At 33.7% G+C, this 72,089-nt stretch overlaps 5 protein-coding genes across 5 annotated transcripts; 4 read left to right on the forward strand and 1 right to left on the reverse strand.

Annotated features, from left to right (window-relative positions):
- Positions 1 to 7,476: 7,476 nt before the first annotated feature.
- On the reverse strand, positions 7,477 to 9,720 carry LOC145034320 (putative CoA ligase CCL7). The gene is made up of 5 exons (XM_078982714.1): positions 8,661 to 9,720; positions 8,390 to 8,579; positions 8,155 to 8,300; positions 8,008 to 8,075; positions 7,477 to 7,917 (listed from the first exon to the last, which is right to left on the reverse strand). Exons 1-5 carry the CDS (start codon positions 9,645 to 9,647, stop codon positions 7,704 to 7,706), a joined length of 1,605 nt encoding a protein of 534 aa, XP_078838840.1. The 5' UTR covers positions 9,648 to 9,720; the 3' UTR covers positions 7,477 to 7,703.
- Positions 9,721 to 18,919: 9,199 nt separating this feature from the next.
- LOC144997657 (uncharacterized) lies at positions 18,920 to 20,223 on the forward strand. Its single transcript, XM_078957539.1, has 2 exons — positions 18,920 to 19,165; positions 19,248 to 20,223. The coding sequence occupies exons 1-2, from the start codon at positions 18,991 to 18,993 to the stop codon at positions 20,024 to 20,026; spliced, it is 954 nt and encodes a 317-aa protein (XP_078813665.1). The 5' UTR covers positions 18,920 to 18,990; the 3' UTR covers positions 20,027 to 20,223.
- Positions 20,224 to 28,123: 7,900 nt separating this feature from the next.
- Positions 28,124 to 30,203, forward strand: LOC145005433 (uncharacterized). Its single transcript, XM_078964518.1, has 7 exons — positions 28,124 to 28,137; positions 28,607 to 28,678; positions 28,789 to 28,860; positions 29,346 to 29,404; positions 29,531 to 29,603; positions 29,759 to 29,917; positions 30,089 to 30,203. Exons 1-7 carry the CDS (start codon positions 28,124 to 28,126, stop codon positions 30,132 to 30,134), a joined length of 495 nt encoding a protein of 164 aa, XP_078820644.1. The 3' UTR covers positions 30,135 to 30,203.
- A 4,268-nt stretch (positions 30,204 to 34,471) lies between these two features.
- Positions 34,472 to 35,918, forward strand: LOC145005444 (uncharacterized). Its single transcript, XM_078964529.1, has 4 exons — positions 34,472 to 34,704; positions 34,761 to 34,824; positions 34,930 to 35,169; positions 35,445 to 35,918. The coding sequence occupies exons 1-4, from the start codon at positions 34,472 to 34,474 to the stop codon at positions 35,916 to 35,918; spliced, it is 1,011 nt and encodes a 336-aa protein (XP_078820655.1).
- An 893-nt stretch (positions 35,919 to 36,811) lies between these two features.
- Positions 36,812 to 38,547, forward strand: LOC145005453 (uncharacterized). The gene is made up of 2 exons (XM_078964541.1): positions 36,812 to 37,724; positions 37,841 to 38,547. Exons 1-2 carry the CDS (start codon positions 36,812 to 36,814, stop codon positions 38,545 to 38,547), a joined length of 1,620 nt encoding a protein of 539 aa, XP_078820667.1.
- The last annotated feature ends 33,542 nt before the right edge of the window (positions 38,548 to 72,089 follow it).

The raw sequence follows: 72,089 nt of genomic DNA on the forward strand, positions 1-72,089 counted from the left end.
AGCGTGTAAGGGACAAATATTGTAATGCTCCAATAAAAGAAAGGTAGTCGGGAGGTCCGGGTATAGGTTTGTCATCGTTTATGGTGAGTTGGAGAGAGGTTGACATATGAGTGGTCGTCGGTTTACAATCTCTCATGTTAGCTTTTGTGAGGAGGTCAAGTATGTACTTGGTTTGAGATAGGAACAAACCATCAGAATGAGAAAGAACTTCGACTTCGAGAAAGTAAGATAAAGTGCTAAGGTCTTATAAGGAAAAACGATTAGCAAAAGATGTAATAAAGGAAGAAATATGATAAGAATTGGAACCGATGATTATTATATCATCAACGTAAACAAAAACATAGATTAAAGATGTGTGAGAATGATAAACAAAAAGAGAGGGATCGGAGGTTGTAGGTTTGAATTTGGTTGAAAAGATAAATGATTTGAGTTCATTATATCAAGCATGTGATGCTTGGCGAAGTCCATAGATGGCCTTTTTTAATTTACATACATGGTTTGGAAAAGATGAGTCAATGAACCCGATAAGTTGATCCATTTAGACAAACTCTGTTAGATTGCCTTGTAAAAAGGCGTTATTTATGTCAAGTTGACGAAGGCACCAGTTTTGGGAGGTAGCGAGAAAGAGAATAAGGCGTAGAGAAGTTATTTTGATGACGGGACTAAAGGTTTCAATGTAATCTAGTCCTAGTCGTTGATGGAAGCCTTTGGCTTTAATCGATTAACAGTTCCATTAGGATTGAATTTGGTGCGGAAGACCCATTTGAAACCAATGAGGTTAGGAGCGGAATAACGTGGAACCAGATTCCATGTTTGGTTGTGAATAAGAGCATCATATTCACTTTACATAGATTTTCGCCATGTAGATTGTTTAAGGGATTAAGTAAGTGTTTGAGGTTTAGGAAAGGGTTGGGCTATGGAATTATAGAAGATGAAATCCTTATTGGTGATACTTGGATTTGGGTTTAGGATTTTATCTGGTTTGAATTTTGGTTGGGGTGGTGGATGTGGTTGTGGAGAGTGATTGGAAGCGGAAGAGCAGTTGTTTGATGAAGTGGTTTGAGCTAAGAGGTGTTGTGTTTATATTAGTTAGAGAAGAAGGATTGTTGTTAGGGATGAGAGATGGAGAAACAGATGTCGTGGTGGGGAATTGATCTTGTGTAGGCGTAGTTGAAAGGGGAAATAAGGTCGAGATAAAGCCAAGTGTTAGGATTTGTAGATGGTTGAGTGGTTGTTTTAGTGATGGATGTATAAGGAAATATACTCTCAACGAAGTGTATATGTCTAGAAGTGTAAATTTTGTTGGTGAGTGGGTCCAGAAGGTGATAAGCACTTTGAGAAGAAGAATAGCTTACAAATATGCATGGTTTTGATATGGGTTGTAGTTTGTGTTTGGAATAGGGGCGTAGCCATGGATAAGCCAAGCAACCAAAACTTTCCGAGTTTTTCATAATTTTGTGATTTTTGAAATAAACGGAAATAAGGAGAATCATGTGGAAGAGTAGTTGTGGGGAGATGATTTATGAGGTATGTGGCAGTAGTTACAACAAAATTCCAAAAGGATAATGGCATATTTGCATGGGAGAATAAAGATAGACCGGTTTCAACTATATGTTAGTATCGTTTTTCAGCAAATCCATTATGTTCAGGAGTATGAGGGGGAGATGTGAGATAAGAGATGCCACAAGAAGCTAAATGAGAGGCTAATTCAATGTATTCACCTCCATTATCAGAAAATAGTTGTTTAATTTTGATTTGAAATAAATTTTCTACTAGTTTTTGAAAGTAGATGAATGTGGTGACGAAATCATACTTATGTTTTAAAGGGTACAACCATGTGTACTTTGTGAAATGATCAACAAATATGATGTAATATTTGTAGTCATCAATGGATTGGACTGGTGATGAACATACATCCAAAAAAATTAATTCCAATGGAGAGATTGAAATAAGAGATGTAGAATGGAATGGAAGTTATGGTTTTTATTAATGCAACAAGAATTACAATTAGTGTTTAATGAAGTAATTGTAGGAATAGTAGAAGCTAAAAGTTGTAGAACTCTTAGATGTGGATGTCCAAGCTGGTGATGCCACATAATGGACTTATTGGAGTGGACATGAAAGCAAGATGTTGAGATGTGGAGCTCAATTGATAGACGTATTTACTTGTTGTTCTACAGAGTAGCAGTTGTTGTGTTTTGAAGTCCTTAATAAGAAAAGTAAAGGAGTAGAACTTGTATATTATTATCAATGCATAATCGAGTGATAGAGATAATATTATGAGATATAGATGGGACACAGAGAACATTTTTTAGAGTAAAGGAGATTTTTAGAGAACTTTAGATTTAACGAGACAACATGAGTGATAGTGAGGGACAAACCATCCCCGATGACAAGTTCATCAGTACCGTCATATGGGGTGTGAAGAGATAGTGCATTGATTTCATTGGTGATGTGGTGGATGCTCCACAATCAAAAAGCCAATCCAGATTAGAAATGTTAGTGGTGTTCATGGTATGTGCTTATGGAGGGTTATTGTTGTGACTGGTTCGTTGTAGTCGTGGTAGGTTAACATGTAGATATTTGTTTTTGAAGGCATAACAGGACGTAAGGAAATGTCCTTTGGTAAAACAGAATTGACATTTGCCTAAAAATTGACAGGTAGGAATAGTGGGTTGTTGAGGTGTTGGAAGAAGGGTAGGGGCATTATTGGAATTCCGATTATTCTAGGGTTTGGTTGGTGGGTGTTTATTTGCTGCAAATGTTGTAACAGGTTGGTGAATATCACTGGGGATAGTAGAAAGTTGCACCAGTAAGAGTTTATGATTAATGAACTTTTCATGCAACGCATGCAATGAGATTGGGGTGTCTCGGGCATGAATAAAATCTATGGTCTTGTATGAGGTGGCCTCAATACCATTTAGTATGTCGTCAGTGATATTTTCTTCATCCGTTTGTTTTCCAAGGATACCAAGTTCATCAACAATAGTTTTGATAGTTTGCATACAATCTGTAATGGACTGGTCAGAGGCTTTTGTGGTATGTTTTAGTCGATACTATAGTTGTTTTATGTGACCACGTACGGGTTTGGCATAGGTGTTTGTGTAACGCCCGTAGATTAGGGCTAGTCAATTTAAGGACAATAAGCATCAAAAATGACTTTTTGATGGAATATTATTTTGAAGTAATAATCTTAACTAAGTTGTATTATATGTTACAAGGATTTCGTACATATAAAGAACGCCGAAATCCGAGTTATAATGAAGAAGTTATGACCTGTCGAAGTTTCGCGACAGAACCGGCACGACACAGCGCGACGTAAATAGTGAATTTATGTTAGAGCGATATTTGGCCTTAGAGATCTAAATGAAAGTTTTAGAATACGTTAAACTGAGAGCGTGCATAAAAAGAACGTCTAAATCTGACTTCGTATGAGGAAGTTATGATTTTTCGAAGTTTCAGCATTAATAGTATGCAACCCGAAACTTGAGATTGAGGTCGAGTGATATTTAGCCAAAACTTTCTAAATTAGAATTTAAGATCTCATCAATAGTAGTCCAACGATAAAAAGACAGACGAAAACGGAGTTCAGATGAAGAAGTTATGAATTTCGAACGGAGTATTCATGTCCCGGCCTACTAAAAATAATATATTAATAATATATTAAAATTAAAGTCAAAATTAGCCAACAAAGTCTAAAAGAAAGTTTTAGATCTTGTTTTTACCTACACGTGGATATAAAGAACGTCGAAAACGGAGTTTGTATGCGAAAGTTATGAATTTCTGAAGTTCGGGGCGCGAAACCCCAAAATTGTCAGAACTCATGAGGTGAATATTAGAAATTCACAAGGTAAAAAGATGATGGACGTCTTCCAGGGCAAGTGTCCATGACGAGCGCAATGACGTATCGAGCTCACGAGGTGAATATTAGAAACTCACGAGGTGAACTCAGAAAATTCACCCTATAAATAGAAATCGAGGGTCAGCCGATTTTGGCTGCTCCTTTTCATCTCTCCCACTCCAGATACTCTCTCTAAGCCCTATTTTAATCCCCTGAAGCCCCGGTATCATTCCCGAGACCCGAAGCAAGTCCCGAAGCCCGAAGATCCCGAGAAGTGAAATTCCCGAGACAAAGCTCTGCCTACGAGAAGACGGTTTTTGTGAAGATCTTCGAGATCTACCGAAGAATACTACTTTTACAAGTCGTAGTGCTGTCCGAGCATCGTCTAATCAAGTGAGTGTATAGTCCCTTTCATAAACATGATTTTAATACAAGTATTGTTTGAATGTATTAAGTATATGTTTGGTGTGAGTGTGTGGTTACTTTCTTCTAACACATAAATACGAAGTATTTGCTATGAAATACGTGCTATGTGTTTATATATTTTTTGTCTATTTGAGATAGGCATATAATTGATGTTTTATATAAGTGTTAAATGATTTAAATTGTGTAAGTATTTGTATCTACGAAAATGTTGGGTAGAACATGGGTAGATGGGATAGTTGGTGACTATGGAGTTAGCGCCTACTGTTAAGTAAACCTTGGTGACTATGAAGTTAACGCCTATTGTATAAACCTTGGTGACTATGGAGTTAGCGCCTACTGTTATGTAAACCTTGGTGACTATGGAGTTAGCGCCTACTGTTATGTAAACCTTGGTGACTATGGAGTTAGCGCCTGTTGTATAAACCTTGGTGACTATGGAGTTAGCGCCTATTTGATAAACCCTGGTGACTATGGAGTTAGCGCCTATTTGATAAACCTTGGTGACGATGTGACTTCGTGTCTGTTGAGTAAACCTTGGTGACTATGGAGTTAGCGCCTGATAGCTATGGATTTAGTACCTGATAGATAAACTTTGGCAGCAATGGACTTCATGCCAATTCCTTAGGTAAATCCTTAGGAACGAATGAATAAAGGATAGTTGATTCTTAGGGTAAAACCTTAGGAAATAAAGAAGATAATGGTGATGTGTAATTTGGTTGATTGTTTGATGATTAAATATAATAATTATATTATTGTGGGTTGAAAACCCTATATGCTCACCAAGCTCCCAAGCCTGACCCACTCAATTTTCTTTGCATTACAGGTAATGGTACAAGAGTATAAGTTGATGGACTTGACGAGAGATTTTGAATTATAGATCAGTAGCTATAAATAATTTTTTTAAGGTCTATTTTATATCGTTTATGTTTTTGGTCTGTATCGGAACATGATATCCCGATGTTTTATTATTAAATAAAAAAAATACATTCTATTTGAGAAATGTTTTTATAAGTTATTATCATATCTTGTTTTGAGAACAAATTCCGCAACCGTTTTCTTTAAACAATTACTCTTATTTATAAAACAAAGCATAAACAAATCGGTCTTTTTTAGCCGTGAAATTGGGGATGTCACAGTTTGATAGGGGTGCAAACGAGTCAAGCTACTCGTGAGCTACTCGAGATCGGTTCGTTAAATGCTCGACTCAAAACCGGTTTTAAACGAGCTCGAGCTTAATATTAAGCTCGTTTATTAAATGAGCTCGAGCTCAAGTCTATGTCACTAAGCTCGATTAGGCTCGCGAGCCTAAACGAGCCTTTATATAATATAATTTATTATTATTTTCTTATATTAAAATAAAAACATATTTGGGAAATTATGGATTTCGGGTATTTGTAAACGAGCTTCTTAACGAGCTTGAGCCGAGCTTAAGCTTATTTAGGCACATCAAACGACAAACGAGTCGAGCTCAGTAAAAGAAAACTCGAATCGAGCCGAGCTCGAGCTCGAGCCTCGTATAACTTAAACGAGCCCGAGCCGAGCCTGACCAGGATCGGGCTCGGCTCGGCTCGTTTGCACCCCTAGTGTTTGATAATATTTTCCAGGATTCTAAAGAGGAATAAGTGTTGGTAATCAAAAGGATGCTAGCGTGGGAAAGAGTACCGATATTAGCACCAAAAAGCAACCAATCTTGGCGGAACCAGGCTGAGTAATCATCATGAGGGGAACAGACACCATCTTTGATTGTAGGTTGTAGTATGGGGTGTGTGCCATCAATAAACTTGTAAAGATCCAAACCATAGACTAGAGCTTCAATTTGTGTTTTCCAGCTCATATAATTGGTAGAAAGAAGTTTGAGAGATGAAGGGAATTGAACAAGCGTAAGTGATGGGTTTTTAGAGGGAGGGTGTGGATTGTTGAGGATGGAGAACCGGACTGAAGAATGGCAGCAGGTGAACTGAGATCGACTTCTTCTGTAGGAAACATGATGAAGGAAGATGAACCAGGGAAGAACTGTTTTTAGTGGAGAAGAAGTAGCCTCCTGGCTGATACCATATAAGTGAGTGAAGAAAAGTTATTTCACAATCAATTGGAATGAATACATATACACGTACAGATCCGATCATGTAGGATCAGTTACAACAATGCAAAAAGGCTAATTCTAGAGTTTATCTACAATTTGAATTACAATAAAACATGTGAGTAAATATATAATAATTTGAGTATTGATCCGGGTTATGTATTAATAGGAAATTTAAATTGATAGGAGAAGATGAGCGGAAAATTCAAAGATGGCCATAAACTCATGTTTGACCGGAAAATATGTCAGAATCCATTAAAACTCACTATACGCTGTTATATTGGTAATTTTTTAACAATTTCAAAAAGTGACCGGAAAATATGTCAGAATCCATTAAAACTCACTATACGCTGTTATATTGGTAATTTTTTAACAATTTCAAAAAGTTCAATGATGAATCTAACAAAAAAAAAAAGTGACCAATATTAATGTACAAAAACAAATTTTTTGTTACAATTATAAGTCATTATCCCTAAAATAATTTATCATCAATCTAATTGTGTTATATAATCGTATCTTCACCGTCTTGAGGACTCATTCTTCTATGTGGAAACCCTGCTTCTCTTTTTCTCTACATTATTTTTTAGTAGTATATTAATAATCTTTTAATTGTCATTTAATGCTGACGAGAAACAAGCAGTTGTTACACAACAATAACAAAAGTAGTTTGTCCACCGGCCGTAGCGGTTTCCTTGATTTCAAGGTTATAAGGGAAAGGGGTTCGCATTTGACGATGATACTAATTAAGCAACTTTTAAAGAGATGTATCATAAACCCTTCTCCTAATCGCCCTGAATGAAACCCCATGATTCAAACACATGTCAATAAGTTGTTCATCACATTTTCGTTGTTCATCACATTTTCTGTCTACTTTACCATATGGCTATCAAGCATCATGTGATGCCTTATTACACAACAACTATATCTAAATCTCATAAAGTTGTGGGATATGACAAGATGTTTACATTTTGCCTCCACTTAAGGGCAAGGATGTTATTGTCAAAAGAGACAGCTAGCATGGAAAAAACACACCATAGACGAAAATAAAAAGGGGGGAAATCAATTTAAAAACAAGCACTTATTATGCCTTTCGAATTGCAAATAAGTAGTCATTTGTTTCGGATGATAATTTATAAGTTTAAACCTTCTTTCCATAACCCATGCCACGTCAAAATCCACCAAACAATTTCCAATACCCCATAATCATCAAGTGATCGTGTAGTCAACATCATAAAGATGGTATTCATCTATGAATATTGATATGTATGGCGATATTATTACATATATAATATAAAGATACAATAAAACAAAAAGTACGCCCTCTAGATCATATATATCAAATATTGATAATCATCTTCAAAGTTTGGATGGAATTTTTTGTCTAAGTTCCCTTCTCAAAATCTTTCCTGAAGCAGCCTTTGGAATCACATCAATAAATGCTACCTTCCTTATTCTTTTAAAAGATGCAACCTGTTTTGCTATAAAACTTTGAATCTCTTCCCCATTAAGTGAGCTTCCAGGCTTAATTACAACATATGCCATTGGGATCTCTCCTTCATCATCAATATATCTACAAGATAACAATAAATATCACATCATGATTTCAATTCCAGTATAAAAAAATGTCAAAATTAAATTTTTTATATTTAATCCTACTTACGGAACAACTGCAGCATCCATAATTTCAGGGTGAGAAACTAGCAGCCCTTCAAGTTCTGCAGGTGCCACCTGTCAAGTGTCAAGAAAGATGAAATAGTTAAAAACCAAAAAAAATAATCGATAAAGTTTTGAACTTTAATGAAATTACCTGATACCCTTTATACTTGATAAGCTCTTTTAATCGATCAACAACATATATTCTTCCTTGTTCATCAAAATAACCAAGATCACCTGTATGCAACCAACCTTGTTTGTCGATGGTTTGCTCTGTGGCTTCTTTGTTATGGAAATATTCTGAAAAATAATACCCATTTATGTTTTCTTGATTCATGGGGTTGAATGTTTATAGAAAAAACATAAATCCCAGAATCAAAAGGATTTACCTTTCATCAAATTTGGTCCATGAACCCATATTTCCCCCAATTGCTTAGGCGGAAGAGGTTTTAGAGTTTCTATATGAATGATTTTTGATTCCATTCCTGGACAAAGTACTCCAGATGAACCTGAATTGAGAAATCCTGCCCTTGTATTCTCGATCGATATAATTCCACCTGTTTCTGTCATTCCATATCCCTACCGAAATACCAAACAGATTTGATATGTGTATTTGAAAGGGATGAAATGGAGATAGTTTTTGGATTTTAGATGACTTACCTGTAAAATCTTTGCGTGAGGAAAAATTTTGGAGCATTCATCCATGGTGTCCTTGCTTAAAGGTGCTGCACCGGTCCCAATCTCCTGCAACGATGAGACGTCGTACCTTCTGACAACTGCTGGCTGTTTCACCAGCGCCACCACAACAGGCGGTGCAGTGTAAAGGTGTGTTACCTTGTACCTCTGTATTGCATCCACAGACTTCTCCAGCTCAAACCTCGCCATCACGACTGTGGCGTTCCCTCTCTGCAACTGTGCATAGGTGAAGGTGATCAATCCCATGATGTGGAATAACGGGACCACGCATAGAAATACGCTTCTCCCTTCCTTGTAGAATTCCTGATCGGATGTCACCATTAACGCCGTCGCAATTATGCTCCGGTGAGTCAACACCACTCCTTTGCTCAATCCGGTTGTACCGGAAGAGTAAAGTATCGCGGCGACATCGGATTGATAAACGGAGGGAGACAGAGAGGCATGGTTACTCGATTTCGCTACTAAATCTGAGAAGTTTCCCAGATCAATTAACGGCAGATTGAAGCCGTTGACCTTGGAGAACAGCTGGTCAACCGTGATAATCAGCTTAGGTTTTGAATCGCTGATTTGGTGGGCAAGTTCTTTAACGGTGTATAGCGGATTAGCGGTGGTGGCGATGGCGCCAAGAGAGGTAACTGCGAGAAAGGCTACAGGGAAGAGGATGGAGTTCGGAGAGAAGATCAGAACGACATCGCCTTTGGAGATACTGTAAGTGTAGTGTAGTGTCTGTGCGAAATCGGAGATTTTTCGTTTGAGCTGGGAGAAAGTGAAGATTTGATGGGAGTTAGGGTCGATTAAGGCAGGGCGATCGGAGTAAACAGAGAGGTTGCGGAAGAGAAAATCGACAATGGAGGTGGTGGGTGATTGTGGAAGGGGGACGGGTGGTCGAGGAGAGGTGTAGATTCCGGTGTTAGGATTGTAGAGAGAGTGGGGGTTTTGATGATCCGCCATTGTTGTTTACTGAGAGAAAGGACGACAAAGAAGGGAATATGACAAACAACTTATACAGTTTTCACAAGACTACAAATTTCAATTTGTCTTGGTTTTTCTTTAATTCAAAGTCGTGAAACAACCAACTAACAAAGTCTTTCTTATTAATTTCAGACTATTTATTTTTTTGGGTTAATTACTAATCTAATCAAATTAAGGGGTAATTAGCAATTTTTAACCAAAAATTAATAAATAGCCAAAAATAGCCCACGAAACCGTAGGTTTCGAGATTCGTCTACTGTTTCGCCATTTCGTCTACTGTTTCGCGTTTTCTATATAAAAAAAACCTACGGTTTCCCAAACCGTAGATAATACTTACGGTTTTCTCTCGAAAACCTACGGTTTCCCAAACCGTAGTCTACGGTTTCTGGGAAAAAGCTACGGTTTTTAATTTTTTTTATCTACTATTTTGGGTGGTTTATCTATTATTTTGTTAAAAAAAACTACGATTTTTTTTAATCTACTATTTTGTCCAAAAAATTATGGTTTTTTTTTTTTTTTTAAATACAGAGTATAAAAAAAAGTGTTTATAATATGTACAATAACTTTAACAACTATTTTGTTTAAATTTTAACAATTATTTGGTTTGAATTTGACTATTTTTTGGGTAAACTTGACTACTTTGTTGTTAATTTGACTACTTTTTAAAAAAAAAAAAAAAATTAACAACTTTTTTGTTAAATTTGACTACTTTTTCGTCAGAGTTGACTACTGTTTTCAACATACCTTATATATATTAAGTATTTTTATATTTTGTGAAATATTTCATGTTTTGTAAAGTTTCTTCACTCTAGCTTTTTTATTCTCAAAATTAAGATAATGAGTTGTAAAGAGTATTTTGTATTGCTCATTACGGATGGAATATGGGAGTTTGTTAATCACCAATTATCATATGTTTGGCCACCGGGATACAATCCGAGAATGTTTTATTTCGGTGTTGAATTTTACGAAACCACCACATACACCGAATTTGTTCATTTGGTGAAGTGCAAGATGGGTCTTCCCGAAGAATCAAAAGTCAGTCTGGCTTATCAACATCCATAACAACTCTATTATTGTGGTATTGTTGATGATCATGATATTAGAAAGCTGATCAAGGTAATAATATATCGATGGAGATAAATCTGTGTATGTCTATGTGGTGGTTGAAGAAGGCGTATCGCGTAACGAAATGGATGATAGAGGAAAGACATCTGCAGCTAATTTATCAAGTGGAAAAGGGAGCAACAACTCAATAGGTAATTTTAAAAGTCCAATTAAAAGTCACTATGATAGTGCCGCTGAAAATGAAAATGTATTGCCAGAACCGATTATGTATGTTACACCGGAGAATTATAAGTATATAGGTGATAATGATGTTGGTACATATGTTAATGATGTTGGTGTAAATCATAATTTTGACCAAAAAAAAACACTAGACGTGGTGGATAAGGTTGGTAATGAATCTAGAAAACAAGAAGTTCCATTTTTGCATGATGGTGAACTAAAAGGCTATGGTGAGTTTGCGGATTGTGACAAGTTGGATATACCCGACCTAGAGAGTGATTCTAACGGAGAAGAATTTGATGATGAACCTAAACTTATTTATTCAGATACCATGTTTCATGGTATACCACCATTGCCTTCGTGTCCTGTAAATGATAATGTGAGCATTCCATGTCAAAGGTTGGATATAAATGAAAAGATTAAGGTTCTAGACAGTTTTGGTGACAAAGAGTTGCTCAAGCTTGCAATTGGAACACAATGCATGGAACAAGGTAAGCAGTATAAGACTATCAGATCGAGTAAAGAAAGGTTCGAGGTGGTTTGTTTGGTAGAAAATTGTTCTTGGATGGTTAGGGCAAGGGGAAGCAAATCTACTACTGCTTTCCAAGTAACAAAAGTTGTTGACCAACAAATGTTGTGCAAAAAACTTGGAGTCTAATCATCGACAATCACAGAAAAATGTACTCTGCCACTTTATCGCTGAAGTATTGGCCGGAGATTATAATAGAGTTTATCGGGGTAATGAAATTGTAAGGGACATCAATTCGAAAGTTCCAATCAATATCTCATACCAACAAGCATGGCGGGCAAAACAATATGCGTTGTAGATGTTAAGAGGTACCAAAGAGGATTCATTCACCAAACTATCAGTGTATCTGCACAACTTGGTCAAGCATAATCCAGGAACTGTTACTCAGATAAGAACAGACGGTGATGATCGATTTGAGTTTATGTATATCACGTTGGGTTGCTCGGTAAGCAGTGATAATTTTTTATAACTAATATAACATATGATTCTCAATTTGTATTTCAACATTTCAGCAAAATTTGGAATATGTGGTATCCATTTGTATTTCAACATTTCAGTAAAATTTGGAAGCAGGGATACAATACATGCATTATTTTGGGAGACATGCAAAGCGTATACTATTAAAAATTTTGATAATGGGATGAAAAAAATTAAAAAGGTAAATGTTCGTGTATGGGAATACCTACAAAACATCAATCCATAAAGATAGGCTAGAGCACATTTTCCTAGGAATCATTATTTTCCTATGACATCAAATAGTGCGGAGTCGATAAATGCAATGTCAAGATTTGCAAGAAAGATGCCAATATTTATGTTGATTGAGTATTTTCGTGCAACAATGCAACAATGAAGTTTCTAGAAACGTAGTGTAGCAGGTACTTATGTTTTATATGTAATAGTACTTGAATGTTATTTTACTACTCATATGATATTATTAAAATATGTCTATTTTTTTAGTTGTAGTAAAAACGACACTCACCCCATGGGCTGAAATGATTATACAAGAAAATAAGGATGCTTGTAATAATTGGATGGTGTACCCTATCTCAAATAGTAGATTTGAAGTAAGAAGCTCTACTCACAAAAGTGTCATTGTTGATTTCCAACAAAGAACATGTACATGTAGGCGGTGGCAAATAGATGGCTTACCTTGTGGCCATGTCATAAAAGTGCTCACAATGAACCATTACGAAGATTGTTTGGAATTTGCTTTAAAAGCTTACTTTATAGAGACATTTAGGAAAACTTACGAGGAGTCTGTGAAGCCCTTACCAAGTCCATCTGAGTGGGAGATCCCCGATGATTTGATAATTGTGAAGCCACCCATAATGGAGAGACGTCAGCCGGGTAGGCCAAGAAACACTGACCGTATTCTGTCTTGTTGGGGTACGTCCGTAACATCTGTAACAGTGATGGATGCTTTCTGAATAGGCAAACCCATGTGGTTCCAATACTCAATTTCCACCAGAATGCGGTCCATAAGCTCTTCAAACCGAACAAAATCAATAATCTTCATGGCGTCAAATAATCGGAAGTTGTCGTACAAATTCAATGACAGCGTGTCCATCCATAACTCGCCAAGTACCTAATGATGTGGGTTGATGCATATTGGAAAGTAAACCTATTTTAACACACAACCATTGCAATTAATTACAATTAAATTCACTGATAATATATATTATTTCTTTACTTACACGGTAAACTTCCAGCCAAGATTTACATCCATCCAATGGGTCAAACGGATTTCCCGTTGCACTTCCTGCCCACTGGAACATCTCAAATACACCAAAAAATGACGATGGCATGATTGTCCATCGAGCATCGTTTGGTCTCCGCTTATTCAAAAGTCTTCCCCATATGTCAACATGCTGCATTTAAATTTAATTGAAACATAAGTTGCCTATAAACTTTTTATATTATAAATATAAAGGAATGTCTTCATACCGCTTCATCTAAAAATCACATGTCACTTGCATAAAAAAGCCTATCCCAAAACCTTGCTTCCATTTTTTCATTGTATAACCGATGTTTCAAAAAAAAAAAAAAACAGTCGGTTTGTTTCTCATGTATAGAGCAGGAGCATTACAACCCAGATTCACATACGGCTCCAAAAAAAGTGTTGAGGGATCGCTGACAAATACGGGGGGCGGTTGTTCGTTGTGTATTACCCCACCTATACGATATCGGGGGCATTTTGAACCTACATTATATGTGTAGTCAATAACTATCCATATAGTAATCAAATTATAGTAAATATGATTTTTACCATACTTACCGAAATGTAAGGAGAACTAAGATATTGAGAAGGTTTCAATTGCCTAACCGGACGACCTTCTTTAACAACAGGAGGCTTGGGTATATGATTTTCCGCATCCATAATGTCGCTAGCAACAACCACCTTCTTTTTCTTCTTCTTCTACAAAAAAATATTAATTTTTTTAATATACTTTGAAAAAAAAAAAAAAAAAAAAAAACCTCATACGCGATTTGTTTTCTAGAATCATACTCTGATGGATTACCAACATGATCATCCTCGTTAACTCGATTTGATTTTTGTGGACTATATACCACATCCTCATTCCCTTACATTTAAAGAAAAAATAATTAATGAAAAGCTTCGTTAAAAAATTAAATAATACATCATATATATTTAAATTGATAACAATACCTCAAAAGCGTCATTAAAAAAATGTTCCAAATCATCACCGTCTCGAGTTCCATCTTTAATTTTCAATCTTCGGATTTCTTCCTCCAAAGATTCAAGTCTTGCCATTATTTCTCGCGTGGTGTTTTTGTTAATTTCCACCATATGAGTTTGCTCGGTAGACTTGGAAGATTGACTGTTTTCACAGGTTGTTTTCGACGAAGATGCTCCCTACATAAATTTTTTCATATATCAATAATACTTGAAATTTTTTATTATACTAAATTATACTTTTACAAATTTACTTACATCATTTCTAAAGTTGTAGCGTACAGAAGAAGGGACTTCAGACAATTCACAATTCAGACTAGTAATATATGATTGATAATGTGAAGTAGAGGCCTCAGCATCTGAGGCAATCATCTTTTTTTTTTTCGGTTGATGCACCTCGTCCTGATCAACATTGAAAAGATCGCAGAATTTCGTCCAAGTTAACATCCTAATATGAAACCAACACAATATACGGGGATATAAATAAGTGTGTCGTATCGCACCATTTCCCCAGATTGCTGGGAATATCTCACATATCCATATCTTGTAATAAATATACATTAATTTATAAGTGTTAGCAATAACTAAAATTTAAAAAATAAAAAATAAAAACCGATAAATTATTAAATATATTTTTTTAATTACTTAAATATACCTTCAAATGAGTAACAAAACCCGATAGTGTGTAGACAATCGCTTTTGTTGGATGGTTGGACATATGATCCTCAAATTTCTTAAACATACTTGACAATATAGGGTATGTTTTACTCCATAGATAACTCCCCCGCGAGAACCTATATTATAAGAAAAAAGTATTAGTTAAACGTATAAAACTTAGTATTTTATTATAAATATTAAATTGACAAATATCTATTCCATTGATCCAGGTTTTTCCACCACCCACAAATATTCCTTGGTGACTTTATCATTAAGATCATTTCCCAAAAAAAACTTGATTGAGGATATATAACAAAATGGAACGGACACCGTCTTAAGCCGATATGTCATTGAACCGTTGATTCAAGATAAGGAGCTCTAAATCTTCTACAACTAAAGAAGTGTCCGTGCGATATGGGAAGCCTCTGGACCGAAATGTATTTTCACCATATCCGTGTTTATACATGGTTGAAAATTTGATCCTTGATTTAGGACACCAACCCATGTAAAGTGCGGTCACCAGACAAAACTCCTCCAGGCCAAATGATAGTGTACGTCTAGAGAACCTAAAATATAGGCGTGAAACGGCGTCCGTTTCAACAGCATGACGCAACATATGCAGTAACAGCCCATGAATAAGAAGTTCGTCTCCGAACTGAGCTGGTAGGTCCAACAAGTAACCGATTCTAGTTTTTGAAAACAGATCGCGCACGGGTCCGTTCAATCGACTCAAAACTTCATGCAATTTATGGCATGAAGCTTTGACAGATAAGTGACCAATCATCGATTTGTTTGGAAGCTACAAAATTAAATAAACATTAAGGTTAAATAAAGTTTTATAAAACTAAAAATCTGATAAACAATTAGAGAAAGCACACAATATAAGACTTAATCATTTTATATATTCTATTTACTTTGTATTTTCTATACTACTAGTATACAAATTTAGCATTATACGACTACAAAATTAACAAGATTCCGATCACATTGAATCGATTTAAAAAAAAAACAAATTTCCGTACGGTTCATACGAAACCGTAGGTGTACAAGTCGACAATGCACAATATGTGCATTTGGCACTTGTACACCGTAGGTTTCATATGAAACCTACGGTTTTATATATATATTTTTTTCGATTTTTTTCAAAAAAAAAATTAACCACATATATAAAACATACTCCTAATCACAAAGACGGTAAAATTTTGATGAAAAGTAGATAAACCTGATTGTTCTTCGGATGCTCCATTGAGAGAAAAAAGTAGCCAAATAAAAAAAAAAAAAAAAAAAAAAAGGTAAAATGACTTAATCTGAAAAAAAAAAAAAAATCATTATATACTTTGGGCTAATGGACCACGAAAAAGTAAACAGACTTATGGAACAGTAGCCCATTTGCACAAAACAGTAGTTTTCTCAATAAAAAAGTAGTCAACGGCGTTGATCTTAGCCAACCCTAAGTTGACTACAATTTTGTGGGCTATTTTTGGCTAAATGGTATTTTTTGACTATTTTTTTTATAAATAATTAAGAAAAAATGCTAGATTAGTAATTTTTCATTATTTTTATAATTACGTGTATTTATTTTTATAATTACGTCTATAATAGTCGCAATAACCAAACCTTTTTGGGTTACTTTTTATGAATTAACAGGTACCAATTATCTTTTATAAAAATATTTGGTTATTTTTAACTTTTTTTTATGACTTATTCTTAAAGTCATCTTGGTTGTTCGAAAAACGTTATTTGATTGGTATGGTTGATAGTTCTATGAGGCTGCCACTTTTATGGTGGGTTAATGACTTGATAACTAAGAAACCATGACATATGCATATATTTAGTCATTTTTTTTATTTTTTATATTATTTTGTATAATATGATATGTTTAAAATCTACACTATAACTAGCGTTGTTCTTGTGATTTTGATTTTCAAAATATGTATCACAATAGTCCAAGTTATTATTATTTTTTGACAAAATTGCAAAAATGGTCCCTGTGTTTGGCAAAATTATGCGACTTTGGTCCAAAACGATAGTTTGATGCACCACTGGTCCAAAATTGGATTTTTCCATTGTTTTTGGTCCCTCCCATTCACTTCCGTCCATATACTCCGTTACATACAATAAAGACCGGGGTATTTTCGTCTTTCCACCTCCATATCATCGATTACCGCCATATTGAATGATATACACAGTTAATGACCCTTCACTCTACTCTACGCACTAACCCAACTTGTTGATCGAAAACCCTAATCGTTCATTGAAATCTTGCATTTGATCATCAACCGCAATCGTAAGTTTGAATTCACGAGGGAGGTCCAAATGTGGGAAATCAGGCCAAGAAATCAGTGTTTTGATGCAATCCGAATTTACGGTAACGTACTCTGTTTCTTACATATTTCTTTGAAACAAAAAAAAATCTTTTACAATCCATATAAAGTAATGTTTTTTTGGTTTGGTTCATGATTTTTACAGAAGGATATCCCACGATGTTCACTATTGAGCTCCATCATGGAGGGAGGTTCACAAAATTCCCAGGGATAAGCTACATTGAAGGAAAATTAGACCACATTGACTTGGTAGACATGGATGAGTTCTCTGTGCATGAGTTGGACGAGGTGATGCTGAAGCTTGGTTATGATGTACCACCAGTCATTTACTACCACTATCAATTGCCAAATGGAGATTTGGAGTTTGGTCTTAGAGCTCTAGGGAATGATATTGATGTACTTAGTCTTGCACAGTACATTGAACATCATAAGATCATCAAGGTATACACTGAACATAATGAAACTAAGTTACTTACATACTTTATGTCTCCAAGAGTTAAACCTAGGGTCATAATTGAGGAAATAACAGATGATGTGCCCACTGCAACTGTTGGTGATCAAGATGTCCCAAATCTTGAATTGTGTTTAGTAAGATATGAGACACCCGAATACAATTCAAATAAGAGATTGAGGTTAGTTGATGGGAGTCAATCATGTAGTAAGAAATTGTGTTTCAACTTGGAACACACTGCAACTGTTGGTGATCAAGATGCACATGTTGAAATTGGTAATGAAGGTGCAAATATTAGTGAGCAAGGTGCAACTGTTAGTGGTCAAGATACACATGTTGAAATTGGTAATGAAGGAGCAAATGTTAGTGATCAAGGTGCAACTGTTGGTAATCAAGATACAGAAGTTCATGATCAAGGTGCAAATGTTGGTGACCAAGAAGTAAATACAAGAGAGTTTGATACCTTTGATGACCAACCATTTCAATTTGAAGACTTTGATCCTTTCTTTGATCAACATACTTTTAATGATGGTAATGGTCAGAGTATGGGTGTTGGTGCAGAACTTGGCACAGGACTAGGGGAAGTTCAATTTGAAAGTGAGGGAGTTTGTGAAGGACTTGGTGAAGTAGGTAGTGAAGGGGGTAGTGAAGGGAGTGAGGAAGACAGTGATTTTCTTGAAGATGAAGAAAACTATGTAAGTGATATTGAGGTGGACATGAGTGATTTCTATATGAATGTTGATCTAGATGTTGAATATGTTGACAGAGGAAAAGGTGTTGAGATTGAAAATGAAGTTGTTGATACAGAAGATGTTGAAGATGTTGAAGTAATTGATAATGATGAATGGGACTCATTAGGTGAAGATAGTGATGATGAAAGAAGGAAAGCAATATTAAAACAGATGGTGAAGGAGAAGAAGTGCTCTCTTGGTGAAGTCCATACAGTTACTTTTCAAGTGGGTCAAAAGTATAAAAGTAAAAAGGAAATTAAGAACAAAGTCAACAAACTTGCCATTGAGACTAGAAGGAATCTTGGCTTTAAGAAAAACGATAAAACAAGGCTTAGGGTTGTGGATTGGATTCAAACAACAGCATATACCCACTTGCATATGCCATTGTTGAGACTGAAAATATGAGTAGCTGGAAATGGTTTCTAGAATGCTTGGGAGATGACTTAGAGTTGTGCTCAAATTCTAACTTTACTTTCATGAGTGATAGATAAAAGGTACTATTTTCTTCTTTTTGTATTACTAGTAGTTTATTTGTATATGATTGTTGCAATGATTATGTGAAATAATCCTTTACAGGGACTCTTACCTGCTATAGCACAACTATACCCACAGGCTGAGCATCGATTCTGTCTAAGACATATTTATGAGAACATGAGGAAAAAATGGAAAACAAAAGAGTATAAAGATCACTTATGGCAGTGTGCAATAGCAACCACAGTACCAGAATTTGAACACTACATGAATGAACTTAACAAGTTTGATAAGGATGCTTTTGAGTGGTTGAAGAAAATCCCCCCTCACCATTGGGCCAGAAGCCACTTTTCAGGTTACATTCCCTAACTTAGGTGAAGCTTTACTAGTGCTCATTGTATATGGTTTAGTTCATATAATTTTCTTGTTTAATACAGGCAGAGCAGGATCAGATATATTGCTCAACAATTTATGTGAGGTTTTCAACAGTAAGCTTATTCATGGTAGGAATAAGCCCATCATAAGTTGTCTTGAGTACATCAGGCAGTACCTTATGAAGAGAATTTGCAATGTGAAGAAAGTGATGTCCAAAGCTCCAGGTCCACTCACTCCAACAGCATCAAAGTTACTTGAGAGAAATAGGGAAGCTTCAGTCCAATATAGAGCTAGATGGAATGGGACTGCAAAGTATGAAGTTTATGGTCCTTGGCATGACCAGCATGTGGTTGACATGAAAAATATGTCATGTACATGTAGAAGGTGGGAATTGAATGGGATTCCATGCAGGCATGCCATAGCTACAATACATGAAATGGCTGATAGTGGAGACAAAGTTGGGGAGCTTTACACTTATGTTAACAAAGTGTATTGGCTTCAAACATGGAATGAAGCTTACTCTTACACTGTGGACCCTATAAAGGGTAGAGCCATGTGGCCAAAAAGTACCTGTCCATTTCAATTAACACCACCACCACATCACAATCAACCTGGGAGACCTAACACCAAGAGAAAGAGAAGTGCAGATGAAAAATATGATAAACAGATGCAAAATCATGGTGCAGGTGAACCTGAAAAACTTACCAGAAAGTTTGTTAGTGTTAGGTGTGGGAAATGCAACAATAGGGGTCATAACTCAAGGACGTGCAAGGGTCAAGGTGGGAATGCAGGAAGAAATGAAGGAGGGAATGCAGGAAGCAGTCAAGGAGGGAATGCATGATGCAGTCAAGGAGGGAATGGAGGTAGCAGTCAATGCAGGAATTAGTGTATTTTGTTTAAAAACTTATCTTTTGGTTTAGCACAACTTTTGTGCATTTGGATGTAATGGTTTAAAACTAGTTTGTTGTAATGGTTTTATTTTGGTCTTTTAGCCCTTTTGGTCATGAAACTAATGTCAACCTTTTGTCATTGTTGAAGAATGATGTTTATGGTTTATACCAACTGTTAGTTGTCATGTTTATGGAACACATTTTTGGTTATAAGAACTGTTTTCTGAAACAACAAATATACATTAACATTCGGTGATAACTGCAATACATTGTCATTATATCCTTGAAAAGGTTACAAATTTCTGAAGTTGTCCAAAATAACCCTAAACTGATATTACATTATCAAATACCAAAAATTACCACATTCCCTAGTTACAATTTCATAAGACAAAAAACACCCAAAAATTACATGCAACTACAAGGGTCCCTAATTGCTTATTACTAAATGAAAAGCACCCAAACCACCACAAATAGTAACCAACTTGCAAACAAACACATCTTCAATCTTGCCACTTGATAGTTTACATTGTTGATATTCCTCAATAATCCGGGTATTATCAACATAGATCGTGCACACATGGGAGGATCAATCCATCCTAAGAATCGGCATCTGGAACCCTTCACATAAAAAAATAAACCCTAAACATGAGGGTGATTTTCCAAAATGAGGGTAAAATAGCAAAATCGAACACTTACCTTTTGAGGGCAGGAAAGAAACCTCCGACCAGGGTTTGCTGATGTCCAGGAGGTGCGAACCACCGCTTCCCTACCACAGAAACACATCACCATTTTAATTTTTGATCTCTAAGAAATTGTGAACACAGAGTAGGAAGAGTATGAAGCTCGTGAAGTTGAAGAAGGAAGAGTGATGTAGCTCTGCTTTTATTTTGAATAAGGTTGCAAAAAAGGTCCCTGTATGTGGAAAGACGAAAATACCCCGGTCTTTATTGCATGTAACGGAGTATATGGACGGAAGTGAATGGGAGGGACCAAAAACAATGGAAAAATCCAATTTTGGACCAGTGGTGCATCAAACTATCATTTTGGACCAAAGTCGCATAATTTTGCCAAACACAGGGACCATTTTTGCAATTTACTCTTATTTTTTTTTGAACCAGCTAAAGTAGTTACAAGTACAATTCAGTTGGAACAAATTTTTATAATTTAGTTTTCAAGTGCCTTTTATATATATATATATATATATATATATATATATATATATATATATATATATATATATATAGAGAGAGAGAGAGAGAGAGAGAGAGAAGAGTTGGGTTCATATATATATGGATAATTATTGTATGGACATAAACATCAATAGTAATTCGAAAAAAAAAATTATTAATTAGATAAATCTTCAGAAAAATCTCAATATTCACAGAAAAGTTACATGTTAGCTCAAAAAAAAATTTGAACAAAAAAATCCTTAAAACCGGCAAAAATTTATAGTTTAACCCTTTTGACCGGCTGAAACTGGTACCAAATTAATTCGGGACTATTTCGTAAACTAACCCAAAATATTGAGATTTTTTTTGTAAACAAAAAATATTATGACTTTTTTGTAAACAAAAATATTAAGATTTTTCTACAAATATAACCATTATAATTATTATTATTATTATTATTATTATTATTAAAAAGATAAATAAGAATATTATTTTTTGAACTTGTAATTATTACTATTGTTACTAATATATATATATATATACACACACACACACACACACACACACACAATAACCGTCTACCCGCGCAAAACGGCGGGCGGCGAATACAAAATATGTTCAAACATTTTCAACGATGGTATGTAATTTAAAGATTCATATTGATTTAGGTTTTCGAAACCTTAAAATATTGAACAAAATTTATATAGAACCTTATAATAAGGACAATAATCACCGTAATCAGGAAGTTCATGTGATGAAACTTGATATTATAAGGACCAATGATGAAAAATGTTTCATTTTTAGACTAAACAAGATGAAAAATATACAAACTAGCTTAATCATGTCAAATCTTGTGTTTAACCGTTCTTTATTGCAAAAGTAAGATGCTAAAATATACAAATTAATGATAATATAATGCTCTAACTGGCCCTCTTGGTTGAGTTCTTTGAACCTACAAAGCCAACACATTAAAGAAACATAGTAAAAACCTTTTTAGGAACAAACATGATATAATAAAGCATTCACCCAATATATTTATAAGATAAAAATACAAAAAGTTAAAAATGATGAAATCAATTACAATTAAGGATTAAAATAAAAACCTGTTAAGAAAGAGCCATCTGCAGGAGGGATATTTGAATCAACATGTATTTTCTGATGGTTTAAAATTTTGAATTATTCAAAATTCAGGAAAGGAGGTATAATTTGTTGAGAAATATAATGATTCAAAACACATGTTAAAATTTAATATTATTTTATTGATGACTACTTGTACTATTAGCTTAATGATTTGAACGTCTTAAAAAATAATATTATTATATTCAATCTATTTTTAGAAATAGTGAGATTTCTTTTATAAGATAGTGTGTGTATATATATATATATATATATATATATATATATGTGTGTATATATATATATATATATATATATATATATATATATATATATATAAATGTATTTAAATGAAAAAAATAATATTAATGATATTATTTAAGGGTGAAAGTGGAGGAGATGGTGATGCTTTTAGTATTAAATTCATGAATATTTGCTTGTATATTTTTAATTTGTATATGGTCATTTCACATTTTTTTATTATTATTTCAATCTAGAATAATACTACTTAACAATTTAAAAGAAGTTGCATATTTATAAAATTGTTTATTAATAGTTTAAGGCTGAAATTTTTTCACTTTGTATATAAAAATGTTTAAGGTAGAAGCATTACTTTCCAAATCCAACATATCTACTACACAAATCTACATAGGTAGCCCATGTCAAAATTTAAAAGTATTAATTATAATATTTTGTTTAATAAAAAGTAATAGGACATGTTTTTTGGATTAATACTTTTGAATTTTGATTAATACTTTTGAATTATTTCTATTACTTTTTATTAAACAAAATATTGTAATTAATATTTTTGAATTTTGATATGGGTTATCTATGTAGATGTTTATAGTGGATTTTTTTGGATTTGGAAAGTATTTCTTCTACCTTAAACAATTTTATATACAAAGTGAGAAATCCTTCTTTCTTTAACTATTTATAAACAATTTTACAAATATGCAACCTTTTTTAAAATTGTTAAGTATTAATATTCTGAATTGAAAATAATAATAATAAATGTGAAATGACAATATACAAAGTAAAAATAACATTCACAATTTCAATGTTAAAAGCATCATCATCTCCTCCACCTCCACTCCTAAGCAATGTCATTAATATTTTTTTTTTCATTTAAATGCATTTATATGTATTAGTAACAATATTAATACTAACAAGTTCAAAAAATAGTATTTTTATTTGTATTTTTAATAATAATAATAATAATAATAATAATAATAATAATAATAATAATAATATTATTATTATTATTATTTTTGACCACAAAGCGCCACTAAAACAACAACAATCGAAAAACATATTAAAATTTCATATTGTTAATGATCTCTTGCAAAGCCTTGTTATCCTTATCATCCCCACACATATCTTCATCAACCTCAAAACTCGTTCCCTGCGTTATGTAACATCTTTATGATTACAATTCATTTATTTGCTTTCCACCTCATCAAACCTAGCTAACCTTTTTCATCTATAACAATAACTCGTTTTCTCACAAGAAAGTTTTTACTCGAAATGTAAATGGAAATACATTTTGTTCTGTTGAACGAAATTCAACAGTAAAACAGGTGAGAAGGATTGACATTGTAAAGCATTAATCAATCTTTGTTATATATAAATAAAATAAAACTAGAAGTAGTTTATAATTAGGTTTTGATGAAAAAGGAGGAAGGCTTTAACCAAGAACTCAATTTCATCCAACCATGACAATAAAGATAATTAAATGTTATTCATCAAGTTCCTTTGACTTTTTCATATTCCTGAACAAAAATTCATATAATTTGTTAACGTGAAAAATATAGAGTTGTTTACTGCTACCATTAAAATTTACAAACTCACAAATTGAAGCAAAGAACACAACTTCTACCAAACTACAAACAAACTAACCAAGAACATAAAAAGCACAAAGTCAATAACAAATAACCTAAATTGAAAGTTGAAAGTATAATGTTCTTTCTTCTGTTTATCCACTATCTAAAAAAGAATAGTAGTTGATTTTATTACCAAAATGAAAAAAAAAAAAAACTCAAATATAGCATTAGATTATCTTAGGTGATGCACCTTGGCTTGGTTCTGTTGACCAATTATTACTTGAGTGTTGTTTCTATTAGAAACAATGAGAAGGCTGACCAATTGTTACTTGAGTGATGTTGTTATTAGAAACAATGAGAAGGATTGACATTATAATTGGATAAAGCATACTATAATAATCAACATATAGAAAGCATATATAATTTATAAAGCATCTAAATATATTAAATTAAACTAAATAACATCATATGAAAATTTACATAGGAATATGCTTCGATAGATATCAATTACAAAATAAAATGAAAAATCAGAACCTGTATTGTGCGAATATCGGTACTTTGAAATGAGTTCCATTGTTAGCAACTACAGTTCGTTTTGTTAATCTCCTCCTACAGATCTGATCGGAAACAAGGTCGGTCGATGGAGACAGAAAGGAGGTGATGAGGAAGGCGATCAATTGATAGGGTGGTGATGATTGTCAGAGTGGACCATGTATTCTAAACGATGGTTAGTTTAGAGATGCACATTAGACATTTCGTTTAAGTGATCCGCGGATGGCTAGTTCATAGATGCACAACGCACATTTTGTTGATTTAATTTGGATCTGGAAAGGCACCTTTACTACCTTCTTAATTTCATTAATGGTGGATCATGTAACCAAATGATTTTTGGGTTAACGTTTTCTGTATGAACATAACTAAGATCAATGTGGTAGAGACGATGGTGCTTTAATGGGATATCGGTAGACTCGATGATTGAAACCGATGGTGATTGAGGTCCATCGAGGGAAGAGGGGTGATTTGGTGAAAAAGACGACGTGTGTGTGAGAGGGAAAAAAATCAAAGATTTAATCGGGGGAATAAAAGAAATATTTTATTCCTAAAATGCCCCAATGAGTCATTTTAAAATCATACCCCCCCCCCCCCCCAATGTCTTATTTTGTCTATGTATTTGCAAAAATGCCACAATGCATCTTGATCATCCTTTTTTTATCCAACGTTCCACTTTTAGTTCTTGGGTTCTCGAAAAATATGAGTTCTCAAATTATCATTCATCTCTCTCTCTCTCTCTCTCTCTCTATATATATATATATATATATATATATATATATATATATATATAAAGAGAGAGAGAGAAGATCAGGTGAAGACTTATTTTAAAGTGAGAACTCGTAAGGACACCTTAAAAAATTGAAAAAAAAATCCAAAAAATATACAAACATCAAATCGAGCATAGATCTATGTCTGAGAGAAAAAAGAATTTGGATCATTAAAATTGAATCAAGGATCATAATGATGCAAAATTAAAAATTAAAATTAAATCATGGATCAATTTTAACGATGCAAAAAAATTTTCCAAATTTTTTTCTTCCAGACATAAATCTATGCTCGATTTTATGATTTGTATTTTTTAAGATTTTTTTTCAATTCGTTTAAGGTGTCCTCACGAGTTTTCACTTTAAAATGAGTCCTCACTGTATATATATATATATATATATATATATATATATATATATATATATATATATATATATACATATACTATATTATTAAACATATTGCCTCTTTCTTGAAAATTAAAAGGTACAACATGTATTACCTCATGTACAATAATATAAAACATATAACCAATCATATACGTATTACACTACACGGATCATATATGTTATACACTACACGGACCTTACCCTAATCTCCAAAACATACAACAGTCGCCATCAAACCAATTCTCATCCATCTCCACAAAAGATGCAGTCCACCTTTTCCGTCACACACAAGTAGCCCTAACCCTAGAAAACTGAGATCAACCATGATTAACCAAGACTCTCGGGGAAGTTAAGGAAGATCATTAGGAAAGAAAAGAGAAAATCCGAGATCATAAAAACTGGAATCGAGATCAATAATTTCCCTGGTGGGTTAGATGGGTTTGAAACCAACATCCTTACTTCTTCACGTGTCTCCACCAATGTCTCCCACCGAAGGTCCACGACTGCCGACCTCCCCCACCGAAGACGTCCCATCATAAAACCAAAGAAGATCGAAAAATCCTTAAGAGCTCAGGTGTAACACTCGTGTTTCTAGCCTAGGCATTTATATTGAGTTGATAGTCTAGGTTAACCTTTGTAACTCATTTTAAAGAAATGAAAAGGAATTATGTGAATATTTTGTGAATTATGTGTTTTATGTTTAATTATTAGAGCTTAATTAATTAAGAATAAAAATAAGCATCAAAATTAAAGTGTGAGATAAGCCCTATATCTTTACATAAAGTTTTAGTGGTCGAAACAAGGATTTCGGGGATATAAAGAATACCAAAATCCGAGTTATAACGAAGAAGTTATGACCTGTTGAAGTTTCGCGACAAAACCGGCACGATGCTGAATGTTGTAAAAAGTGAGTTTTCGATAAATTACTTTTTAGCCTTAGTAATCTAAACGAAAGTTGTAGTATTCGTTAAATCGAGAAGTTCGATAAAAAGAACGCCCAAATCTTACTTCGTATGAGGAAGTTATGATTTTTCGAAGTTTCAGCGTAGCAGTAGACAGCTAAAAACTCGAATTTTAGATCGAGCGATTTTTAGCCAACACAACCTAAACGAGAATTGAAGGTCTCGTCATTAGGAGAGTAACGGTAAAAAGTCTGACGAAAATGGACGTCGTATGAAGAAGTTATGAATTTTTAACGGATTTCCTGTCCCGATCTGTTAAAAATAATAATATAAAATTTAAAGTCAAAATTAGCCGACGAAGTCTAAACGGAAGTTGTAGAGCGTAATTTTAGCTATGCTTGCATATAAAGAACGATAAAAACGAAGCTCGTATGCGAAAGTTATGAATTTTAGAAGTTTTTTCACAAAAACCGAGAAAATTCGCATGTGTGGCTTCGGCCACGTCACCCTCGCAACAGGCTAGCCACGTGTCTTCGCTCCGCATGCACCACGTATCGGAACTGTTGAGTCACCTCGCATGCGAGACTGCTGCGTGTCGCCCCGTGTCCTCTTCTGATTCGACTAAAGGGAGGCCCAATCTGAAGCTCGCATCCGGACCGAGCCTCGCACCACCCTAGCTCCGAACCTCGCACCACCTACCTCCGAACCTCGCATGTGCCCAGTAAGCCGTGGTCCAATAAGGAGCCTCCAGCGAGCCCTTCGCACGTGCATTCCTCGTGCGAGCCACCCCCTGCGAACCCTTGTATCTGCGATACGTGTCTTCTTTCTGACCCTCCGATCAGAAGCCTCGCCCCTATAAATAGGAGGGTGCGAGACCTCCCGGGTAACTTTGAAAATTTGTCAATTTTAACCCCTAAACCCATATTTTCTTCATCTTAACATCCCACAAAGCCCCGGTATCGATTGTAAACCCCGTAATACTCCACGAAGTGCCCGAGAAGCCCGAAAAATTTATCTTTTCGGTTTCGAAGCCCGACCTTTCGCAGAGCCCGGTTTCTCAATAAAACTCTCGGTTACTTGAAGGTAATTATAAGCCGATTCTTGATTTTTTTTTTCGGATACTTTTGAGTCTTTACTATGCATAAATTTTTTCTCAATCCCCAAATTTTGAGTTATGGCTCAATTACGTTGTTCGTTTTTCAAAATTTTAAAAATAATTTCTTTTTTTGATTTTCTCTGTGAAATTTGAGGTGTTGTTCTTATTGAAACTTTGTGTATGTGTATCTGCATCATCTGAGGTTGTTGGACCGCTTTCTGGTCAACTCGATAAGTTACATGGATGCTCTGTGGTTGGCAGCGCTGGAAAATGCCTTCGGTTACAATCTTGGCATCAAATGCGACTGTAATTTCCCCAATTCCCACCCTTCAAATCATCAGAAAGGTTATTGGAATGGATGTTGTGGGTCCAGTCCCAGAAGGATTCTAGACTTTGACTTACCTTACAAATTTGTATGTATGCGGTTGTTTCTTCAATGTACTGTCAACTATTATTGAAAGTTAAAACATAAAAATATATATCCATTTTATGAATATTTATGTGTGTATTATGTTAAATAATCAAGTGTTTGCTACAGTTAGTTGACCCATAACTATTTGACAAGTCCCTTGTGACCTTCCATTGGCAATTTAACTCGAATACAGATCATGTAAGCCACCCCTTTTTGATACTTTAAACTTAATTAATAATTCAAACCTCTATATATTTAAGAATACATCTGAGATTTCAGATATATGATGATAATCTCAACTTTTTTATAGGAGTTTTGGCATAAATGCGTTATCAGGACAGGTTCCACGAGAGCTAGGACAACTTATTGATCTTAGATCATTGTATGTCTCTTCTTATTTTGTTTGTGTTTTTGCCATCAAGCAATAAGTTTTTCTGTTTAATTCTTTGTTGTTTATAATTTTACAATCTGTATATATTTTCTATGTTGTAGGAGTTTGAGCACAAATAGTTTCACTGGTTCCCTGCCATCTGAACTTGGAAATTTGAGAAGATTACAAGAGTTGTAAGAACACTCATCTTGAATCCTTATTCATTACTATAGTACCCACTATCACCATTTGTCTTTTTGTAGACATTAAATATGGTGAAATTATTTGGCAGTAATTGAGATCCTCACATATAAAGATGCATAGTTAGTTTTACTAAAAGTGATGTTAATCATGCAGGTTCATTTGGTGAAGTTATTCATCTGATGCACAACATATTTTAAACTTCATGAAAAAGGAAACTGATATGAACAAGGTATGGGGTGCTCTTAGTAATCTTCTTCCCACTCAAACTACATGGTAGATATCATCAGTGTTGTTGTTCAATTTCATCTCAATAAAAGATATGATCCAATCATATTAGTAAGAACCATTTTGTTGTCTTTGTATTATATTTATGACATATTGGTTTGATCATTTGTCAACATCTACTCTCATTACATATGTGTGAATCGATTAGTAAGAGCCTATTGTACATCTGGATTACTAGACAAAACTGAAGTTGTCTTTATGGAAATGCTGATGTGTATGCTTATAATCCTTCAGTTGGATCATTTACAGGTAGCTACTTCCATAATTCATACACCAAAAAGTCTATCCCATATTATTAATTTTTCCCACATTAATGATTGTTAGCATCTTGGTGTTATATATCTATCCCACATTAATGATTAATGTCATATGCAGATGATTATGTTTTCTTAGAGAAATTTTGCCTTGACAAATATAAGTTCGCACATCGTGATGTAGTAATTTTCAGGTATGTTGTAATTTTCTTGTATTAGGAGGGCATTCATGTCTTTTCCACATCCAATGACATCGATCATAGTCATAGTTTTTCTTTTCTGATTTGAAAATAACAATATATGAATATGATAGATGATAATTGGGATATAGTTTTGGATTATTTTGTAGTGATCCAACTAATTACAATGAGATATGTGTGAAAAGAATAGTAGCAATGGAAGGTGATTATATCAGTAATGTTGGTGGTGTTGTGAAGGTTCTGGAAGGACATTGTTGGGTAGAAGGTGACAACTCAGCTTCTAGCTTTGATTCAAGATCATTTGGCCCCATATGTTACCTTTATATTTGATTAATTATGATACCATTTTGAAATTTAACATTTGTGGTTAAATATAACAAAATGAGTATAGAGGATTGTAGAGATGAATTTGTTAATACCAACCATATGAACATAATATAGTTTTTTTTTTTTTTTTTTTTTTTTTTTTTTTTTTTTTAGATTCCATTGGGTTTGACTCATGGAAGGGTTACTCATATTGTTTGACATTTTTAATGCACAGGGAAGTGATGCAAGAATATGCTGGTGCAATGCAAGATGAACATGTTAGTGGGATTCAACTAAAGAGTAACAAAGTTTTAACTAATTAGTTATAGAGATTATACCGTAAAAATGAGTATTTTAACTAGATCATATTTTTGATAGTAAGAAGTGACCATTTTCATTGGAAAAAGACTTTTTGACAACAAACGTGACCATTTTGACGACTAAAATGATATTTTTCATGTTATTGGTATATGTTACTTATTTTTATAAAATGATTAATCGGAGCGATAGAAAAAAAAATCCAGATATACTAATTCATATCTATCTACAACCGAAATTTTGGATATCCAAAAATTCGAATACAAATTCGGATATCAATGTCCATTATCATAATTTTTTGAATATCCAAAATTTCGAAAGTATGGTTTTGAACACCCTTATCTGAAATGAGCGATAAGAGAACCTTTCGTAGTATATCGTTTTTAATAAGAAATTTTTTTTAAGCTACAATACCGTAGAGAATAAAAAGAACATGATTTTGTAGTAAATAAATAAATAAATTATATTGCTATTTTTTGCATCTAGAAAAAAGTTACGTTTATATAAAATCGATCGGTTGCATGGTCTTTAAAATACAATATATTTCCAAAAATAAAATCGATAATTATTATATTCATTTTTAAATTTGAGTATATTTGTTAAGTTTTGTATGATTTTAAATATTTTTGGTAGGGATTTTGACAATTATTATATTCATTTTTAAAATTTTGAGTATATTTGTTAAGTTTTGTATGATTTTAAATATTTTTTGTATGGATTTTGTTAGTTATTACATTTATTTTTAAAATTTCAAGTATATTTGTCAATGTTAGTATTGATGGTAAGATCTTAACTTGATTAATTTTGGAATGACTATTAATTTTGGGACTTCTTTGATTATAACCTTATATTTCATATTGCTAGGTTTACCATTGTTGTCCAGATCTAATATTTTTAATTCATCTTTGCATGTTAAATGTGTTTTTTTTATTATCACAAATAGCATCAAACTTTCATTTCTATCCCATAATATAATCATAATTGTGTTTTCTATGACATATAACATCATATTTTCCTTTTAATACCATAATAGCAACATACAATTCAATTATAATAAACTGTATTTTGTGATGTGTTACTGATTTGGAAAGTTATTTTTGAAAAAGAAGGGAATTTTGAGTTTATAATAAGATATATAAACCTTAATGAAAATATTATAATGTTTCAACTCAACCCATATGTCAAAATACAAAAATGTGAAAATTTAGACCTTAAACTTGATAAAAAAAAAATAGCAATATAAATTATAATGGTGTAAAGAAAGTTATTAAGTATAACAATTTGGAAAGAGGAATATTTAAAATGTGCAATACCTTAAGTTTAGGCCCACTTTTTTAATGTATAAAGATTCTATATAAATCGTCTAATTCATTTAATTACTACATACCAGTACTTTTAAAGAACAAAAACTCATCTGAACCTGCACCGATAATTCATCCTCTAACAATCATTCACGAAAGTCTTAAAACAGTTATATAGTTATATGAAGTTCAAAATAAACACATAATATTCTTTCATAATAAAAGGAAGAAAATACCATTTTCCTAAATTTCCTCTTAATAAAAAGTCAAAGATGCCCTTTTATCAGATATCCCCTGTTTAAACATGTGGTTGGCTGCTATCATTAGTTCAAACACAGACAAGTTAAGACTTGAGATACGAAGAACAATTCACAAAACATGGATGGTATATTTTCGTACATAAAATTTTTCTATACTAATTCAATTTTTTTATTTTTATTTATTTTTTATTTTTTAGAATCATGAACGGCCACATTTACGTTGATGCATTTTCATTGCTACTAAACTTCCATTTGTGGTATATTTTGACACCCATTCGTGTGGATTTCATTTGGCGAGACACGAGAGCAAAGAAATTCTTCATTCTTCTCATTGATCAAAATAAAATGTATGTCTAAAAACTATTTATATCTTATTTTCATTTTCAAAAATTATTTTAAGTATTCTGTTTATAAAAATATTACATTTTCTATTAGAGAGAAAAATTGGTAGCAGTTGTTCCACAACAAATAATGCGTTTTATTTATGGAGAGGATTTATTGGGTGATGTGTTCTCTTTAAACAATTTCCAAATCGAACCAACCTATGCTGAGTATCTAAGGTATCAACAATACAATTTATTACGTGGTGATTTGATGATTACGATCAACAATAACACACGATTTAATTGTTTGACCGATGCTATCATATCATGGTTTCCGGTTTTTCCATTGGTTCCTCGATAAAAAGTTTAGTAGAAGATCGGACAAAGAGAAAAATGATGATCGGTAAATTTAACAACTTATATATATATTTTTAGCATTCTAAAGTTTTTAAAATAATAAAACATCCTTTTAATTATCGTTATTTTTAGATATTGTTGGAAAAATAATCAAATGCAAGCGAAACTATTCCCGTTACTTTGGTTTACTGACGTTAACTTTGTTCACTTTATATCTTCAAGATGGGCCGTAAGTGTTTATTATTATTATTATTATTATTATTATTATTATTATTATTATTATTGTTGTTGTTGTTACACTAAAACAAAATTAGATGACTTTGGGAAGGTTTGATTATAAATAGGGGAAGTATAATAAAAATGAAGCTATATATAACCGACCGAACACGCCATCAGATTGTGAAGACTGTCTATGTGATAAAAAGAAAGTATATAATATTTGTTTCTCGGGTGAAATTGGTTCATTTAGATTCAAGTAAGTTTTTTCTAGAAAAATATAATACTTGTAGTGATATTAAAATAACTAAATCAATACGTTTTAATAGTTTTTATCTTATTTTCAGTGAGTATTTTGATATCAACCAAATTAAGCAACGTAGAGTTCCAACCGAGGATGCCGAAAACATTTAACATCATAAATATGCCTAGAATAATTTTTAATTATGTGTGAGACATTTGGTGGTGGTGTTTTTTTGAAGTTTTGACCACTTTTACCAGTACGTTGCTTTTATAGTTGATCTATATTAATGTTGTATAGTTGATCTATATTAATGTTAGACATATTGTGGTGAATTTTTTCATATGTGGTTTATTTTTCTTGTGTTGGCTTATTAATTGATATATAATAATTTTTGGATATCTATGGAAATTTTCTTCTAACTATGTATTAGTTTCTTCTATTGTGTTTTTGGATTACAAGTTTTTAGTATAGTTCGTTATTTATTAAGGGTTGTGTTGCTTTCTGAAAAACTAAAAAACTTAATGTTAAAATAATTTTTGATGATTTTTCTATCAGCAAATTAGTTTCATTTGAGAATCTTTTGTTGAATTAATGAGCATGTATACAGTTGGTAATGTTCAAATCGGATAAATGAAAAGTTTGTACTTTTAAAATTGTTAACGTTCATCCCATCACATCACGCAATGCTTTAAGCTTTTGGTATCGTACAATTGTTTTTTGTATTTTTTAGAGTATATTATTTATTGCATTTTTATTCGTGTGAAACACACACATACATGACTACTAAATCACATGATATACATTACAAAATGTTACATTCTTGATAATATAATATGTGCTTATTCTTAACATTTCCATTATAGTGTGCAATGAGGACCGTAGATAAGGGAAACAAAAACTGTGATGATTCTCAAAACCCGATAGATACAGAAAAATGTATGTCGTTTATATGAATATATATATATATATTTGCATTTATAATATATGATTATTTATCAAAATAACATATTTGTAGAAAATCGAAAAAGATACAATAGAAACTATTATGCACGAAAAAAGGAGAAAAACAAAATGCGAAGGATAACTAACGGTGAAAGATGTAGTCAACCTACAACACTCACAAGTTGCACTACAATGGAGACAAATGAAAAAAATATCAACGAAGATTCCTTTGTGAGTGTTATAAGTGCAGCTCAAATGACGAGTACTTATAATAAAGAATATTATCAACGAAGTAAGGAACGAACTATGATGACAAAAAGAAGAGTTTACGCCTTTCAGGAGGATCCATATGATTTTGTTTACGAAAAATTGTATGGAATATCATATATTAAAGGCTCAAAACCCTTATGTTTATTGTGGAGCAAAACGACTACAATATGAATTCCCTACCTTTTGTTGCATGAGTAGGAAGACAAAATTGGCATACTCCACTATTCCCACAAAATTGCACCAACTCTTCACAAGGCAAGAGCGGCTAGAAGAAAGCTTCAGGTACAATATAAGGGCGTATAACTCAAACTTTTCGTTCGCAGCAATGGGTGTAAAGGTGGATGAAGAGTTGGCCAATATGACTTCTGGAATTTACACTTTTTGTGCGCACGGAACACTCTATCATAATATCAATCAGTTAATTTCAAGGGATGGAAAATCAAGGTATTTACAGTTGTATTTTTATGATGGTGAAGCTGAAATATCACAGAGATCCTCTTGGAAGAATGTTGATAGAAGAATCATTCAAAAACTAACACGTATTCTTGCTTCAAATCCGTACGTCACAACATTTAAACGTCTTTTTTTTATCTAGGATCGCTTGATAATTATAGAGTGACTTTGAATGCATCAGTGGAACTTGACCAAAGGGTGTACAATAAGCCGACCACATCTCAGGTGTGAATATTAACATTTATCTTTATTCATTTTAAAATTAAACGTGTCATATTTATTATTATACATATCATATTAATCACCCTATTGAACTACACCTTTGAATAGGTTGCTGGTATTTGGGTTGAAGAAATGACAACATCACTGCATATAAAAGAAGTATTATTGTCAATGGGAGGTCTAACTATAGTACTGAAATTCAACCTCACTTTGGTTGTTATGATCCTTTGTTGTATCCTTTATTCTTCCCCAATGGTGAGTCTAGATGACATCCTAAAATACCAAGATATAGGGTCGCCATGGATGAAATTCATATTGACAATGAAGACAATGATGAAGGTTCAGAAGGTACGCCTTTAACATTCTTTTACATATTTAAAACATGTAACAAATATTTCCTTAAATATATGGATATTAAATTTATATTTTTACATAAATTATGGTATCACATAATCTACTTCAAAAAAGGCAGGAATACTGTAAGTATGCGGGAGTACTATTGTTACAAGTTCTAGATACAGTCGAATGATAATGTGATTTTGATGGGAGGGAGATTGTTCTAGCAGTTTGCAGTAGATACCTATATAAAGATTCAGACTACATGTTTGGTTTTTGTTGAAAAGAACCAAACCAAAATTAGAGCCAATTTATACCAGTGCATTGTTGATTGCTTCAATGCCGATGAGGCTCAACGAAGTAGGGTTGGACAAAGCGTTGTGTTACCTGCAAGTTTCATTGGAGGTCCACGTGACATGCAACAAAGATTTCTGGATGTCGTGGCTTTAGTTCAAGATGATGGGAGGCCTGATATATTTCTTACAATGACGTGCAACCCAAAATGGAAAGAAATCGATGATGAGTTATTGCCTGGACAGTCAGCTCAAGATCGACCGGACCTTGTTGCAAGAGTTTTTCATGCTAAGTTAGAGGATCTCAAGGTACAGTTATTCCAGAGACATATAATTGGTGTGGTGGGGTCATATGTGTATGTGATAGAGTTTCAAAAGCGTGGATTTCCACATGCATATTTCCTCTTAATAATGACACATGGGTATAAGATGAATAATCCAGACGATTATGACAAACTTGTGTGTTGAAATTCTTGACCCAATAAGGTTTCCTGAAATGCATGATCTCGTCAAAAGTCACATGATGCACGGTCCTTGTGGTAGCTTATGAGAAAAAAATCCATGTATGTAGGGTGTGCCAAAAATATGTCGTTTCCGATATCCTAGGCAATTCAATAAAAAGACATCACAAGGAGAGGACTCATATCAATTATATAGAAGGAGAAATAATGGAATTGAGGTGACTGTAAGAAATACAACATTGGATAACAGATGGGTGGCTCCATACAACCCAAAGTTGTTAATGATGTTTAATTGTCATATCAACGTTAAGGTTTGTTCGGGTATAAAGTCTGTGAAGTACCTTTTCAAATATGTTTATAAGGGCCATGACAAACAAGTTATCCATATTGAAAAAGACCAAGGAAATATTGTTATTAATGAGATACGAAAGTTTCATGACGCACTTTATGTATCCCCTCCTGAGTTATTATGGTGAGTTTTTAGCTTTCCTCTTTTAAAAATCCACCCTTGTGTGATGGCCTTGCAAATACATATCCCGAATCAACAGTTGGTTAGGTTCAAAGAGGGTGATAGAATGGAAGACATTGTTGATAAGGAGAAAGGAAAAAAATTCAATGTTGACGACATTTTTCAAGAAGAATAAAGAAGATTCCAATGCAAGAAAATATTTGTATAAGGATTTTCCCAAACATTTTACATTGAATCAGAGCAACCATTGTTGGAGGACCAAGGAACATAAATCAATGATTGGTCGACTTGTTTAGGCTAATCCAGCTGAAGGATAGAGATACTATCTACGCCTGATTTTATGTCATATTATTGGGCCTACCTGCTTTGAAGATTTATACACAAGCAGCTCTTGAAAGAGTTTTAATAGAGACCGATGATAATTTATCACAATGTCTTGTAAAGGCTTCATATTTCAATTTCCCAGTGCACTTAGAAGGTTATTTGCGACGATGCTGATTTTTTGTGAACCAGGAAATGTTCGCAAGTTATGGAACGACCACTATGATTCTCTTTCTGAAGATTATAGGAAACAATATGGATGTGCCAAACGAGTGCAAAATATGGTCATCATCGACATTAGAGTCTTCCTAGAATCTATGAGTAAAAAGCTTAGTGATTACGACCTTCCAAATGTCGTTGCACACATCGATTTACATTCAAGAGACTATCATGAGGTGCAAGAAGAATACTCTATAAATGTGGAAAATAAAGACTTACTTGCGCGAGACTCTCTCAATCCAGACCAGAAGTTTGCATATGATGAGATAATGAGGCATGTTGATGAAAATATTCCGGGTGTGTTCTTCATAGATGGTCCCGGTGGAACTGGAAAGACATTTTTGTACAAAGTTTTGTTGTTTAATATTCGTGCTCGTGGTCTTAATGCACTTGCAACTGCCACTTTAGGTGTTGTAGCTAACAACATGCCAGGAGGGAGAACAGCTTATTCACGATTTGGAATTCCCCTCAATCTTGATAATAACTCGATGCACAAGATCACTAAACAAAGTCGTAAGACTCAACTACTTTGCGAGGTAAAGGTAATCGTATGGGATGAAGCAACAATGGCTAAGAGGCAGGTGGTAGAAGCAGTTGATCGGACAATGCAAGACATCACAGATGAGAAGCTCCCTTTCGGTGGAAAGATAATGGTTATGGGAGGTGACTTTAGAAAAGTGTTGTCAGTCGTGAGACGTGGCACTCAAGCACAAATTGTGGACTCTAGCTTACGAATGTCACCTTTATGGGCTTCAGTTAAAAGGATTCGATTAAATATCTACATAAGAGCGGTAAATGACCATGGTTTTATGATTTTTTTTTATTACGAGTCGGTGATGGAAAAACGGAAACATTGGACGAGTCCTTTATTCGTATACCTGATAGCATGTCCATTCCATACACTGATAAACCTAATTCAGTGGACGCTCTGATTGATGCAATATTTCCTTCTTTGCAATCCAACGGCACTGATTCAAAATTTATCATTTCGAGGGCGATATTGTTAACTAAAAATGAAAGTGTTGATGAGATTAATAATAAGTTGATCGAACGATTATATGGCGAGCAAAAAGTTTACTACAGTTGTGATGAAGCGAAATATGACAAAAATAACTTATATCTGATGGAATATTTGAACTCGCTAAATGTTAGTGGTGTACCCCCTCATTATCTTCGGTTAAAAACTGGGTGCCTAGTAATACTTTTGCAAAATATCGATCCTTCAAACGGGTTATGTAATGGCACCAGATTGATATGTCGAGCTTTCCAACAAAATGCCATTGATGCAGAGATAGTTGTTGACCAACATACTGGGAAAAGAGTGTTTTTACCAATAATTCCTCTATGTCCGTCTGACGGTGAGATGTTCTCATTCAAACTAAAGAGAAAACAGTTTCCAATTCGGCTTAGTTTCTCTATGACAATCAAAAAAGCTCAAGGACAAACAATTCCAAATGTCGGTGTTTATCTGCCAGAATCGGTATTCTCACATGGCCAACTTTATGTGATATTGTCTAAAGGAATATCACGTGTCAATACCATTGTATTAATAAAGCCGGAAAAAACGTTTGATAATGATGAAATCTACACATCAAACGTTGTGTACAAAGAAGTTTTATATGATTAACAAGGTACAATCAACAACTTAGTATTTTACAATTTCTTCAATTATGTATCTTAGATGCTCATTTTATTTTATATTTAATGTAGTGCTAACAGATGAAGTAACATGATTGCAGATTGGTGTAGTTTATATATTGGACATGTTATAAATGTACAAAACTACATGATTGCAGATTGTTGTTATTTATATATATTGTAAAATCAAGTATGAACTATTAGATGAAATTCCAAATGTAGACTCAACTTGTGTCGTATTGTAGGACTATGCACATAGCAATAAACTATCCGTTGAAATGAACTATTCGACACAAATAGTCTACCAAATGACCGTAATAAATAGCTTACGTCTAAATGAAACTAATCATCACATTAAAACTATCTTCCGAAAGAAACTCTTTGCCGCCCGACGCTTAACGCGGGTAAACGGCTAATATATATTTATATAATTTGTTTTTCTGGAACCGGTTTTTGTACACCTCTCAGTGTGTCCTTAACCTTAAGTTTGCAACTTATTATGTACTTTTCATAAACTGACATTTCAGCCTGTAAAGTTTAAAACGTTAGTTTTCGGCCCTTGAATAGGCCCATAGTTATGCTAATGGATCTGGATCATCTTATATAAAAGCCTGCTGTCACGAGACTTTCTTTTACCACTAATCATATTATCATACAATGATATAATCATAAATAACATGCCAGATCTCTCCCAGACTAATGTTTATTCCATGAGCAAAAAAATAATAAAAAAAAATAATAATAATCTGGAAGGTTATGCTTATAACAAAGTGAACATCTTGAAGTAATATTGTTTTCCTAATCGGATCTCATATAAAATTTAACGTGGATTTGCTGGAATTACACATCCATTTTAACTTTATATATTTTATAATAGATATCACCAAAATTAAGTGGTCCAAAATAAATATTTATTTCCTTATCATATTAATATATATGAATACATCTTTCTACGTCGGGAGTTACATATCCATCTCCCCTTATATGATAACATAAGATCATTCTCCGTTCAAATTTCAATAAACATTTATTTTTGAGATTATAGGTTAGAAATAAATATTTAAATAGATTAAATATAGAACTATCATCTAACCATTTCTTTTTTTCATTTATATATTATCATATAGAACTAAGGAAGTGTCCCGCTGTACAGAGTTAGATTTCAATTCAGCCGTTTGTTATGAAATCAAATAAGGAGGATCAAAATATCAACATCCCAATACAACAACTAATAAGGACATCAGGGCTCAAGCCATAAATAAAAGTCCAACAATTGAAATTATTCCAAAACAGCAAAAAACTTTAAATAGTAAAATAGATGGGTGAATTGAAAGCACTTACAACAACAAAGATAAAATCATCAAAAAACTTGAAATATGAAAGCTTTGTCAATACAACAACTAACATTAAAAAAAAGAACCAATTGGACTTCTATACATTGCCTTTAAAACCATGCTCACAATTTATCTCCATTCATTGACTCAATTTTTTGTAGGAATAAATTAAACTTTCAAATCATGCTTCATAGATCAGAATTTGGGAAGATTACTTAAACTTTTAAATCATGCTTCACTGATCAGAATTTTCAGTTAAGTTACTAAAGGATTTCATGGTGTTTAATAGAACTTAACACCAATTATTTGCATTTACACATTACATTTCTTCTTGTCAAGTTATTCTCTAACAATACTCATTACACAAAGCATTCCACAATCTGAAAAAAAAAACTTTTAATACATCAAACTGATGAAAAACTTTCAGTTTTTCATATTACTCAATTACAAAACACGTAATTTAAAGATGACAACAAAAACGATATATAATACTAAAAATAAGATTACTGAAACTTTTAAATCATGCTTCATTGATCATAATTTGGGAAGATTAAAATTTCCAGTTAAGTTACTAAAGGATTTCATGGTGTTTAACACCAATTATTTGCATTTACACATTACCTTTCTTCTTGTTGAATTATTTTCTACCAATACCCATTACACAAAGCATTCCACAATCTGAAAAAAAAAAAAAAAAAAAAAAAAAAAACTTTTAATACATCATATTACTCCATTACAAAACTGATGATTTAAAGATAACAACAAAAATGGGATATAATAGTAAAAATTGATTCTTATTTGAATTGCCTTCAAAATACGTTGTTATTTTTTATCTCACAAAGTTTATTTACCTGACCATTAGTTATGGGAGTTTCACCAGGGTAGTTCACAAAGAACTACTTATCATCCTGAAGATCTATTTAGCAAGGGTAAAATGATAATCTTCTCACATTTAGATATTAATTTATTTATTAACTCACTGAGTTTGTTATAATCCTCCTGTCCTGTTCACAGAATGTCAATTTCTCACCATTAATATATTAATTAATAAAAATTATTATAAAGTTGATAGGTTTTTAATTGTCTAAAAAGATTTCATAAGTTTACCAACACTATCCCATAAGCCAAGATTCACAGTTGCACCATTGATAACCACATTGACACTGGAATTATCAAATACAGTTGACACGTAATCCTATTGATAAAACAAAGAAAAACAAAAATAAGGATTCAATTCAAATGTATAAAGACATTAAATGTGGATCCATTTGTCTAATGTGTAGAAATGAAGAAAGCCAACAAAATGAAGAAGATGTATTTTAAGAATTCATGTATTTACAGGATAATAAAAATATTATTATTTAATAGGAGAATAGACCAATTAAAATATTTGGTATATATATATATATATATTTTGATGTAATCAAATAGATCATCCAAACCCAAGTTTAACTATTTTTTCAAGCCAACCACTTTAATTGGTAGTTAAAGTGGTGTGGTCACAATAGAAAATTTTATCAAAACAAAACATAGTGGTTTTAGTATATAGACAAACAAAGCAAATATACCCCATATCAAGCGTATTTTTGTGACAAAAACACTTGGTTATTTTTCGAATAATTAAATAAAATTTACTTTATTTTATATAAACAATATATATATATATATATATATATATATATATATATATATATATATATATATATATATATATATATATAAATTACCAAGTACGAAAATCTACACCAATAGGTTTTGGGAATTGTAAGAAGTTTCCTGAATGCAAATATGTTGCAAATACTGTCTGTATAAAAAAATTATAGTCTTTAATTTAGTTTTTTTCAAAGGAAAAAAATATTTAATATATATGTCAGGGTGGAATATTTGAACCATAGTTACTAGGATCGCTTCCCCCCTTACGTTTTTCGTTCCAGATCGTACGGTCCAAAAACGGGACCAATTGCGATCCAATCGTTTCCTAGATCGCGACCCAAACGCAAATTCGACCGACCCTAATCGCTTGAATTGTCGATTGGATTACACTAAGGATCGCGATTTCAACCTACTGAATCCGTCGCACCACCAATTACAGGAACGCCGACCCATCAATTTCAGGAACGTTCGGGAAAAATTGAAAATTAAAAAAAAAAAAACAACAACATCGGGCAGCTGAAACGTTGGTTCCAGAATTGGGGAACCCAAAAAAAAGAACGATGGTCACGAGGTATGGGGAATCAAAATCAATTGAAGTATTGATCTTTTGGTATTTAGTATACTTTTTATATTTATATTATTATATGTTTTAGTAGTATATGATACATCGTACTACATTACGTGGTACACCGTTCCACGTACCGAAATAGCGTTCCAGAGAAGACTACCCCCCTCGTACCGAATTTTATAGATTACCGATCCTCGGTCCCGTTTTCGTTCCACGTACCGGAACGATCCCGTTTCCGTGTAACTATGATTTGAACATACTGTTAGATATTGGAACAATCCATCTACCTGTTGTGGCTTCAGATATACACCTCCAGTTATATAAGAAGCTCGCAAATCATATAACAACAATATATGTTCAGGTAAGGGCAAAATGATCATTTTCATAAACTTAGCAGATAAACAGAGGGACAAATTTGTAATTTACTCACCTATTGCACGAATACAGAATGTTGTGACCCTATAACACAAGAATCTATTCGCACCATTGATCTTTGAGCAGAAAAAATTGAATTCATAATGGCAACATATCTGAAAAATACAAAATATTTTTGTTAGAATAAAAGGAAAAAAGAAATTAAAAAAAGAAGAAGGGAAAATGACTTAAGAGGGTAACTACCTCTTATCTGTGTTCACATATTAGCAACTTCTTTTTTTTATACATAATAAAGCAACTAACTTGTTTTAACTATTTAAATTACACCAATATTACCGGCTAATATCTGTTTTAACCGGTAACTCAAAGGGAAAATAACTTAGGAGGTTAACTACCTCTTATCCGTGTTCACATATTGATAACTTCTTATTTTTTGTACATAAGAAAGCAACTAACTTCTTTTAACCGTGTAACATCCCAAAAATCATCACCAAGAAATTTCTTTTTTAAGTTAATATTAAAACCATAATTGTCGAACCATTAATTTAATACTCCGGCATCGGGCCCCGCCCGACATCAGGCCCCGTCTAGCATCGATCCCCGCTCGGTATACAAATATGTCTCTCTTAGGCACCACCTGTCTCCGGGGCCCGCCCGCTAAACACATACAATCCTATAACATGCTAACACATAAAGAAACATACTCTACTTTATCCCTGTCCTAAGAAACATACTTTGGTAATAATGAGATACAAAACATCGTTCGTACTCAACTAGTGATGAGATACGGGAGCTCGCCCACACTCACCTCTTTACTAAGCACATACAAGTATCACACATACATCAAGTATAATCTAACATGAAAATATTCCTCAGGCACCCGCCCGACATCAGACCTTGGTCTGGAATAACATACTAGCAAACAATGCCTATGGCTAACCCCTGAGTCTTCCTACTCATAGACTACATGGGCTGGCATTGTGTCCTTAGACCCATTCACACAGTGAGGAGACTCACCTTGCACTGCTAAAGCCATGGCTGGAACTAGCTGAGTACGGACGAAGTTCTGTATCTCATTATTAGCAGAGTATGTTTCTTAGGACAGGGATACAATAAAGTATGTTTTTTTATGTGTTAGCATGTTAGATGATTGTATGTGTTTAGCGGGCGGGGCCCGGAGACAGGTGGGGCCTAAGAGATACATATCTGTATACCGAGCAGGGCTCGATGCCAGGCGGGGCCTGATGTCGGGCGAGCCCCGATGCTGGAGTATTAAATTAATGGTTTGACAATTATGATTTTAGTATTAAATTAAAAACGAAATTTTTTGTCATGATTTTTGGGATGTTACACAGTTAAAACAAGTTAGTTTCTTTCTTATGTACAAAAAATAATAAGTTGCCAATATGTGAACACGGATAAGAGGTAGTTACCCTCCGTAGTCATTTTCCCTTTGAGTTACCAGTTAAAACATGTATTAGCCGGTAATATTGATATAATTTAAACAGTTAAAACAAGTTAGTTGCTTTATTATTTACAAAAAAAAAAAAAAAAGTTGCCAATATGTGAACACGGATAAGAGGTAGTTACCCTCCTAAGTCATTATCCCAAAGAAGAAAGAAAGTAAGTTGAGAGACATATTATCCAGGTCCATCTTGTGATCCATGTAAACACAAAATCTATCATTATTTATCAGAGTAATTAAATTAATAGGTAATTTTTATATTATAATTTGTAAACTAATTGATGGATGTAGAAGAATTATGAATTACCCGAGGTTGTGGATGAATTGATCCATAACGAAATACTCTTTGTATTGAAAACCACCAAACCAAAAGACCAAAAGCTGATGCAGTGAAGTCGATGGGATTTACTTGGTCGATCTGTCGTCTATTTTGACTTATCTGTACAACAAGATGGCTACACATTTTTATGAAATTGTAACATTAGGGTACGAAATATGAAAAACAAACAACAACAAAGCTAAAAAAAAATAAGAAAAAAAAGAGAAAGAAGAAGGATGTGTCGTAGCAGGAGCGATGATGCCCTACCATCTGTTGGTCGAAATCGAAAGATAAAGTGTCTTTGTATGTGTTTCACCTAGTGAAAGTCGATTTCTCTCAGATAGATGAGGCCAACAAAAGTCGATTTCTAGAGTGGGGGTAGATGATAACTGCCTTCAATCAAATCCTTCTGTCACCGACTTTTGAAGAGATAATTTCAATCGACTCTTAACGGAGAGACCACTAGAAGATTTAGAGGAATTGTAGTGAAGGCGGTGCATAGAGAAAAAGAATCTAGAGACATGGGAGGCTTCAATCGGTGCAGGAAACAGAGAGACCGTCATGGGTGCAGAGAGTGGTGCATCAAGCTGGATTCCAAACTTGAGAAATCACGCTTCTAAGAGCTCCACCGATATTAGGGTAGGTTTTCAGGTAAACCGCCAATGTCGCACACCCTCAACACCACACACAAGTTTTTCTTCAAGTTTACGAACTGTGCTCTCGGGAGAAAATATGAAACAAACGGAAAATATAATCGGAGAAAGAGGCGGTGGGAAACATCCAGAAAAACCGTATATGAAGAGGCGGTGTGTATCAATTGGAGGATTGTGGCGACGAAGGACACGTTGTGTAGTAAGCGGTGGAAGGCACATTATTAATACGAGCAGGTTTTAAAAAAACAATTGATGATTGTCTAATAGGAATAAAGTATAAAGTAGTGTTCCTAGAGGAGACTCAAAATTAATATATATATATATATATATATATATATATATATATATATATATATATATATATATATATATATAAATATAATAAGCAAACTCAAAATAACCAGAAAAAATGACTTCTAGGGGTAATTATCTTTTTGTTTTGTTCATGTTTAAGCAATTTTTTTTATTGTACACATTTGATCATTTAACTTGTTAAATGGTTAAATGTGTACAAAAAAAAGTTGCCAAAATTTAAACATTTTTTTTTACATATTTCTTAAGATTTTTTTATAATTTTTAACAATATTTTTATGATATTTTTTCCTATAGTTTTGTAACGTCCTGTTCCGAATCGTTTCCTAATGCGGGGCGATGACCGAAGATCGAGTATCATAAGGCTTAGGGCCTTTGGAAAATAGAGATTTAGACCCATTTGGGTGTGGTAATGTAATTTAGGTGATTTGGGAGTTCGGTTTGTGTTTTGGAGATAAGGGGTATATCGATGAAGTGTCACTTTGGGATTTTATGGAAATTGGATGTTGATAGAAGCGTAGAGCTTCTCGTTACCTTTCTGTGGATGTAAGGATCATCGGAAACATACTTATAACGGAGAAGTTATGGTTTTTGGAAGTTTGGTGGTTACAGGGTTAAACCTAGTACACGGGGCGTACATAGTACGCGGGGCATACGTAGGTGTACGTTGGGAGTACTAAGCAGATGCATCACGAGTGTTCTTTGGAGTACACATGGTGTACCATAATTTCGCATGGCGTACTTCAGTCAGACCCAAACCCTAATTTAGGGTCTTGAACCCTATTTAAGCTCCTTAACTCACTACCAAACCCTATTATCTAAAGCCTACATCCCTCCAAACCCTAGAAACGAAACCCTATCCCCCATTTGAGTGGTTTTTGATCGTTTGGTAGTATTTCATGCTTTTTGGTGTTCATAAAAGAAAAAGGAACTTCTTGGAGAAGTGTGGGATTGCTTGAAGCTTTTAGATCCAGGCTTGTTGCATCTTGATCTACCTTTTGGAGGTATAAAGTTTCTATCTTGATGACTCTAGGTGTTAGATCTAGTTTAAGGAGCATTTTGGGTTCATTTAGTTCTTATAGCCATCCTTGTAAGTATGTGTTACTCTAAGAGCTTAGAATGTTGGATCTTGGTCTTTAGGAGGTCCATTATTCTTAAAAATGTCATCTTTATGGAGTATTTTGACCCATGCATGTATTAAGACCTTTTTAAGCTCTTTTTGAGATCTTGAGTCCTAGTAAGCCATGCATAAGTGTAAAGTTGTCGACTTTAGGTGATAAGTGGCCTTATGGAATCAGATCTTAGAGTTTAGCATACTATCTTAACCGATTAAGTGCTTATTAGAGTAAAAAGGTGGCCCTAAGGGGTACGTTGGGCATACGTAAGTGTATGATCAGCGTAATGCTCATTTTTGCATTATGGACTTGTACTATGTGCTTCGAGGGTGAGTATACGGGGTGCACCATTTTGGTACACGGGGAGTAGTCCCCAATATGTCTTTTTGGGCTTTTTGACGTTTGGGCCTTGTTGGGTCATTGGACTTCTAATTTTGGGCCATGGTTTGGCTATGGGCCTTTTTAGAATTGGTCCCATGATAGCTATTAGGCCCAATTAGAAAGTTAGGCCATATTGGGCTTTGGGTTGTGATTTTGGGCTTTTGTACATTTGGGCTGGACCTTGGTTATGGAACAAGTAAGAAAATGGTAAATTGGACTTTTACCCTTTAGGAAGTTGGATGATGGAATGGGCCTTGGATTTTGAGTTACCGGGTTGATTATTGATTATAACTATATTTATTGTTAGTTGGTGCAGGGTTATCCAATTCAGCGACACAGACAGTTATTTGGTTATCAACGGACTGAGGTGAGTTTTCTCACTATATCCATCGGTTGAAGGCACCAATGTCGGCCCGTTTCTTGTTATGAGGAATGTTTGTTGCATTTGTGATAATTGTATGAAAGACAATGGGGGTAGCCCATGACACTTGTCAATAAGACTGGGATTTGGCCCTCGGCGTCGCAAGGAACGACCATGGGGGTAGCCCATGACACTTGTATGTAAGACCGAGAATTAGCCCTCAACTTTACGAGAAAATACCAAAGGGGTAGCCCATGACACTTGTATGTTATGGTGTGTGATATTTTGGGAAACTCATTAAGCTTTGTGCTTACGGTTTTATGGTTATATTTTCAGGTACTTCTGGTTCGAAAGGGAAGGGCCCAACTTGATCGCAGTGCATCCACTCATGTTTCCGCATTATGATGATCTTAGGATTGTACCCTGATAACTGCTTTTTTATAAAGTACTTTTGAATATTTAGAAAAAGGATATTTAATGTTGACTTAAAGATAATTAATGTTTTGGTTGAACTAAAAATGAAAATTTTACCTCATAATTTTGGGACGTTACAAGTTGGTATCAGAGCCTTGGTTTAAGGGATTCGGGAACAATCTTGGGTGTGACTGAACTCAAATTGAGGAATTGGTAATTTTTCTTAAAAAGAAAATAAGTTTCTAAAAAAGAATTTTTGTAAAAAGGATGAAATTTTTAAAAGGATTCTTGTAAAGACAAAGGGGGTATGATGTGTGCAATCGACCAAGCTCAAGTAAATGATTTCCAAAATACTCATACATGTTTGTTATGATTATATGTTATGATAATTGCATGCTAGGATAAGGCTAGGGTTACTTTCAGGAATTTCATGATAGATTGGCCTGATATGTGATTCCTTGTAGCCTAGGAAGCATTGGATGCTACGCTAGAATGGGAATATGTATTAGTATCAGTAATTGCTACGTGTAAGCTTTAAAAATTGTATACGGTTAGGATCATATAGCCCTAGAATGATTGATTTGGCCCTATTTTGTTGGATTAGTGTCTAAGTCCATAACTATTTTGGTATGTACTTGACCCGATGGTGCATGGTCCTTCTAGGTTGCCTTCACCAAAGCAACTTGATAGGATGAATTATGGAGAGTAACGATTAAATATGATTTATTAATATATTATGGGAATAATATATTAAAGGAGAAATCATATTGTTTAATTAATATTAGTCAATAATTAATTGGTAATTAGTTTTGTGACTAAAAGAGATTAATTAAACTTAAGGGACTGGAATTGTAATTATAAGATAATTATAATTTGGGCCATGGATTGCCTTATATTAAGGGATGGACGAATTCTAATGGGAAACCCATAAGGAAATCGTCCATGGGCTTGATAAAAGGATCTATGGGTTGCTTAGGGCTTAAGCATCCAAATTAGGGTTTCCTTGTTAGATAACCCTAATAACCCAATTATATAAAGACCCCTTAAGGCTCAAAAACGTGGCTAATGTTCTTGTAAGGGTTTACACACGTTTTGGCAACCTCCAACCTCTCTCCTCTTCATCCTCTTGCTTATGGTGTTTGTGAGCCATTAGAGGAGTGACACTTGTGACTCTAAGCCTTCCAAAGTCAATTCAAGGAGGAATTGGGATTGTTATTGCTACATAACAATCAAGGTAATATCTTAAACCTAATTATATGTTAATATTGATTTCCATATGTTAGAATTAGGGTTTATAGTCTTGCATTCAAAGCATGTACAATAGAGAAACCTAGATCCAAGCATTAGGGTTTGTATGAGCACATAGGATGTCTTATGACCAAAACCCATCAGTGGTATCAGAGCCTAGCTTGGTTTCAATTGTATTGATGCATTGTATAACTGAAAAATTCAATTTTTTGGATTGTGGATGCTGGACTCGCCGAGTCCATGGCTGAACTCGCCGAGTCCATGGCTGAACTCGCCGAGTCCATGGCTGAACTCGCCGAGTCCATGCAGACTCGACGAGTCCATGCCTGACTCGACGAGTCAACTCGTCAGATAATGCTTATCTCGGGATTTCTTGCTGTTTTTGCATATGGATAGTTACCTTATCATGTTAGATCAATATAAATCCGATTTTATGATATATATGACTATATTCTTGATCTAATTAAAGATAATTATCAATTTTAACAAGATAATTGTTTCCTTATAAGATAATTGATTAATTATTTTGAGTAAATTGATAAATTGTTTTGCAAGAAATCATTAAATAAATCAAATATGGATAATTATGTGATTAAATGTTAATTTAAAATTATTTGTTATTTGATCCTTGTTGTTATTAAAGGTTTCATATTTTTCCCTTTAGGTTTTATAGTTTAAATTTGAACCCAAAAGTTTTGGAGTTTTGAAATTTAAATAGTTAAAACCCTAATGTTTTGAAAAAGGTTTCAAAATCTGCCCTCAAGTTTTGGAATTTAAAGGTTGATTAAAAGTTTAATTAGAAATGTTAAATTCTAAAACCCTAGTAATGTTTTGAAAAGTTCAAATCACACCTTATGGTTTTATTAATTAATTAAGGAGTATAATTAAAAGAGGTTTAATAAATCCATAAAAGTTTAGGTTAACCATTTAATTGAATTATAAGTATAATTCTTAAAGTTAACCATATAGTATTTTAAAAGTATAAAATACACCCTATACTATATATAACATTAAAAGTATAACATTATATATATGTATGAGTAAAAGTCAGTCTTAACGTTAGTAGGCCTCATTCACGAAGCTGGTCTATAAGGGGTGTTTAAGGAAATTGCCTATAAAATGGCGATTGAATGGGTATCCACTCTTACCCACCGCACTCTTGACTAGTGGAGGGTCGTTAGCCGAACGGGTAGGATAGGACGAAACCTTCCATTATAAGTATAATGAAATACAAAGTAACTAAATGTTTTTCAAATTCCCAATCTTAGTTACTTAGGAAAAAGTGAATTGATGCAATTCCACGAAATTACACTGTGTGCCCTTGCGAAGGCGTTAGTGGAGCGTGTGTGGTTTACCGGCACACTAAATGGTTCTGAGCAAAGGTAGCAAAGGGTGACTCAATGTTTGTCATAGTTCGGTGGAGCGTGTGTGGTTTACCAGCACATCGAATAGGTGATTGTAACATGTGAGGGCACCATGTAGTTTGCATGGTTATTCACACCCGCTTTGTGATCCTCGGCATCCCAGTCACAAACAAGAGGGGCATATCGAGATTTAAACATGCCATTGAAATGTTCAATGAATCTCAAAGGATCTAGGAGTTTTCATAGATTTAAAACTTAAATTTCTTTTTCGTTTGTCATGGTGGAAATTAGTGAATCGTCATTCACTTACCTTCAAATGTTCTGCAATTTGGGTTACGACATCCCTCTCCCGAGTTGTAGGATATTGTGTTGGGTCCTAGCCTTGGAATTTCATTTGGGTGATTTACCAAGGACTCAATCAATCAACTAACTTGAATTCGTTTTTCTCCCGATGTCAAAGTTCGACAACTATGGTCTTCTCAAATCCCGTGGAACAAGCATTCCACATGAAGATGATATTCCACGATTCGATCGAGGAACAAGAAATCATGCTTCACTTCCTCCTCCTCCTCCAATTATTCTCCCTAACCCACAAGATTGTAAAATTGAAAGGTTCAATGTCACTCAAGCCCTTTTGGCAAGTAAACATAAAGAGGGCAAGTCAGTGTGTGCACACGTCTTAGGGATGAAGTCACACATTGATAGGTTAAGAATGATGGGATCCGTTACCTGTGAGGAAATGGTTGTTGATTGGGTTCTTCAGTCACTTCCTAACTCATATAGTGAGTTCGTAAGAGAGTACTATATGGTGAACCGCAACGTGACCCTTAATAAATCTCACCTATATGCTTATTGCTGCTGAATTAGCAATGATTTGGCGCAATAGAAAAGCAAAGTTGATTGGTGAATCTGCCTTCAAGACCTCTATGGATATAGACAGTGGCAATGAAAGACATGCAATGATCGAAAAGTTTGATCATAAGAGAAAGGCGATGTCTGAAGTAGTTCCATGTGTTGTTCCAAAGGAGTCAATTTGCTTTTATTGCCAAGAGAAGGGGCATTGGAGACGAAGTTGCCCTATTTACCTAAGAGATCTAAGAGATGGGAGAGTCAAAAGTATGACTACGCTTTAGGTAAGAATCCACTATCTAACTCCATTAAGTTCCTATTCATTGATTCTTAATACATGATGTGATAAGATTGCATTTGAATGTTTTGAAGGATCGGTGAAAAGAAAGGAAGCTTGATAAGAGAGCAAGATGAATCTAATCACAAGAGATGGATCTTGATCGCATGGACTTGAAGATTGGATTTTGAGCTTAGATAGTTATGATTAAGTTGTTAGAAATTCTTCATAGCTTTCAATGGATTTTGCATTGTAAGGACAAATGTTTTTCCGCTGCTTTTATAAATAAAATAAATTTTGACTCACTTATTTATTTGTTTATTTCCTTGCAATGAAATCGTTATGAAAATTGATGTTTGCATATTTCTACAACGAATGGATATGATTCTTAGTTATGTTATTTATGGAAATGTCGAGAATTTACCAAATAGGGAGAGTTTCTCATCGCCCAAAGTTTCAATTGGACAGAGATTTGGAATCACGCAACTTGGTTGCACGATGAATGAGAAATTTCATATTTGGAAATTAGACAAATTCGTTGACAAAGTGTCGAGTGAAGGATTAGGAGATCGAGTACACAAAGTTGTGTGTTGATCAAGTTCACCATAAGAGTAACAAATATATTCGTCATGATTTACTAAAGGCTTAGTAAATATGATTACACTTACAAGATTAAGTGTAATTTTAAGTTGATTAAAGGGTTTAGATCAATAGCAAAACGAATAAGAAGAATCAAGTAGGCAGAAAGATAAGAGTTTCTCCATTCTAAGAAGAAGGGAGAGTAGCTTTTATGCTTTATGATAGGTCTTAATGATTAAGAACCATATCTCAATTGATCCTCTAAGTGAATCTTAGTACAATTGTACGTCTAAGAAGAGAGATCAAGGATTGAAGAAATGGTTAAATCAAGAAGTCTATCATACCTCGTTTCAATAACAAGTCTTAAAGTTAAAATTGTGACATGTGAGTGAAAAGTATTAAAGGTTTATAACATTCATCAAATGTGGAAAGTTGTGATGTCTTGGATAAGACAAAAGACCAACTAGGACCAATTTGTGAAGTGTTTTGATAAAAACTACACTAACTCTGGAATATTTGTTTGTCAAGAAATGTTTATTGACAAAAGAATCTTATATGTCAAGGAGTCAGTGGGAGTCTTAATGGTCTTGAAAGGTTTCAAGAACAAATCAAATAAACCTTATTGATCATCACTAGCACACGAGTTGAGGTTTACAACCTAGTGTGTTGACATTATTTTGTTTCTGTGCCAATCCAATCGAGTTAATTATGCATGTGAGTCCCATGAGTTCTCATTTGAATGCATAAAAGGCAAGGACCTTGATCAATGGAAAGTACATTGATAGGAAAAGGTGAGCTGCTTAACTACTTGGAAAACGTGGTGGGCAGCTGTGCTACCATAAGGCAAGAAATCAAGATTAAGAAAGTTCGATCCATATGAGTTTGAATTTGTCGTAAACTTTGGTTTTTTAACAAATTCACATGGATAGGAACACATACACCATTTAAATCAAAGTGTCATAAGAAATCCTCATTCATGAAAATGATTGTGAGGAAATGCATTCACTAAGAAAGATTTTAAAAGATAGTGATTGTAAAATTGCATTCTCGAATTCGATCATGGTTACGGCATCCCTTTCCATAATCTGAATTGTGAGGTTTGGCAATTAGTCTTAATTGTTGAGACACACATATGAACTATCTAAAGGCAAAGGTGTATAAGTTCAAGAAGCCTTGATAAAAGATTATCAAAGTATTAAGTATTAGAAACATGAACTTAAGAAATTCAATAAGTATTGTTTTTCTGAAAGTTAAGATGTCTATGAATACATGTCGAAGCTAGTGGGAGCATAAGTGTTATGTTTTATAATAATCATCATGATAGTGGGAGCATAAATGTTATTATTGTATGATTATTAAGGCAAGTTTTGCATAGTTGGAAATATTAATTATAGAAAACAAGAGTCATACTTTGCAAAGTTGTAACAGTTGAAAGGTCGTTTTGCTATAATTAAGGGAGAGAATATTATGCTTCATTTCAAATATAAAGGATTAGGTTGTGAAATATTAATAAACTTAGTCAAGGGTACATAGTGTGTTCTTAAAGTTTCGATTATGATTACGGCATTCCTCTTCACAATTCGAATTTTGAGAACATAGCAAATAAAACATTATGCGTCGTGTCCCATACGCTTCGAGTATAGGATCGATTGCAAATGATTTAATGTTTGACCATTCTAAGATTTTCCAAATGTCTAGTGCATTTAGAGGGAAAAGGGACTAGAATCGGTTTTGACTAAAATAATTAAACAACTATCAAAGGACAATCCAAAGTTCGACGAGGATTGGTCGTATGTGAGTAGTTGGAAGTATAGTATTGGAAATTATGGAAATGTTTCCATATTGGATGGACAATATCGACATCATTACGAATAGATAAGATTCTATTAAGAAATTAGTTGTCATATGGAAAATATGGAAGCGTGTCCATATTGGGAAGTAAATATTGAAAATATATGACTAGATTAGAAACCTTTATGCAAAAGGATGTTCAAAGGAATGTACTTTGAGTGAGAGACATCATATCTAAGGAATTGTCTTGTAACAATATACGTTAGAGGAATTTGTAATATAATTGGCAATAGTCTTTGAGACTTTGGTGCAGTGAAATTACAAAAAGGATCGTTGCATAAAGTGTTAGAATCTAGCATATTCTATAATTAGCGAGAATTTGATATTCTTGCACTTAAGAAAATGGATTTGGAGTTGTAAAATGAGAATGATTGGAAATGTGTTCAATTTTTCTACTTCACAAAAGTAAGAACCATAGGTAAACATTGTGTGCATGCTAGGAGCATGGGACAAGTGTAATAATTCAAGTATAAAGTTGATTACCCGAAACGAAAAATAATGAGTAATCGATATGGTGATAAATAAAACGTGTTTTGTTTATACTTAAAGGTTTGAGGCCATATGGGATTAGTATTATTCTTGTGTTTCACCTTGCATGTTTTGACTTCCAGAATAATTGAGTTTATTAAGAATAATCGAATTATTCGAACATGCCACAATCGTTCATATGTTGGAAGTAGATATGAATGAAGATTGTCGTGAATTGGTGTGTGGATTGTCTAAAAGAGTATTAGACATAAGCAAATGTTTGCTGCAACGTTCATGAGTGCTTATGAATATGATTTGAGCATTGGATTAAACGCACGCTCACTTGGATCACTATCTCGAGTGATTAGTGAGACGATAACATCTTATATTCTTGAAACCGAGATGTGTGAGTTGTATCTTGCTAATCGGTTGCACATTGATAATATGTAAACGCACTAGTAACTTGGTGTTATAAAACATCTTGTTGTGTGTGATTTGGTTAGTGTGCAAGCAAGCATTGTATCAAAGTTTATCCGTTCCTTTTATCCAAGGTAGGATAGAAGCGATATCTTTGGGCCCCTCGATGGTTTAGTGATGACATACGTAAATGCTCGGCCGGGCTAGGACTAATTTGATTTGTTCAGTTAGTCTGTCGTCATAAATCGGAAATCGAGATATAGTACAAAGAGAATGATTTGAAATCATATCTCATACGATATCTAGAATGGAGGAATATATGATCCCTTATCTAAGGACACGCGTATCTGATGTGATCAGAGTTGACAGCGGCTTTGGAAAGCTACGATTGCAGATCGGGATCTGAAGTCATACGCAGAATAGTTGTTAGACTTATCCAAGTGGGAGACTGTTGGATTAGTGTCTAAGTCCATAACTATTTTGGTATGTACTTGACCCGATGGTGCATGGTCCTTCTGGGTTGCCTTCACCAAAGCAACTTGATAGGATGAATTATGGAGAGTAAGGATTAAATATGAGTTATTAATATATTATGGGAATAATATATTAAAGGAGAAATCATATTGTTTAATTAATATTAGTCAATAATTAATTGGTAATTAGTTTTGTGACTAAAAGAGATTAATTAAACTTAAGGGACTGGAATTGTAATTATAAGATAATTATAATTTGGGCCATGGATTGCCTTATATTAAGGGATGGACGAATTCTAATGGGAAACCCATAAGGAAATCGTCCATGGGCTTGATAAAAGGAGTCTATGGGTTGCTTAGGGCTTAAGCATTTAAATTAGGGTTTCCTTGTTAGATAACCCTAATAGCCCAATTATATAAAGACCCCTTAAGGCTCAAAAACGTGGCTAATGTTCTTGTAAGGGTTTACACACGTTTTGGCAGCCTCCAACCTCTCTCCTCTTCATCCTCTTGCTTATGGTGTTTGTGAGCCATTAGAGGAGTGACACTTGTGACTCTAAGCCTTCCAAAGTCAATTCAAGGAGGAATTGGGATTGTTATTGCTACATAACAATCAAGGTAATATCTTAAACCTAATTATATGTTAATATTGATTTCCATATGTTAGAATTAGGGTTTATAGTCTTGGATTCAAAGCATGTACAATAGAGAAACCTAGATCCAAGCATTAGGGTTTGTATGAGCACATAGGATGTCTTATGACCAAAACCCATCATATTTCCCGTTCTTCGTTTGGTTGTGGTCCTAGGGTAGAGTCTTTTATTCGACAATCTATTTGATCCTGTACTGTGTATTCGACAGTCTATTTGCATGCATAAGGCAACTGACAGTGAGAATGGAAGTTCCTAGCATGAGTTGTAGTATGTGAGTTTGAATGTTCTTTGGTTATTTTATGGAATGGAGTGCTACTACACGAATGCTGCTTGCTTTGTGCTTTATGGAAATCTTGAGTGATGTGAGTTAGCTACTAAGTGAATATATTAAGTCACATGTGATAAAGGTTTAATAATCTCATAATGATTGATTTGACCCTATTATGCAGCTCTCGTTTGAGTCTAATCATTGTAGGGATGAGTCTTTTACTCGAAGGATTATCTAAGCTTTATTGCATGTGACTGTATTCATAAGGTGGTTAATCGACATTATGGGGAGTGTTTTTCAGCAGCTGATAGCAGGGTGAGGTCGGAAACCTAGGAAATCCTAGGAAATGCTTCAGTGGGTTAGTTATGCTGTTTAGCGAGTACTTGGTGTATCGGTTTGAGAAGATGACTTAGAGGATCCAAGATGATTCTTGAGGAAAGTATGGATATGTGTGGAAGGTAGTATTAGGCCCGTACTACTGAAAGTACATGATCCATACTCGAATCGGGGAGAGTTTCGGAGAATCTAGGAAGCCTGTGGGATGAGGATTCTTGGATATGTTTTGATCATTTACACGTATGTTTCCAGTATGAGGATTAGCACTCAGGAAGGAGGTTCGGGTTCGGGTTCAGGCTCAAGTGTAGGTACTGCGCCGATTGATGAGCAGATGCGGGAATTCATCTCATTGGAGATTACTCGTAGTGTTTTGGAGCATACTTCTATGATCTTTGGTATGGTCAAAGAGGGGATTTTGGAGATTTTGGATGAACGTCTGGGCGTATTCCATACTAAGATTATGGCCATTGTTGGAGCTCACACTCTTTTTTTCCTTGAGTTCCGTGCTTGTGGAGCTCCCGAGTTCTTTAGGAAGAAGGACCCCATTACCAGTAGGACTTGGTTAGTGGATATGGCTAACACTTTCCTGACGAGTTCTGCCCTGATGGGTTGAAGGTCAGATTTGTCTCCTATCTTCTGAAAGACAGAGCCCGAGATTGGTGGTAGGAGGTATACTTTGCTTTGTGAGGCGAAGCCCTGGAAACGATGATCTTGGGATTGTACCCTCATAACTGTTTTCTCATAAAGTATTTTTGAATATTTAGAAAAACAATATTGAATGTTGACTTAAAGATAATTAATGTTTTGGTTGAATTAAAATTGAAATTTTTACCTCATAATTTTAGGACATTACAAGTTTTTTCTAATACAATGTTTCAAACTTTGCTTATAATTTTTTTTAAACTTTTTTTTAATACTTTCATATGATTTTCATACAAGTGTTTTTAAACCAAATATTCTCTAAATGTTTAAAATTTTTCTTACATGTTTTTATTTATTAATTTTTTTACATTTTCATACAACTTTTTTTTATAACTTTCATACAACTATTTCTAAACTTTTTTTATAACATTTTAAATACATTCATTAAATACTAGTTTAGAACGTTGTATTAAAAAATTAAAAAGTTTATAAAATTCTAATTACAAAGTATATAAAAAGTTGTAATAGTTTTAAAATATTTACATTATAGAGTTTTTTTTTTGTTTTTTTATTTGCTAAGTAATAATTTTTTTTCTTTTTTTAAAGACCGACCATACTTATTATTACATATTTAATTTATTCAATTTTATTGTTAAATACTATTTATTTTAAAAATATTAAATATACTTAGAAACAATAGAAAAAAAGTATATATAAGAAGGCTATATAAAATACTCCACAAAAAAAATTATTAATTAAAAAGTAGAGTTTAGAATTGATCAATAATTAGTTAATATTTATGATTTTAAGTTTTTGATTTTGACAATAACTAATTAATATTTAAAAGCATTTGTATGAAAATTATAAGAAAATATAAAAAATGTTAAAAAAATAAATAAATTATAAGCAAAGTTTAAAATATTGTATTAGAAAAAACTATAAGAAAAAATATCATAATAATATTGTAAGAAATTATAAAAAGTCTTAAGAAATTTGTAAAAAAAATTGATCACATTTAAATAATTTTTTTGTACAAATTTAACCATATAACTTATTAAATGTATTTACATATCACGATTGGTAATATGTAAACATATTTAACAGGTTAAATGTGAACACATTTAACAAATTAAATGGTCAAATATATACAAATAATAATAATATGTGAACACATTTAACAAATTAATAGATTAAATATATACAAAAAAAAAAATTATCTAAACGTGAATAAGACTAAAAAATAATTACCTTCATAAATCATTTTCCCAAATAACCAAATATCTCACTCACATAAACCTTTTACTTACCATGATATCCATTTTCCTCTTGCAATATCGTGCTTTCTTGGTAAAGATTCCCAAGCACCATTTTACTTGCATCATTAATAAAGTTTGTGGTTGTGGGCATGAGAAACATGACACCATAATGAAGTGTTACATTCTACAACAAAGTTTTAGGGTATGTAGGTCCCGACATGAATGAAGTGAAATGGAAGTAGAGTGTAGATCAGGAATTTTATGAAAAAAAGGTGGTAGACGTTTGAAATCAGGCAACAAAGAGCTTAATGTGTTGTACCTTTGTAGTTTTTAGAGGGTCCCTCCATGACTCCATCTAACCTAGTTCCATTATGCTTTAGCCTGAGCTTTCTACTCTCTTGCACTTTATCGTTCAAGATCCCACTTAAAGACTCTTAAGTCTTAAAGCTAGAATTTTTTTATTTCTCTTTTCATATTCATTACTATTTAAATTCAATTGTAAACGAATATATGTATATAACCTAAAGAAATGAATGACATGTATTTGGTTTGTGTTTCATATAAGTTTTGACTTCATTCATCTCTTTTACTAAGATTTTTTTTTCATCATGTTTTCTCATCTACCACATCCTGGATTTCTTTTTTCTAATGTACATTAACTTACTTCTAGGCCTACAACAAGGAAAAAATGTACTATAAAGAAGATGCGATCACGCGACTTCAATTAATTTTTATTTAAAAATATTTTTTAAATCAATAATTCAAATTATTATTTTATTTTACCAATAAAATAACGATTTTCAAAATGTATAATTTAAAATATACGTTTTTAATTACAAAAATTGTTGTCAAGTAAACTATTATTTTTATGTAATTAATGAATTCAATTATAAACTTATGATATAGACCAATGGACGTTTGAAATAACTATTTGTTCTTGACTTCTTGCAACTGACCAACAAATAATAGTCAACAAGCTAGTGGTTGTGGCAACAAATAATCGAGTAGGGGTGAAACAACCTTGGAAGTCTTCAGATCATCCAATAACAGGAATCACCAACAAAACCAATGCTTCAACGATGATTATTGTTAGGGTTTCAGCACTTAAATGATAATGCAAAACGAAAAAAAAAAAACATGTGACAAATTTGAAATGCTTCAACGATGATTTTATTATTTCTACTGAAATGCTTCAACGATATTAGGTTATACGAATTCAAAGAATATAAAAACTAGTAAGTTGACATAAAAATGTCAATTAGGTCAAGCCCAAAAAACTAGCATGTGACAAATTTGAAGACGAATACAATATAAGATCTGCCTCGTTCTCTAGCGGTTATATGGTCAAAATGGTGAATCGCCGCAACTTAAATAACTAAGTTAATAAAAAAATTATATTATTATGAACATTTCTTTAGTTTTTTGCATTGATGAGTAGACGTTTAGCAATTAAAAAAACTTAATTAATAAGTTTTATTATCATAGATGCTGTAATTTTGTTAATAAAAGTAGAAGACTTAATTTATTTTAAATAAAAACGGGGAAGGAGATGACATGTAACTAATCTACATGGATTTTGAAAGCAATTAGCGTGAAGTGTGTGGACAATGACAAAGTGTTAAGTTCCTATCAATGTTTCCTCCAATGTTTCCACTGCCGCTTTCTCATTATGTGCCCCTCAACTAGTCTTTTTTAATACTTCTGTTATTATTTTATCAGATATTATTACTTTATTAGTGGTTTTATATTGACTTTATAAGTATGTGCCCAAAATATTATTTTCTATATATATACAAACAATGGTGTTGTAATCTAAATAAACAAGACACTAATCAAATATGTACTAATTAACGATTATAAATGACTGATAAATCATTCATATCCTCTATAAGTCATATGGTGCTACAAATAGTTGTACCATGTGCTCAATTGGCTGTACATTTGCAATCATCGATCAAATAACTATCAATTTTTTATTCCTAATTTTGAAAAAGGTGGTCCTTCTAATTTCAACATACAAGATCATTCACACTTTGACATGGGATAACAATATAACATGTTTAGGCACATGACAATGGGCCCAAGTTTAGTTTCTATGGACAAAGTTTGGGTTGACTTTATGGCATTTACCAAGCTTCCAACAAAGGGGCCCCTAGCTTATTTTTCAACAATGATTAATATATTTTTCTAGAAATATATGAAATTTGGATCAATTGCTAAAAACTATTACTTTTTATTATGAAAAGTTAAAATGTGAAAGAAATCAAAGAATTTGAATCTTAAATCTATTCTTATTAATTATAATTTACGCAACAATTATAAAAAAATAGTTGGGTCTTTCGAAATGAGTAATTATTAATGTAGGGACATAAAAGGCATTCAATACCTAATTGTAAAAATCTGAATTTAGCTAAAATTGACTTTTAGTTCGATATTAACCAAAAAGATAAAATGGTCAATTATGAGAAAAAAAATATTAGGAAGTTGTGACTTCATGAAAATGGTCAATAAGAGTTTAAATCACTTAGATAAGGTTAGATGAGCAAGTTCAAGAGAAATATTGCATGACAATATGCATTTTGGCTCAAAGGGTAAAATTGATATTTTTATACTTTTGGATCAAGTTTGTGTCTTAATAGATTAAGACCCATATTAAGTTAGTGAGAAGTGACTTAACAAAATTGTAAAGTATGTTCTCACATTCGCGTGAATATAAAGATCATAGAAACGGGTAAGAAACGAAGAAGATATGAATGTTAGAAGTTTGGACAAAAATGTCCCAAAGCTGGAATGGAATCAGCCAAATAAGCTGTTGTAAAGTCGGAACCGCGGCGTGGTGGGTACAGGGCTGCAACACGGAAAGTAGTGAAAATGGTTCAGATGTAGTCTTCTTCGTAAAAGAGAAAGGACAATGTTTACCCCCGCGACGCGGTGTATGGGCACCACAACGCGATAGACAAAGTTGGTTGCTAGTGGAGGAAGATAACCACAGTGTGGAAAGTAAAATGCCATGGCATGACAAGCAATTATGTGGCCATTGAATGAGGTAAAATGGTCGCCGCAACACGCTAAATACCGTGACGTGGTTACGCACTAGAATATAAGGCTGTTAATCCTTTATTCTCATCATTTTGTTCCCCAAACACCTCCATAACCAAGCTTTGGCAATTTTGAGGTTGGAGAAGAATCAAGAAGCGATCAATGGTGCATATGACTTGGATTAGAGAAGAAAAGCTCAGGAGGTAATCATTTTAAGCATTTTTAAGCTAGTAGGGGTTGATATTGCTATATTTAGTCATATATTTTGTGCAATATTTAAGTACATTTAGCTACATTTTAACCATCTATAAAGATATTTGGTACTTATTACGTTTAAAATCTATTTTGTATCTAAAAAGACATACTCGTGGAAAAATGAGCTAAAACGAAAATAGGAAGCTAAGGACTGGATGCATTAATCAAAATGAATAAATCATGCAAAAAGTGGTTGTCACATTGTGGTCTTCATCTTGCCACGACATGGTGACGTGTAAACCATAGAAGATTATTAGATATTTGCAGGGAAAAGCGTGGAGGCTACGTAAATGAAATTTCTACCACGACATGGCAAGACTTGTGCGACGACATGGTGGCATGTTTTTGAAATATATTTAAACGATTATTAGGTCATAATCGAAAGGCAGTTGCGATTACCTGCAACTTAAGATGACCAAAACCCTTTTAGAAACCCTAAGAAGGGCAAAATATTGCTTGAAGAACAAGTACTGAAGAGATCTAGACACGTTTAAGGCGATAATTATTCGGTTTGCTTACCTAAACATGTTTAGGTGAAGTTTTTGTTGGTTTAGCTGTTATCTGACTTAGTTATAGGCTAATAACCATTTGCTTTCGTGTGGTATAAATGAACCTAAAAGCTATGCATTGATTTTGAGTTATATGGATTTATTTATGTTGGTTTTTACTTATGTTTGATAGATCAATATCCTAGCATACTAAAGTTCTCATTTTTTATTGCGTATCTTCAAGTTATGTGTAGTTAGATGACCATTCCAATTGCATTAACTTGTTATTTAACTATTTATGATAATTGAATAGTTAGATCTAGTGATTGAACAAATCATAGGATTAGGTGATAATAATTAGTAACTTTGATTGTGTTAAAGAGAATTAATAATCATATTGTGTGCTTGATTTATTGTATTGATCATAGATAAGAAAATCACTAGATCTTGTCATTCATCATCCAAATAATATTAAAACAATTTAGTGCTCACTTGTTGCATGACCATTGTAATAGTAGATCATGAATTCCTAAATGCTAGGAAATCAGAACAAGATAACTAGTAACTTAGAATCGGTAACCAACTAATCCATTGCATAAAAAATCAACTATAGGGTAAAGCCGTAAAGGTGATTTGAAGCTTAACGAAAGTACTTTTTAATCTTGGTTTAAAATTGTTTCTATTTGTTTGCTTTAGTCTAAGAAATTTTAGTAGTTTTAATTGTTAGTTGATAATTTAAGCTTTTGTAAACTTACAAAATCAGATAAAATCCCCCAATTTTCAGTTATTTCTTAGTTTAATTAGAAGCAGTATTTTTATTGAAATCATACCCGTTACCTTAGTGTTCGAAACCGTTCTTACATTTACTATACTATTACGAGACTATGTACATTGTATATTGTGCCTTAGCTAGTTTAGATTTGATAGAATTTATAAATATTAAAAGTAGTGCATATAAAATACACATCAAGTTTTTGGCATAGTTGCCAGAGAACAATTTAATTTTACTAAAAGTTATTTGCCATCAATTGAACGATCTTTTTTGTGGGGTAAAATCCGCGAAAAGTTATTTCTGTTTTTCCATCTTTACAGTGACCACGATGTGGTTATTGAGTTTTTCAATTTTTATTTTTATTATATTTTGTTAGTTTTACGTGTGTTTTCCTGTTTTGTTTCAGTAGTTCATGACCAGAGGATCCTCATTGAAGATAGTTGCTGATTTTAACGACCAGGAATCCAAGTTTCATAAGCGATAAGAAGACAAGAAGGTAGATGAGTACGTTTTGACAACCCCGATCTTGAAGTGGAAAGGGATTTCGAATATGAAAGCAAACCAGAATCCATCAAATGCTTCACATCTAGAAAGTGAGTATGACTGAAAAACTGAAAGCGAAGAGGAAAGCAAACCGGAGGAAAATATGGCAGACATTGCAAACATGACCACGGAGGAGTATAATCGACAGATGAGAGAAGACAACAGACTTGGTCTCGTGCAACCGGAAATCCTGAGTGCAACAAATTTCGAGCTTAAGGGACACATCTATAACATGGTTAAGGATATACCATTTTTTAGGAAAGACCATAAAGATTCTTACAAGCATATACATGAAGTCTTGGAGATTATTGACTACTTCAACTACCTAAATGTACGAGAGATGCAATATTCATACGAATCCTCCCAATCACACTCAAGGGTGTGGCTAAAGTTTGGTTGAAATCATTACCACTACGAACAATCGCGACATGGGCCAATCTTAGATTGGGAGTCATTGTATGAAGCATGGGAGCGTTACAAAGGAATGTTACGAAATTTCCCTCAACATGATTTAAATGTGAAAAAAGAGATCTCCACTTTTTACAATGGAATCAATGCGTGTACGAGGAAACTGTTGAATTAGGTGTCTAAGCCCATGACTATAATTTGTATGTACTTGACTCGATAGTAGCATGGTCCTTTTGGGTTGCCTTGACCATAGCAATTTGATAGGATGGATATTAAAGAAAGGGGTTAATTATGATTTATTAATATATTATACAAATAATATAATAATTGAGAAATCATATAATTTAATTAGTATTAATCAAGAATTAATTTGGAATTAATTTAGTGATCAAAAGAGACTGATTAAATTACTTGGGACTGATTAGGTAAATCCGTAATACTTATAGTTTGGGCTAATGATCCATATTGATTATGTATGGACGAAATCTTTGTAAAGGTCCATGAAGATTTCATCCAAGGGATTTTCAATAGGGTTATTGGATTGCTTAAGGCCTAAGCAAGTGAATTAAGGTTTCTAAGGTTAAACCCTAATGATCCTACACTATAAATAGGACCCTTAACACTCCCAAAATCAGCCCCTATGCGTCAAAGAGAAACGCTAGCTGATTTTGAGTGCTTCCCAACCTCTCTCTAATAATCCTCCATTACTTTTGGTGTTTGTGACTTATTAGAGGCATCACATTTGAGATACTAAGCTCTTGAAGGTCAAGGATTGCAAGCTACAACAAAGAGGTATTAATCTAACTTGTTTTATGTTGTAAATCTCATAACTTGTACGCTAGTTAGGGTTTATGCTTTAGATGATTCAATATTACATGTATATCTTGAGAAAACCTAGATCCAAAGCATTAGGGTTGCATGTTCACCATATGATTGTTGTAGTGCTCAAAACCCATCAGTGGTATCAGAGCTTAGGGTGTTTTCTCTTGTATTGATGCATTGGTTGAATGTTCAAAGTTGAAACAAATGAAATCTGCTTTTTGATTGATGAACTCGACGAGTCCATTGTGGGACTCGACGAGTGCATTGCCTGACTCGACGAGTCGGCTCCTCTGTTGGCAGATTTTTCGGGATTTTGACTAGAATTGGATTATGATCATTACCAAAAACTGTTTTGACCAATAAAATTCTATTTTTATGATATGGTAATGATTTTCCTCATCCAATTAAAAGATAATTGTTAAATTTGAAGATAATTACTATATTATATGATAAACTAAGGAGTCGTTTGTTTCGTTTGATTCCTAAGAAATTGAAAGGATTGGAAACTAAAATCCAATACAAAACGTGTTTGGCTAACAGAAGGAATGGAATATGATTTCCATAATTACTTTTTAATTCCGTGTATGAAAGATTTCCCATTCATTCCCTGTCTAGTAAAACAAAATAAACTATGTGATTTTTCATATCTTTTCTACAATTACCTTCTTCTATCGATTATATTTTTTTCCAATCGGTATTTGTCAAAAAAAAAAATCATCTATCGATCATATCTTTTCTACAATTACTACCGTATTTCATCTCTGGCTCATCATTCTTCTACTGCTTTAGTGAATATATCATCTTTGTTTAAAGGTAAACATCTCATGTTCAATTTTTTTTTTGCAATTAACTGTGTTCAACCATTTTTTTTTATATATTTGTAATATGTGATTCATCTTTGTCTGATAGAAAATAGCATAATTTTTTAACATTTGTGCTTCTTACTACATCTCTAGTTTCTTTGTGTGAAGTATGAACAATTTTCTTTACATGCTATGTACGTTTATTATCATCGTATTATAAACTTTATTTTCTAATTCCTTTGTAAAATCATCAAACTAAACAGAAACAGATTCCATTCCTTTTCCTTCAAACGCATTTCAACTTCTAGTACATTCAGATTCCAATTCCTTCAAATTCCAATTCTTTTGACTGATTCCATTCCTTCAAAAAATATTCTGCAAAACAAACGCCACCTAATTATTTGTATTATCTAATTTGAATTATCTTGCCATACAAGTGAATAAGGTCAAATTTTGCGATTAAAATTAATTATATGAGTATTTAATTGTTTTCAAATTTGATCTAAGAGGTTTTGAAAAGTTTCAAATTTTATCCTCAAGTTTTGGAATTTAATTATTGATTAAAAGTTTTGATTTTGAAATAATTAAATTCTAAACCCTAGAATTTTAAAAGTTTAAAATTCAACCCTTAACTATTATTATATTAAAAGATTAATAATTATATATATATGTATAAGACGAGTCAGTCTTACCGTTAGTAGGCCTCATTCACGAAGCCAATCTATAAAGGGAGTATAAGAAAACTGCCTATAAAATGGTGGTTGAATGGGTGTCCACTCTCACTTATCGCTTTCTTGATTAGTAGAGGGTTGTTAGCCGAACAGGTAGGATATGAAAAACTAATTCCTCATTAATAAGTATAATGATATTATAAAGTAACTAAATCTTTTTCATAAATTTCCAATCTTAGTTACTTTAGGAAAAATGTGAAAAATGATGTTATTCCATGAAATTACATTTTGCACCTTGCCAAGTCGTTAGTGGAGCGTGTGTGGTTAACCAGCACACTAATTTGGGACTTACAAGGTTGGAAAAGGGTAGCTCGATGTTTATCATAGATTAATGGAACGTGTATGGCTAACCGGCACATTGATTAGGTGATAAATGCCATCAAGAGTACCGAGACCATTTGCATAGTTGTTCATACTGTGATCCTCGGTATCCCAGTCACAAACTTGAAGGGAATAATCGAGATTGAAACATGTCATTGAAAAGTTCAATGAATCTCAAAGAACCGGGACTTTCATAAAACTTAATTCTTTCAAAAAATTTGTTTTTGGGTGGAGAAATTGGTAAATCGTAATTTACCTCCCTTCAAATAATTTGTAATTAGATAACGACATCCCTTTAATGAATTGTGAATTATTGTGTTTGGGTCCTAGCCTTAATATTTCATTTGGGTGTCATATTAAGGATTTTCTATCTAATTAAACTTGTTCTTCATTTTCAGATGTCTACCTGCAACTCTTTTGCATCCAACTCTTCTGGCTCTTTCTCCCGCATGAACTTATGTGGGAGGGTAATCTTCGATGGGTCCAACTTCAATGATTGGATTCGTAACATATGCATGGCCCTTCAATACGAGGATAAAGAATATGTCCTTGACAAAGAGCTGAAGGAGATTGATGAAGAAACTGCTACTCCTGAGCAATTGGCTGAGTATATGGCTCATGAAAAGGATGTAACAAAGGTGTCATGTATCATGATTGCAACTATGACTCTTAAGCTTCAGAGGTCCTATGAGGACTTTTGGCCTTTTGAGATGCACGAAGACTTGATGGAAAGGTACCATCAAAGTGCTCGACAAGAAAGGTATGAAATCATTGCATCCATCATAACAACTAAAATGAAGGATGAAGAGTCCATCACGGACCACTTGCAAAGGATGCAAAGGTATGTGGACTGCTTGCTGAAGTTGAATGTCAATTTTGACGTAGAGTTAGTTATTGATATTATCCTACACTCTTTGCCTCCTTGTTATGATCACTTCTGAATGACTTATCATATGAATAAGGAAGAAGTCACTCTAAGCAAGCTTCAAGGCCTACTAAGAACTGATAAAAGTGGTTTAAAAGGCAAGTATGTTGTTCCCACTGTTACTGTTGCTGCTCCAGTCTTGGAAATTAGACATGGGAAGGAGAAGAAGAGGAAAACCTCCTCTAAGAGCCACAAGGGAAAGTCCCATGATGGTTCTTCTTTGAATGGATCCAAAGGTGGTCCTGATTCTCCCTCTTCCAATCCAAAGGATGCGGAGTGCTTCCATTGTCATGATAAAGGGCATTGGAAATGTAGCTGCCCCAGGTATCTGTAGGATATCAAGGATGGGAAGATAAAGCCCACCTTCGTAGGTATTTACACTATTCAATCTAATAAGTCATCGCATGTTATTTCTTGCGTCCTTGACACAGGGTGTGGTTTTCACATTTGTTATGATTTGAAGGGTCTAAGAAGAAGTAGGGATGCGGAGCATAGGAAGATGAACTTGATCATGGGGAATAGGAAAGCGTCGCCTGTCACCAAGATTGGAGTTTATTCTTTAGTGCTTAGTAGTGGGTTAGGATTAGAGTTGAATAATTGTTGCTACTCGTCAGAGATGACGATGAATATTATTTCCTTTCATGGGTTGTACAGACAAGGTTTTATATTTTCATTTAATAATGAAATTGGTTCTATAAATGCTTTCTTTAATAGTACTTTCTATTTTGAAGCATTGCCTTGTAATGGAGTATATGAAACTGTGATGGTTGTAGATAACTTAGGAAATAATGTGTTGCATATTGATTCGTCAAATGGTTTGGACAAAGCATGCTTGTGGCATTGTCGTCTTGGACATGTCAACAAGAAACGTATAGATCAACTCTAAAAGGATGGAGTGTTGGAGTTATTTGACCTTAGGTCAGATGACACATGTGAGTCTTATTTGCTTGGAAAGACGACTAAGTCACCCTTCACTATCACTTGTGAAAATGGTGATGGATTATTGGATCTCATACACACAAATGTGTGTGGGCCCTTTAGATCCCCCGCAAGGGATGCAAATAGCTTCTATGTGACTTTTACTATTGATTATAGCAGCTAAGGATATATCTACTTAATCAACCATAAGTGAATTTTTTTTTGAAAAGTTCAAAGAGTTTAAGCAAGGAGTAGAGAATCAAGTGGGCAGGAAGATGAATATGCTTCGATCCGATCGATGTGGTGAGTATATTAGTATCGAGTTCAATGACTATCTTAAGGAATATGGAACTGTTTCACAATTAACGCCTCATAGGACACCGCAGTTGAATGGTGTGGCTGAGAAGCGCAATCGAACCTTTTTGGACATGGTTCGTTCCATGATGAGTCGAGCTTCGTTACCTATCTCATTATGGGGGTATGCCTTAGAGATTTCGGCCCATATCCTTAATCTGGTCCCAACTAAAAAGGTTGCCAAAACACTTCATGAAATGTGGATAGGGAAGGTTCCCGTGTTAACACATATCAAGGTTTGGGGTTGCGAGGCTTTCGTAAGACGAGAGACTCACAACAAGCTCGAACCTTTTAGTGAGCGTTGTATTTTAATTAGCTGCCAACATAAATCCTTTAGATATCTCTTCTATAGATCGCGTGACAATATTGTCTTTGTTGTGGGGAGATGGGTTTTCCGAGAGAGAGAGAGAGAGAGAGAGAGAGAGAGAGAGAGAGAGAGAGAGAACTCATATACCAAGAGGACAATGTGAGGCAGATTGACCTTGAAGAGCTTTAAGAGTCAAGTAATGAAGTAACCTCAAACTCTAGCACTCAAACCGAGGAAGAAACTCCTGTTGAACCGATTGACGAGTCCTCACCTCTTAGACGTTCCAGTAGAGTTAGTGTTCCACCCATATTATATGGCTTCCATATAACTGCAGAGGGAGATACGTTTATTAGTGATAGTACACTAATAAATATGGATGAACCTAATAACTACAAGGAAGTTGTGGCAGTCCCGGAGTCTGCAAAGTGTAAAGAGGCAATGGATAGCAAGATTCAGTCCATGTATGACAATCAAGTTTGGAACTTGTTTGACAATATATCAGGCCGTAAGATGGTCGGATGCAAGTGGATCTTCAAGAAAAAGACCGATATGGATGGGAAAGTGCATATGTTCAAGGCACGATTGTTTGCGAAGGGCTTTACTCAAACCCCTAGGGTTGACTATGATGAGACATTCTCACTAGTGGCCAGGATCAAGTCTATAAGGGTTATGCTGACCATAGTTGTGTTTCATGATTATGAAATATGGCAGATGGATGTCAAAACCACTTTCCTTAATGGAAAGTGGTTGAGGAAGTTTACATGAATCAGCCAGAGGGTTTTTGTGGATGCAAAGTACCCAAACAGAGTATGCAAGCTTGAAAAATCCATCTATGGATTAAAACAAGCATCTCGCAGATAGAATATTTGTTTCGATGAGAAATTCAAAGAGTTTAGTTTTTTGAGAAGAGAAGATGAGTTCTGTGTATATGTTAAAGCTAGTGGGCATATAGTTGGCTTCTTGGTATTGTATGTCGATGACATACTACTCATAGGAAACGACATCCCGACCTTTAAGGAGGTTAAATCCTGGCTTGGGAAGTGTTTCACTATGAAGGACCTTGGAGAGGCAGCTTATATTCTAGGGATAAGGATTTTGAGAAATAGAAGTAAGAGACTAATAGGATTTAGTCAAAGTACCTACTTGGACAAAGTGTTGAAACGTTTTAGCATGGAAAATCCCAAGAAAGGCGAATTGCCTATCCATAGTAATACCAAACTAAGACTCAGAGTCCGAGTACCGATGTTGAGATAGCAGAAATGAGTCGAGTACCTTATGCTTCTGTCGTTGGCTCGATCATGTATGCTATGACATGTACTCGCCCTGATGTCGGTTTTGCTTTGAGCATGGTTAGTTGATATCAAGGGAACCATGGTAGAGCTCATTGGATTGCAGTAAATAAAATTCTTAAGTATTTATGAAGGACTAAGGATTGTATCCTTACCCTTGGTGGGAGTGATGACTTGAGAGTGACTGGGTATACTGACGCCAACTTTCAGACTGACCAAGATAATTTCGCTCTCAGTCAGGCTGGGTATTTACCCTAAATTGAGGGGCAGTAACATGGAAAAGTTCCAAGCAGGAGACTGTGGCTGATTCAACGTGAGAATCAGAGTATATATCAGCAAGCGAAATGTCAAAGGAGGAAATATGGGTATAGAACTTCATTGGAGACCTTGGAGTTGTACCTGCCATAAAGGATCCTATTGATATTTTCTATGATAACGAGGGTGTGGTTTCCTTAACTAAGGAACTGAGGGATCATGGTAGATCTAGGCATATCGACAGGAAATATAACTTCATTAGACATCGGGTAGAAGAAGGACTTCTCGTAGTGAAGAGGAGAACCCAACAGATCCCCTTACTAAGGGACTGAGTAGGGTTAAGCACTTGCAACATGCTATAAGTATCGAGCTGAAGGAGGATATTAGTTTTAGTGATTAGATAGCTCTTTAGAAAATTGTAATTGATAAAATGTAATTGACATTTGATGATTGAATAAAGGAGTTTAATTTATGAGTAAAGTTACTATCTTGTGTCAATTGTTTGCTATTGTTTCATTTTGCATGTTTTGACTTCCAGAATAATAAGATTGTTCAAATTATCCACAGTCGATCGTACTTTGGAAGTAGGTATCGAGGCAAGATTGTCATGAATTGGATTGTAGACTATCTAAGGTGTTTAGACATAGCAAGAGTTTGTTGCAATATTCATGAGTACTCCTGAAATAAGATTTGAGTATTGGATTAAACCCACGCTCACATGAATCACTTCATGGAATTTATCACGAGTGATTATGAGACAGTAATATCGTATAGTCTTCAAACCAAGATATATGAGTTGTTGATTACGAGTTGGTTGTGCATTGATAATATGAAAATACATCAGTAACTTGATGTTATAAAACGTATTATTGTATATGATTTAACAAGTAATTAGTACAAGCATATAAGTCAAATTTTAACTATTCCTTTTATTCTACGAGGATTAAAAGCAATATCTTGGGCCCCTCGATGATTTTTTGTGTTGACTTTTGTGCCAGGCCAGGTCAAGACTGAATTGATGTGTTCAATTAAGTTCTATGTCCAAAAAATCAGAAATCAGGAAACAAACTATTGGAAAATAAGTATAATTATGTTCCAGGCATTTTTCCACAAATATATTGAAGAACAGAGGACTATATGATCCCTTATCTAAAGGACGCGTCATTGATTAGATCAGAGTTCGACAATGGCTTTTGAGAGCTATGATGCTAATCCCATTTTGATGTTGCATTGACAGCTATACTTATTAGACTTATCCAAGTAGGAGACTATTGGATTAGGTGTCTAAGCCCATGACTATAACCGGTATGTACTTGACCGGATAGTAGCATGGTCCTTTTGGGTTGCCTTCACCATAGCAATTTGATAGGATGGATATTGAAGAAAGAGGTTAATTATGATTTATTAATATATTATAAGAATAATATATTAATTGATAAATCATATAATTTAATTAGTATTGATCAAGAACTAATTTAGAATTAATTTAGTGATCAAAAGAGACTGATTAAATTATCGGGGACTGATTAGGTTAATATGTAATACTTATAGTTTGGGATAATGATCCATATTGATTAGGTATGGATGAAATATTTGTAAATGACCATGAAGATTTCGTCCAAGGTCTTTTCAAGAGGGTTATTGGATTGCTTAAGGCCTAAGCAAGTGAA

The sequence above is a fragment of the Lactuca saligna genome, chromosome 1, assembly GCF_052625555.1.
Source record: "Lactuca saligna cultivar CGN05327 chromosome 1, ASM5262555v1, whole genome shotgun sequence".
Lineage (NCBI taxonomy): Eukaryota > Viridiplantae > Streptophyta > Magnoliopsida > Asterales > Asteraceae > Lactuca > Lactuca saligna.

Coding starts and splice junctions, on each gene's coding strand:
- LOC145034320 (XM_078982714.1), bottom strand. CDS start 9,647: ATGGCGGATCATCAAAACCCCCACTCTCTCTACAATCCTAACACCGGA. Junction 8,580..8,660: donor CTCACGCAAAGATTTTACAG/GTAAGTCATCTA, acceptor GTATTTCGGTAG/GGATATGGAATGACAGAAAC. Junction 8,076..8,154: donor TCAAGTATAAAGGGTATCAG/GTAATTTCATTA, acceptor GACACTTGACAG/GTGGCACCTGCAGAACTTGA.
- LOC144997657 (XM_078957539.1), top strand. CDS start 18,991: ATGAGGAAAAAATGGAAAACAAAAGAGTATAAAGATCACTTATGGCAG. Junction 19,166..19,247: donor GGCCAGAAGCCACTTTTCAG/GTTACATTCCCT, acceptor TGTTTAATACAG/GCAGAGCAGGATCAGATATA.
- LOC145005433 (XM_078964518.1), top strand. Junction 28,679..28,788: donor CTTATTGATCTTAGATCATT/GTATGTCTCTTC, acceptor TCTATGTTGTAG/GAGTTTGAGCACAAATAGTT. Junction 29,918..30,088: donor GATTCAAGATCATTTGGCCC/CATATGTTACCT, acceptor TTTTTTTTTTTA/GATTCCATTGGGTTTGACTC.
- LOC145005444 (XM_078964529.1), top strand. CDS start 34,472: ATGGGTGTAAAGGTGGATGAAGAGTTGGCCAATATGACTTCTGGAATT. Junction 34,705..34,760: donor CGTATTCTTGCTTCAAATCC/GTACGTCACAAC, acceptor TGATAATTATAG/AGTGACTTTGAATGCATCAG. Junction 35,170..35,444: donor CAATGATGAAGGTTCAGAAG/GTACGCCTTTAA, acceptor TTTGTTGAAAAG/AACCAAACCAAAATTAGAGC.
- LOC145005453 (XM_078964541.1), top strand. CDS start 36,812: ATGTCTTGTAAAGGCTTCATATTTCAATTTCCCAGTGCACTTAGAAGG. Junction 37,725..37,840: donor AAGAGCGGTAAATGACCATG/GTTTTATGATTT, acceptor AACCTAATTCAG/TGGACGCTCTGATTGATGCA.